At 39.5% G+C, this 60948-nt stretch overlaps 6 protein-coding genes across 8 annotated transcripts in view; 2 read left to right on the plus strand and 4 right to left on the minus strand.

Moving 5' to 3' along the window:
• Dr (muscle segmentation homeobox protein Drop) overlaps positions 1–283 on the plus strand; it is a 9606-nt gene extending 9323 nt beyond the window's left edge. Inside the window, exon 2 of the mRNA XM_036818632.3 lies at positions 1–283. This exon is cut by the window's left edge and continues 843 nt beyond it. The gene's annotated coding sequence lies outside the window, so the exon portion shown is untranslated.
• Positions 284–27601: 27318 nt separating this feature from the next.
• On the minus strand, positions 27602–28440 carry LOC108010729 (uncharacterized). Its single transcript, XM_065866778.2, has 2 exons — positions 27999–28440; positions 27602–27896 (listed from the first exon to the last, which is right to left on the minus strand). Exons 1-2 carry the CDS (start codon positions 28398–28400, stop codon positions 27657–27659), a joined length of 642 nt encoding a protein of 213 aa, XP_065722850.2. The 5' UTR covers positions 28401–28440; the 3' UTR covers positions 27602–27656.
• A 935-nt stretch (positions 28441–29375) lies between these two features.
• Positions 29376–30080, minus strand: LOC139353282 (uncharacterized). Its single transcript, XM_070997020.1, has one exon. It carries the CDS (start codon positions 30056–30058, stop codon positions 29435–29437), a length of 624 nt encoding a protein of 207 aa, XP_070853121.1. The 5' UTR covers positions 30059–30080; the 3' UTR covers positions 29376–29434.
• Positions 30081–30469: 389 nt separating this feature from the next.
• LOC108018795 (uncharacterized) lies at positions 30470–31425 on the minus strand. The gene is made up of 2 exons (XM_017086379.4): positions 31006–31425; positions 30470–30772 (listed from the first exon to the last, which is right to left on the minus strand). The coding sequence occupies exons 1-2, from the start codon at positions 31378–31380 to the stop codon at positions 30551–30553; spliced, it is 597 nt and encodes a 198-aa protein (XP_016941868.4). The 5' UTR covers positions 31381–31425; the 3' UTR covers positions 30470–30550.
• Positions 31426–33095: 1670 nt separating this feature from the next.
• Positions 33096–60500, plus strand: alph (protein phosphatase alphabet). Of its 3 annotated transcripts, XM_065865910.2 has the most exons (8): positions 33096–33227; positions 33314–33429; positions 34531–35413; positions 35471–35588; positions 38595–38700; positions 38765–38819; positions 46471–46543; positions 60455–60500. In XM_065865910.2, the coding sequence occupies exons 3-7, from the start codon at positions 34601–34603 to the stop codon at positions 46501–46503; spliced, it is 1125 nt and encodes a 374-aa protein (XP_065721982.1). In that variant the 5' UTR covers positions 33096–33227; positions 33314–33429; positions 34531–34600; the 3' UTR covers positions 46504–46543; positions 60455–60500. The 3 variants fall into 3 exon arrangements, 2 of the variants coding, with proteins under 2 accessions (XP_065721982.1, XP_036674189.1); XR_010654259.2 differs by lacking the exons at positions 46471–46543; positions 60455–60500 and adding exons at positions 39122–39252; positions 39507–40546 and having other exon boundaries at positions 33108–33429; XM_036818294.3 differs by lacking the exons at positions 46471–46543; positions 60455–60500 and adding an exon at positions 39507–40546 and having other exon boundaries at positions 33109–33429.
• On the minus strand, positions 39828–42340 carry LOC108018797 (dynein assembly factor with WD repeat domains 1). The gene is given in 5 exon segments (XM_017086382.4): positions 39828–41102; positions 41157–41533; positions 41608–42013; positions 42072–42147; positions 42209–42340. Coding segments are annotated over 5 exon segments (1404 nt in total). The 5' UTR covers positions 42249–42340; the 3' UTR covers positions 39828–40597.
• Positions 60501–60948: the final 448 nt, after the last annotated feature.

The following is a 60948-nucleotide window of genomic DNA, read 5'->3' on the forward strand; positions in this document are numbered from 1 at the left end:
CGTGTATTTAAAAAATACTTCTAAGCATCTAAACTAAACTAATCTAATGCTATAACTATGCCGTTAAAAGTACTTTATGATAATACCACAGACCTATACATATAGTTCATACATGCATAATATATTATGACTACCATATAGCGTTAATCCTCTGTAGTTGTTTAATCATAAATCATAAAAACAAAAATGTGAAAAAATAATACAAGAACATGCGAAAAGTGCAGAAGAAAAATCATACAAAAATCATTGAAAAAAATATATAATTATACAAAAAATTACACAAGTATTGTTTTATTTTAATTAATGGGTGGTAAAAAATGTTCAATTGAGACATTATTTGATTTCGTTTAACATACTGTGAGTCACAAATGTGACGTGTGTCAAAAAGAAAATTTCACCATTATATTATTATATTGCAGGAAACTATTAGTTTACTTTTCAGATTCGTATTATTCTAGTAACAAATAATAGATAGTTCATAGAAACGACTAATTTGTTTTCCTCTCAACAAAGTACCTCAATAATGATTATGCTGATAGTGTGAATTCCAGGAAAACAATATTTTGTTTTGATTAACACTTATAGTGTTATTTTCAACGGAGTGATTGCGTAAGGCCGATTGGCTGCCATATGTTGTAATAGGCACAATGGTATGGAAAAACCATCTCAAATCGGGAATGGGGCTAGAAAAACTAAAAACAGTGAACGCAGCGAATTGATTAGGTGAAATTTGCTAGGAAATATTAGTGGGTTACGAAACTTAAGTGGCATCCAATATTCGCGTGAAATTGGCACCAATAAAAACGAATATAATAAGTTCAGCCGACGGTCATGGACATCTAACGAATTTCATTGTTACTCATTTTGTGGTTTTTAGAATCGGAATCCCAGTGTTTCCCATAATTCCAAAGCTGGATCATCTGAGTCGATCGTGTCGGATTGAGATTTTGCGCAGAAGCGTTGGAGCATCCTTATCGGTTAGCAATTAATATTTAATTAATCAGGCAATCGGTTGCTGAGGCAGCTCAGCTGGCCCACATGGCGTATACTCGCTCTCCATTGAAATCTACATATACCCAGGCAAAGGTTAGACTGGCAATCGGCGAATTAAGATTGCATTTGAGTGGTTATCAAATTGTTTGCATTATAATTTTTATTCCAGTGCGATTTGTCGAGTGTCAGGCGGGGTTCAATAACGAATTTATTTTTTCTTTATTTCATGTTGACAGTTGGCCGAGCGTCAATGGCAATATAGAAGTGCCAGGGGTTTTTGCTGTTTCTTATCGCCTGGAATTAAAACCCAATTAATTTAATTACAAATGGAAATAACACGCCGGCGTCGCAGCAGCGAGCAACACGTCAAATAATTTAGCTATTTTGATTTATTTACGAACGGCAAACAAGTGTTGGTGCTCCGCGCAAATGTGTGCAGGGGTGTTAGTGCGTGTGTGCTCAATAAATAAATTAAAATATTATTTGCCAGTTTATGGCTGATAAGAAACGAAAGTTTCCGAGAGCTCTGTGCTGTCTAGTGAGAATAAATATTGGTTTAAATGTTTTTTTCAACGGGTTTTTCCTCGGTCAATGGCACCGTGATACACTAATCGCTGTCATATTTAATAGTTACAGGAAGAAAACAAATTTTTTTCAATTAAAAAACATGTTTGTGATGTCTGGGGGTGCAATAAGTTTTGTAATAACATGGTTCTTAACTTAAAAACTCACAAATCACCTTGAAAAACTAAACTAACTAACTACTAAGTAAATTTAAATAATACAAAGGAATTGCAAGTTTATGATTATTTCTAGTTTTAAAATTTAAGTAAAATAATCTTGATAAATATATGTTATATCCTAACTTCCAAGTTAAGCCTTTTCCAAGGTGTATAAATTCCGCAACTTAACTTTACCCATCCCAACATCACCTGTTTGCCATTCATATGATTTGAATATAATTTGTTAACAATTAAACTGCAATCGTGTGATGTTTTATTGGGTAGCAATAAAATCATTAAATTAATTATGCATTTATTATTCATCAAGTATTGATAAATGTGTTCGCCAATGAAGGCGTATTCCCCACGGCAGCCGCCTGTTTTTATCTCGGATGTCAAATCGATTGTCGCCGCAATTAATTACGCGTATATAATTACAATGACTGCCTACGCTGACGCCAACGTCTGACGCCCCAATCCCCAATAACCAAGAATGGGATTTCGTTTTGAATAGGGCGATCGGGGAAAAGGTGGATCGCTGGATCGGTCTCCGAGTGACTGGGGTCTGGGGACTGGGCCCCTCGACCGTTTATTAATTAGGCCCGGCTACGCCTTCAGGTAGCCGCAGGTGGCGCTGCATGCAAAACGCACCGCGCCGGAAAGTGCAATGCGTTAATCAAAACGTAATCAAATCATTTGGCAAGCGGCAAACAGCCTGAAACAGAAACCGAAAAGAGACCAAAACCAAGCCTGAAAATGCAGAGAGAGAAAATATTACCCATAAAATATTTGTATTTATTATTAGCAAAATTTATTTCTATATTTCAGATCTGACAAAATGTGCCTCCATCTATCCTATAATATTTTTCAATATGTCGAATGAATTATTGAAACCTACTGAATATTTTTTACACTAGTTTTAGAATAATAATAAAATCATTTTTGGAATTTTTTAAAGAAACAAATGTCTAATACAAAATAAAATGGTAAATAGACTTGTAACATTGAGATTTGTTGTAACAATCTATTCCAATACACTTTAATGTAGTTATTGATATGATTTCACCAAATAAATATTTTCCCAGTGTGGTCAGCGTCAGGAAAATGAGTCGCATCGGCAGCACAATCACAGCCTGGTCACATTGGTAGCCTGCTGCGATTTTGGCCGAGTCCGGCAATTAAGCTTTATATCGGGCCTAATGGACCGAGCGCCGCCTGCGCTGATTGCTGGCATTTGTTTGGCGTCCTCGTCTCTTTCTCTTTCTGATTCGGTTTCTGTCTCTCTTTCTGTCTTTATGTCCCACTGCTCCCAGTGCCCAATCAAACGTATATATGTCTGTATATACTTATATCGGTACCCCCCGCCCCCATTCAAAATCACAGCTTGATATTAACGCCCAACTGTGAGGCGGCGCATTTACAATGATAATATTTGTGTTCAAAGTTATCAATGGGCCAGCCGCCAACGGACCCAGAATGGGAATCGTTCGAACATATAAAGGCGGAGGCACAGGGGGGACCCAATTGAGGCAGAGCAGTTAAGATCTGCTTACAACTTGATTTCAGTTGTTTTCTGCTTAATTGATTAACTACAGATTAAGGTTGATTAACTACAGACAAATGTTAGAGCGAGGTTACTTCGGGTCTACACAGAGGGAAAGTATTACAGTTTTGGGGGGACTTTTTTTTGAAAATGGTTAGGGATCATCTTTATCCGGAATATTCTGAATCGTTGATAACATAAAAGAGCTTGAATATTAAAAGTCATTCTATCGAAATTGTATAAAATATTATATGTAGTATCTTTTTAATTCAAATTTTCTGTGTTCCTTAAATAGGATCCAGTTAATTGACAAATTTTTGAAGAATAAGTTTTCATTGCCCAACACCAACACCATTGTGCAAACAGAACTTAATTCATAGAAAAACAAGCCATTTAAGTATCACCCTCTGGGAGTGCAAATCCAAGCATAACATTTTTTAATTAACACCCACACACGTACACATGCAAATGAGCTCATTATGAGCTGATTATGCAAGATATACTGGATACTGGATACTGGAGAGTGGTGGAAAAACTCCCCCTACTCCCGCCCAGATTGTAGTTTTTCCAGCCCAACACCAACATCTCCATTAACAACAGACAGCAAGTTCAACAAACGAAGATTGCCCATAGACAGATAGATATACATATTTATTCACAGAAGATTCATTCATAAAGTCAAGCGAATTGGAAATCCGTTTACTTAACCCGCTTTTTGTCTGGCTAAAAATGTATATGGTCGTAAAGACTCCTCTGCAGACGGCATGGCGATCCATTAACTCGAATGGAAGAGCACTCACAATTACCGCGAATAAATTGAGGTAATTAGGTAATAAAAATAATGTTTTCACCTCGTTATGCGAGGCAGCAGCTGTTTTCCGTAATTCCCGGAATCGTTGCAACCACCTGATAGGATGGAAATATACCAAAGTGCAAGTGCTCCAGTCTTTAGTGTTTAATATTCATCTGGAGCAGATAGGGAGGCAATTATTCGAATGATAGGAAAGTCAACAAAAGTCTCGTGTAGATTTAAATGGGTAGCATAGTTAGTTAATAGAAACTATACTTAAACATTGATATCTATTAAATTTCGGTGTAATATAAAATGTTTATTATTTATGTATATTATAAACTAAAGTTCTGACGTTTTAATTTATACTAAATGTAATATAATTTTTAAAACGTTTTTAAAAAGAGCATTTAAAATTCTCTCATTATATTTAGCAACTCTTTGGATAACAAAACCCGCCATTTCCCTCTACTCCGTTTATGCAAATGATTCATTTTCCACGGAATTCCCTGGCCGTCAATTAAATTTTTTGTGCGCCTCTTTCCACTTTGTTAGCACTTCGAGGCAGCCAGAGAAAATATAAAAACAATTTCATATCCATTTACTTTTCACTTAAGCCGAAATTTCCCTTTTGGGGTTACGGACTTTGGGTCAGGTGAGTTAGTTACATTTTGTGGGTTTTATGGCTGGCCCAAGCGCTCTTAATTGGTAATTACAATTTGAATTTCATAGTGGCTGAATAAAGGAAAATATCCGTAATAATTTTCCTCGCTTATGGTACTTAAAAGTTGGCCTGAACGATCAGAGATCAACGTTTGCTCCCACACAATGGGCATTAGGGTATTAATTTTTTGGTCAACTGCAGGCATTCCTGGAATTGAGTTGTGAGGAATGCAATTAAACAAAATAGCGTGAGATACGCGGCCGATAAACCTGGAGGACCAGGAGCCAAGAAACATTGTCGTGTCTGAAACCTAATTTCCAAGTTTAGAATTCTGCGAAAACGCTCCAAGAACTCAGGAACTCCAAAGGCCCCCTCCTCTCCTCACTCGGGGGACTTTACGTTTTTGAATACTCAATTAAATTTTTGTGCCCGCTGCTGTTGATGTTGTTTTTCCCTCTCCTCGGTTTCAGTTCAGTTTCGCACTATTTTCAATTGAATTAAATGCAGTGCTGCCTCTTGCATTTTCATGCGAACAATTTCAAGGAATCGCGCATATCAAGCGCGTCGTCGTCTACGTCGGCACGCTCCGTTTGGGCGCACAATTAATTTGCGCCCCAAAAACCGAACGCACGTACCCTCGACGGGTTCGCAGCAGTAGTATCTGTATCTGCGAGATACATTAGCGAAAGTGTAGGTCGCCGCTAGCAGATACAATTTAATTTCGAAATGCCCTCACAATCAAGGAGTTTCTGGGACTGCCGAGCATTTAATTCATGAATACTTAACAAACTACAATAGAATTTATCTGCTAAAACTATTGGATGTATTTGAATGTATTTTTACTTATTTTTCTAATGGAAGTTATATTTTGTATTATTTAACAGGTTTAAAAACAACATAACAAATTAGTTTCCAAAAAAATATATCATACACCTATATGAATAAATTATTTTGAAGTTAAACTTTTAAATTAAACTGGAATACTGGGAGAAAAATTTGTATTACAAAAAGATTTTAAATGTGTAAATCGAATTTATAATACTTTCAAGAGTTATATTATCACTATTCTACATATTTTTTGGTATAAACATAGTTCAAAATTTGTTAAATAATGAAAGAAAATTCGAAATAAAAAAGGGTATTTATTTGTATCTTTATAAACAATCATTAAGTAAGGGTATTTAATTCTCCCATTTGACGATGACCACTCGGCACTGACATGGCTTTTAATTCATGCGCCCGGATTGTGTGCGACAGGGACGCCAACAAAATGCAAAATTTGTCTGAAGATTTTAATCGTCGGCATGCGCGCCCAAAACGGCCCCAAAACAGCCGGATAAAAACCAGCCAAGATCCGTCGTAACAGGCTCTTCTGTTCCCATTGATTCGAGCCGGGTCAGAAATGTTTTCCAGGCTGCTGGAGTCCGAGTCCCGGGAAAATAGTCAGAGATAGTGTGAGAAAGAGTGAGAGAGTAAGAGAGATCTAGAAAGGGGCGGCGGTGGGAAATGTGGGCGGAGCGGAGGCAGAGCCACCTCTATATGGCCACATCTACAGTATAGCCACATCTAAAGCCCCATCCACATCCTCATCCAGAGTTAAAGCCAGAGCATGTAATGTTTGTCCGTTTCTCTTGTGCCATGGTTGTTGTTCCTGTTTCTGTTTCTGTTGCTCCTGTTGTTGTTGCTGCTGCTTTGTAGTTGTTGTTGTTGCAACAAGACAATTTACTTTTGTGCGAAATTAAGTGGCATCTGCAGCATGGCATTCCACTTGACTCCACCAGCAGAAGTGCACTGGGAGAAATTTATTATACACCTAAGGGGTCCTGGCTAAATAAGGGATAGATAGTACCAAAAACACTAATAATCGTTTTCCAAACAGGATAGGAAAGTAAAACTTAAATATTACTATTTTAAAATTTTTAGAACTTTGAACATTGTTATACTTAGTGATACAAATATTTTGACAATAATATAAAATAATAATATCATAACAATTAAAAAATAGTATAGGTTTATATGTATATGTCTTATGTTCAATGCTAAATATTAAATGCATCTGGAAAAATTTTAAAAAATCTACCACATCACAATATATATCTTTCGGGCCATAATAGACGTAAACATTACAATCACATTACTTTTAGTGGTTCAAATTTTTTCCAAATACTTTTTTTAATTTCATTTTTATTAAGGTTATAAGACATATCTATTTTTCTTATAGTGTGATCCGTGGCAGTCACTCCCGCAGACTCATAGCTGTGGCCCCCAGCACTCCCTGCATACCCATTCTGATTCCCATTCTGCATCAGCATCTTTGTGTAGCCCCCTCTTCTACCCGCCCATGGCCTTCTGACATCTGTCTCGCTCTTTGTGTGTGCGGACTTCTCGCTCTTGTGGGCAATAACTAATTACATTCGCAATTATTTCATGTTTTGGCCAATTTAGTGGGACAAATTTATCTGCGCGGTGTCATCTACTTAGAATTGATGGCTTGCCGTATGAAGCTGTTTGCTCGTCGTCTTAGTGCATATTGTTGCTATTACTGGTTACGGGGGATATACACATAGATAGACATAGATATAGGGGCTATACTGGTGGTGCTACCGATTCTGGTGGTGCCATTAGGCGCCCAAGGGAACCACTGAATGACGTTGATTGTTGTTTGGCAAATGGAAAAAGGCCATCCACTGTCCGTCGGATTGCCACCACTGCTGCTCTAATGCCAAATGCAATTATTAAGCAAATTAGCAGGCATTTAGATATTCCAAGCAGATTGCCCCACAACGAGGGGCGCCATTGATGGGCTCCATTTCTCATTCATCAATCCGAGTTTGAGTTGGGGAGGCTTGGGGCTGCCCAGGGGCGTGCTGAAAAGGGGGTTTGTTGGGGGACTGCTCAGTTGATTAAGTTTGATTGCTTCCGGGAGATAAAGATAGCAAGCAATTCTATAACAACGGGATCCACAGACAGGATGCAGTGTAATGGATATCCTAAAGCAGGTGGATTAAAATGGAAGGTAATTTATTTCACCCAGAATTAATTGAAACTAATTATTTGTCTTTCTCTACGAAAGGATTTTTATTGATGATAGTGAAATGAAGTCCATGTACTAACCTAAAAAGTACCATACACTTATCCGAAAATAGATACAAATATTTTAGATTTCTCAACTTATGCATTGAGAAATAAATCCTTTAAAATTCTATCCTGGCTATAACATTCTCAAAGGCTTATAACAAACCTCAGGTTATGTTGACATACCAAAAGATGTACGGAAATGCCAGTTTTTGATTTGCAAACTAGAACGTAGTACGTAGAACGTATTTTTCAATTTCTCCCATTGGATTTCCCCCAAACAGATACATCTTTTTGGTTTTCACATTTGAAAACGGTAAAGGTTTTTTATTTTGTATCTCTTTGTCACTGAAGAGTTACATTTATTGCTTTACACTTCCAATTATAACTCAGAAATCCATGGCAAGTGGAGACAATAAAATTCACCAACACGTAGATTTATGCCCACGCACACACACACTGATACACTGTGAAAAAGAAAGAAAAGAAAGCAAAAAAAAAAAGAGAAATATATAAACTGGCAGGCAATTCACCTTAATTCAAGTAGAAACGATTTAACTCCCACGGCTGCACTGCCATTATATTGTTGCTTTTATTTTATATGAACTTAATTTCGCTCAACTCAACCACACACACACACACTCAAAGGCACAAAGTGCTTTACACCACAACCCCTTGGTGAAAAAAGTAACGGTAAACGCAGCCATTTATTACATTTTCCCTGGGGGAGGGGGGATCAGAAAGAGAGAGAGAGTGGGAGGGAGACAGAGCGTGAGTGTGCGAGCGAGAAGGGTCAGTCCGGCCAAAAGGATATGACGTTTTGCTTTCCTCCTCGGCAAGTGAGTGGAAATTTGTTTCATTATAATTATTTTCCACAATTGGACATATTAGTATGGTCGACGCCGGCAGAGGCAGCGACTGCGACTGCGGCAGAGGCAGCGCCGCCATTTTTGCAATTTTCCCGTGCAAATAAACGCAGCCAAGTGTTAAGAAAATTGCCGAGCGACAAAACAGGACAAAGTGGATGCGAACAGCAATGCCGTCTCTTTCTAGCTCCACCATCCCTCTCTCTTTCCAGCCTGCGCACACTCAACACACCTGCAAGAATCGTGGTGAATTCATATCCCCATCCGAAAATTCTGGGGGTAGTTTTTTATTGATTTTAGTGTATATACTACTACCCCAACTTTCTTATATGCCACATGCCATCCTGTATGGCCATCTCTTTTGCTCTGTCGTACGTGCCTGGAATGACAAAACATAAAGTTATAATAATTTTTCTTTCCGCTTAATTGTGTTCGGGTTTTCGGAATGGGTAGGAATGGGGTAGAAATGTCAGACAGATAGTCCGTGTAAGGACATTTTGACTGCTATTGCCCCCTCGCATTGCCTCTCTTTCTTCCCTGCTGCCACCCCCTAGTGCCGTCTCTTTCTGGCCAACAGAAAATGACCTGGCGTTGGCACTTTTAATTTGATGCTTTTATGTATCGAGCACAAAAGGAGACCCCGATGAGACCCAGCTTCCCAGCATTTCTATATAGATCCTGTCTATATACCATATATAGTATATGTACAGATAGTTGGCCTTTTGTGAATGGGGGGGGGGGGGGGGGGGCTGGAAAAGCTCCTCGTTGTGCGTGTGGACGTAGGAAATACAGCAATTAGAGCCATATTAACCGTAATTAAATTTAATTGTTTAATTAAGCGCGAAAAGTGAGGAAGACATTTTGTGAATCTCCAACCCCCCTCCCCGAGGTTATTATATACCATATAGACCCGATTGTGGGTCCAGTCTGGGTCCTGGCTTTGGTGGGTGGGTGGTTCGGTGGTTTAGGTGACTTCTGGACTCTGTGCGTGCGAAAGGGGATTGCGTGTTTTGGCCCTCTGATTACATTGTGGCCCCCGCTCCGCCAGTTTCTCTCGTTTTGTCTGGGTGTTGGAGTAACAAATAGCCATGTGATTTGATGCGACGGCTCTGATAGTCGGCCAATTAAGCATTCAAACGTAAATTTTTGCACAGTTCGCATTAATTAGAGGGACGCTGGAGAGGGGTTTTGGGGAGAGTCGGAGGAGAGGACTTATTTTTTGGATCCAATTAATATAAAAGAAAAGGGGACTCAATAATTAGTTGGAAATCATTTTGTAGAAACCTAATTTTTTAAGATATTATTTCATTAGAAAAATCAGCTTTAAACCATACTTAAAAGGTAATTCACAATGGATACTTTTCTTTCAATAATATTTATACTTCAATGGCTGTCTTTATTTTTAAAAACTTTTTCAGATTAGTAATATGAACTTTCAATTTTTCTTTTACATCGAGTACAACATATCCTGAATATGCATCACCAATATTTAAATATCTTGCCTTCCCGAATTGATATAAATGGTCTTCAAATAAAGACATTTATTTTAGTTTTCCAAACTAATCAGCTCATCTGCCTTAGTTATCATACCGCCGCCACATCTATTACCATCCCAAGATAAATGAGCAAAAACAAAGGGACCCACCACAATTTCAAGTGCATCTGTCCCCGATCTAATGGACATATCTAGTGGTTCCCATCTCGTCTCTGGCTAAAGAGGGCACCCACATCTATTAATTACCGAGGCCGAGAACAGCAGCTCTTGGGACATCAGTCATCTCGGAGACTCTAGATTAACTTGCAATAATGTCGTGGAAAATTAGCATCAATCAAATGCAGGTGCAGACGGCCAACACAAAAATGAGCAAGCCTCAAATCCAAATCCAAAACGAAATCCAAAGCCGAATTGAAGTCGAAATCTCAGTGACAGCCAACAGATGTCAAGTGGCCCGCATGAATAAGTATAAATACGGAGGGGATCGGTGGATGGTTGGTCACAAATGTCAACCGCAATGCTGACATCTTAATAATGATGAATTAATGGGCAAACAGGCCGCCACACAATGCCAACAACTACACAGCGTTTAATAATCTTTCTATTAGTGGGATCGGAAAATCGGTTATCCATTTTACATTTTCCATTTTCCATTTCCAGCTGTGGGAAACGTCCGTTCATCTATATGGTACTTGGGCATTGATTGAGAGCACTGGCATCAATTACGATGGCCAATCCAAAGACTTCACTTCGATTCTGCGGAGCTGCCAACAAATTCCGAAATATCACTTAATTTTTCACATGTTGCTGCCGATGCAGCAAAAACCGGGAAAAAAAATGCAGAAAAAAATGGGAAAATAAAAACGGCAAAGGCAAACGACATTCCATGGCTGCATAAATCATCCGCCATACCAATCCAAAGTGAGCATGTCAAAGGTGCAGCAAGGATTTGAATGCGCCTTCGGGAGAGAGAGGAAAATATGAAGCCATTGTTGATGCCGCATTTCCATATAAAATCGAAGCCAATAGAGCGACAAAGATATAGACTGAGGACCCATGGGTCTTCTAAGGGGTAAGAAGGGGAGGGTCTTTTGGCCGGGTTTATTATGCACGCGGTTAATGTAGTCATCGTTGTGGCTCTCGGCTGACTGGCCGGACATATGCAAAAAAGCCGAGCCAAGCAAATAAGAAACCCATCAGAATTTCTCACTCCGGCCAGGCGCTACGACAAATAAATATTTTAACTCACAATAACAAAAGGCACGACGAAGAGGATCCGGACAACCTTTGGGGACAATTGGGACCGGACGAGATGCTGATATTGCTGGGACAGCGATGACCGAAAGGAAACGGGGGCTGCACGAGGTAGTGATACCCTGGAAAAATAAAAATAATATAAAGGTTTCAACATATTTGAATAATATACCTCTTTACTTATTTATTTCTTATAACAGAACTCCTTCAAATAGAGACTATTTTTTCTAAAAAATATTTTCTTTTCTTGGTTAATATAAGGTTTAAATATACCACTACCATATATTAAAGACATGTTCAAAAATAGTTTGTTGAAGAACCAAAATATTTATTTATTGTAAAAAAGAAATATCAAATAAAAGATAATAATATTATTAATTTCAGTCTTGCAAATATCACTTAATAAACAAATTATTTAAAGTCTCTCGTTCTCAGTTCTCTTTTACCATAAAAAGTTATTTTTAATTTGGCTTAAGGACATTCCCAGGCTTTCCCAGACCGGTAGTCCTCGATCCACCCTCGCTTTCTGCTCATAGAACACCGCGATGAACAATCTTCTCAGTGCAATGCCGCTGCTGCAGGGCAAAAGCCGCCAAATCTGGCCATCATTTGTTTAAATATGCGCCTGCAGCAATCCGCCAACGGCAACAACACCAACAACATCGAGCAGTAACAGCCATCGACAACAACATCCAAAGTTGCACGTTTAACAATTCAATTTATTTGCAACATCAAAATTTAACGAACATGAAATTGCGAGAATTTTAAGATTTTCAACAGAAACAAACGAGCGACACGATCCTGCGGCCTCTCGAATGTCTCAGTTCGGTTCAGTTCACTTCACTTCGGTTTTAGCTGGGTTTTAGCCTGGCTTTTAGTTTGGGTTATAGCCCGGCTTCTACCATCCCCACCCCCAGGGGCCCCTTAGCCCCTTAACCCCTTAAAGCCCCTTTAACCCCCCTCTCCGCCGACGACTGTGTGTTTGCTCTGGGTTTTGTTTGTCGCGCGCTTTTGTTCTTTTGTGTCTTTGGTCGTGGGGTTTGCTTAGCTGGTTTGTGCGCCTCAGAGCCACATATCCACGGATCGATCCACAGTGCCCCAAAGTTCCACGGTGCAAAGAGTCAACAATTTAGCATTCAAAGAAATATTTTAAATTAAAATTTCTGAAATTTTCGTCAATAAGCAGCCCGGAAAACAATGCAAGCCAAAGCACAAATAAAAAAGCCAGAGAAACCAAACCGAAGCCATGAATAAATGGTGTAGGGTTCCGATCTGACCGTTGAGATTCTGATTCTCGTTTGGTTTTTTTTTAAATACTTGCACATAAATATTTGCAGTCTGTGATTTATAGGCTTGGTATCGAGCGAATATTGGGATGGTCCACATATAAATTGGTCAAGTGAGTGAATAAATGTGGCGAGTATCGATGGAAATGTACCAGGAAACTCACTTGAAATATTTAAAATAATGAATAAATATTAATAAAAAATAAATCATTAATTTTAATTATTATATTTTGATTTTCTTATTAAATATTCGTTCTTAAATTTTCATTGAAATATATATTTATTAACGAACATAGTTGAAATTTCTAAATACATAATAATAAGAAAAACTGATTTTTAGTAATCGACGGACTAAAATTATTTATTACCTATATGTAATATAAGAAATTCAAAATCTACGCTATCCAAATCGAATTTTCCCTTTATCCCACGCTCTTTTTTATTAGATTTGCCATAATAACTAACGCCTTGCGGGCATTTATATTTATTGGACTTGCTCCTTTTGGAGATGACAGGCTCATCACTGCGCTTCAGATTCAATATTTACCTTTCTCATCATGAGTCTGGCATTACTGCAGGATTTCGGTATCCTCGATTTTTTGTTTTGTCTGGCTAATAGGCTAATCACACATCGGGCAAAAAGCGAGGCACAGAACAACAAACAGAAGTCGCAGGATCAACCCCTAAGTGATTGTGATGTGAAAGTCAACAATCCTAAGCCGCTTACCGCTTGTTCCACTGACAGGGAGCAGGCGCAGGACTCTCAGGACCCTGGATTCGGATTCTGATTCCGATATCAGGACTCTCAGGATTACAGTAACTTTTTCGTAATTGCTTGTAGACGGCACTGCATTGTTGCCAGTGGCGATTTCTTTGCGGCACGCGGCCAAAATAAATTAACAAAACTCGTGAGAGTGCGGGAAAAGTTGGGCATAGTTCAGGAGATTCAACATCGGAGATGGGGCGACGGATGCCATGCGATTCTCAGCTGGAATTGCATATTTGATTTGGCTGAAAATTGTCAGCGCATCGATTTGCATATTTGCATGTTGTCGCGAATGTTGTCCTGTCTTCTGCGACTCGTTCGTTTTCGTTGCGTTGTCGTTGTCGCCGTTGTTGCGTTGTCGTTTTTGCCCCAGCACTTGAAAAAAAACATAAGACAATAGAAAATTAGAATTTAAAATCGAATAATATTAATCAGATCTCAACATATCATAACCATCATTAGAGAGCATATTTTGCACAGCTTCAAATTAGGTTAGTAAATGATTATCCTAATTATTATAACACAATATAAGTCGACAGCCGAAACAAACGGTCCTAAAATTATGGAAAAAACTGGGATGAATAGTCTTATAAACGAGGGATGTACTAAGAAAGGATTTAGTAAGACTCGGCTTGAAAAGACTTCCAGGACCTCCTAAGGTTCGCAAAATACTTCTTACTAACAATTTTCTTATTTTTTGTATGTCTTTGAGTTATACTTATATTTGGAAATGTTATATCTTAATAGCCAACTAAAACTAAACCAATTTCTTCCCTGGATGGTTTTTAAATATTTTTAAAATTCCCAAAACCCAGTATATTTTTTCCTAGTGCCCTCCTCGAATCAACTCGCTCTTCTCCTCTCGGCTTGCAAATTGAAATGTCAAGCCTCCTGCTTGATCGCTTTATGACAAGCAGCCCGGCTGGATGGCTGGATTGCGATTTGGATTTGGATGGCTGGATGGTGACTGATATATCTGCATAAGAGCCTCGTTGTCGTTGTCAACGCATCGTGCACTAAATTAACATTTTTTTCCAGGCGCTTGTCAGCCATCCAATCTTATTCCGAATGCAAATCTCCGCGCGGGAACCTGTTGGCAGTTGTTGCCAGGATATTTCCACGCACCCGAATGTCTTGCCGGGTTTTTATGGAGGCACATTATATTAGGCCAGAAGCAGCCAGAGAAGCAGCAAGCGAAGCAGCCTGCCAGGACATAGTTTGTGCCTTCGCATAAGGCCTGATCCTTTTTCATTGCTTGGCCATCATTTACATAGGAAAATCTTGACGTACTTTTTATGATTCACCCGCACATAGACATAAATTTCAAGTGCCGGGCCCAGCATGAAAAATGGCAAATTAATGTAAATCGCAGCGGCAACACAAAGCCCTCATAGGCAGAAAGCTGGGGCGCGCAGAAAGGGGTTGTCAAAAAATTGGAACCAAAATAAAAATATCATCTAATATTTTAAGCAAATTTATTTATGACGTTTACTATGACTTTTTTCATAATAATATCATAGAATTATATTTTAAAACTAAAATCAAATGAAAATATTAAAAGCATTTATAAATATCTTTCGAGTAAAAAAAGATTATAGTATAAAGTCAATTTTCTATCATAGCTCTGGACACCTTATAGATTTTTTTAAAATCGTCCTTAAATATCATCGTAAATTATTTTCTTGTATATTGTTTATTTTTATCTTGTATTTTCAATAATTGAATAATGATGTAAAGTTCTCAAGATATGTAAAACTAGACTTTTTCAGCACCTTGGTATAACAAAGTTCTCCTTCTTTTCTGGAGCTCCACCACTGGCTGTGCGGAAAGTCTGCCATTTTATGAGCTTCACAACGAAATTGACACTTGAAGTGTGTGAAAACGCCTACAAAACAGTTGCAGCATCAACATCTCCTTCAGACTTCCCGATTTTGGGGGTGGAAATATAGCTTTGGGAGTGGGCTCTTGGGTGTTTGCTTTGAGCTTTCAATATGTTTCGAACACTTTTGCAATAATGTTGTCGTTGTAGCCTGGAAACGATAAACAAACCGACAGCAGCAACAACAAGGACTCAGCAAGGACCTCGCCACAAGAATCCTGAGGCAAAAACTTTGTCCTTATATGTGCAGCATTTTGTTGCTCGAATTGCGGTCGTTGTGGCTGTGGAGCTTCCTCCCCCTTTTTGCTGATATGTTATGTAAACGGAAAATGACAAACGAATTAGTTATTGACAACAACAGGAAACAAAAAGTTTCGCCTGCGTTGTGCGAAATTTCCGTTTACTATTGCAAAAAGTGAATATCGAATTTTGATATTGAGGCTGTGTCCGCACGGCACTTTTGACGGGACTATCCAACGTTGCTAATGAGATCGGATGAGGGTGCTGTTTGGCGTTGGGTAAACTTTTCCATGTTTCACTCTTGTCAGGGGACTGTGAATCGTTTGACACTTTTGTCAATATCGTAGCAAATTGTGGCATCGGTAAAGTTGGTAAACAAGGTGTGGAAATGAGAACAGAAAGATAATACAATTTGAAAAAATAGTGGTACTTTATAAAAGGAACTAAAACTTAACCAGTTTTAAAATTTTCAAGGTATAATATGAAGATAAACAATAATTGGGGCCTCTTAAAAAAAGGTCTTTTCTATTTTAAGGATATTGAATTTAAACTTTTATAAGACAAGCCCATCACTTCCCCTTACAATTTTTTAAACACTCTGTTTTTTGAAGCTGAGCATTTTTTAATAAAAAGCAATTAATCACTCAATAAAGGTTAACAATGTTCCTTCTCCTGTCACCTTACCTATTTTAAGCCCAATCGACAATCTCAATTTCGCATTATTCTCATTAGACCCTTTGGCATTTTTGAAGTGACCGGTTCGCACTCCTCCCGCTAAATATATATAACCCCTGAGTAATCACCAGTCTCACTCCCCCTCAAAAAAATCGTATAGGAAGTTCGTCAATCGCCAGTCACGTGTCAGCAGTCAGTCAAGGTCCAGCGATATCTGGGAAAAAGGCGAAATACTGGAATTCCGAGCTGAACCCAAGGAGCTTCTGATCATTCATCAAGCTGAATGTCAATGGGACACGTTTTTTCACGTGCCTTTTGACAAAGGACACGACAAGGCGATTCTGCAGCTATCGGCATCGAAATCGAAATCAGAGCCGGCAAAAAATTAAGCCTCTTAATGCCTGGGTGCTACCACCAAAAGGCTCTTAATTGTATTAGGACGCATTTGACATTTATTGTGAGAAGCGAAGATATTGGGCTAGTTGTTTGCCCGATCAAATGATTGATTGTCTAGCGAGGAAGAGGTTGCGTATACGCCCCAGTGACACATGAATCACGACCTCAAGATTGTTTGGTTTTTATGGAACTCACACATGAAGAAAATAATTTTTATAATGCAAGATTCACATAAAAAAGCTGGAACTCAAAGAAGTATTTTAAAATTACACAAAAGTGAATCAAAATTGGAAATCTCAAAGTGAAATATATATTATAAGGCCACGTAAGATATATGTTTTTCTTTTAAGTATAGGCATTCTATCAAAACTTAGATAGATTTAGATTTTATTTTAATAAATATTTTTCCTACAGATAAAATATATTCTTAATTGAAAACAAATCATTATATACGATCGTTTTTCTTATTATAAAATTTATATTTGAACACTGCTCCTAGCCGCAGATATAAGGTATCCTACACCGAAAACCTCCAAATCGATGATCAAGTTCTGTGTGTTTTCCTCTCAGCAAACATAGACACTCCTTAGGCGCTGGGCAATGACTGTTTAAACACGGAGACTAAAGGAAACCGCCAACTAATCCGCAGGATGCGTCCTGCGACAGGAGACATCAAAGCGGGTGGAAATGGAACCCGCATCTTGTTACCCGGCCAACGCCTAATTAAATATTGACAAGTCAATTTGAGTTAAACGATTTGTGAGCAGCTGGCAACGGAGGCAGGAATCATACACAATACACACCATATAGCTCCAGCTTCAATCCCTATAGAGATGTCCTGACTTCCAGCCGGCGGCAATGATTTGGCCATTTGCCCGAAGGCAAACAAAGCTGCGATTGGCCTGCTGATTGGATTTGATTTCATTTTAATCGATTTGCATGCCAAACGACGTTTTGATGGAAAAGCAAAGCTTTTCACATGCAAATTTCCCGGGCAAACAAACATCACGTCCCGATTGATTTCACTCGGCATTTGGGGTGGCATTTGATTGTCATGCGATTTTTATTCCTTTTGGCGCTACTACTTTGCATTTCGGGAGCAGGTATTTGAATTTGATTTGATAAATTTTTATGCTGATTGAAAAACGTTGGCCAAACGGGTCCCCAGGTGGCTGTAGCAGTAACTGTAGCCTGTAACCCGGATTTAAATGGGAACGCGTTGCCATTATATTATTTTCCAAGGTGGCCCATTACACGCATCCGTGCAGTTAATAATGTGAGCCTGGGAATGCTGAAAGTCCGATATCCAATCGCAAATCCCCAGCAGACCCCATCGATGGCTAACAATCTTGGCCTGATGAATGCATTCTGTGCATGCTGCCATCAAATTGGCATAGTCCACCTCCGAAATCCCCTCTTTTTTTTGTGGCGTCCCACAAATTGCCATGCGCCTCGCCTGATGTCTTCATAATCCGCATGGAGAGCGAAAGAGAGGGGTATGCCGTCCGAGAAAGAGACGGGGCTAAAAGCCAACTTGGCTAACTGGCTGCTCCTCTCGACTCCGCCGATCCCTCTGGTTTTCTCATATATTTCTCCTCTTCTTTTTTTGGCCGCGCCATATACAGCTCGCTCAATTCGATTACGTTTTCGTTAAATGTAAAATTTATACGCCCCACGTCAATTGTGACAGTTCACTCACTCACGGACATCACCACAGAGATATAGACGACCGATCGGGGACTAGAGGGACTGGGGGCTCTCAGTTGGCCACGGAGCCAAAGCCACTCATTCAATGGCCAAAAACAGGCCATGGAAACTGGCCAACGAAATTGCGAATATGCGAGTACACCACATACAGTGGGCGCTACTTCAGAAAGTATCCAGTTTCTTGAGGCAGGAAGATATATTTTATGAAATAAATCCACATTGGATTTATCAGTGTTTTTTACTTTAAAAATAAAAACTTTTATATCCTAATAAAATTTAACTTTTAATAAAATTTCTATAGAAAACAATATTTAAAAGGAACCATGATTTTATGATTTTTAAGAAATCAAACAAGTTCTTAAAAAAAACTTTCAATTACAAATTAGTCTATAATTGGAATTGTTATAGAACCGAGAATTGAGTTTTAAAAAAAAGTATGTTTAAATCTAAAAAGGGTAAAACAATTTTATTTTACAAAGAGGTTACAGATGCATTCCCTAGACAAATACAAGATAGCAGAACTAACCCCTTTGGCCAATTGAATCTCTCCTTTCTTTGGCAGTGACTACTGTATCTGGGCCAGGTATTTGCCCTGCTGCCATGGCATCCATTCAGCCGGGCTCCTGGCCTCCTGGTCTCCTGGTCTAGGCCCTCATCGACCCTCTTCCGCCCCAGTGTGCAATTTCGCATGCGAGAGGAAATTGAATTGAAATGCACAAAAAAGGAGCTCGTTATGTGCGTTCTGCAGGTCTGACAGGCGCCGTTGCCATCCGCCATTCGCCAGGTTTAAAAGTCAATTGCAGAAATTAGCGTGCCTCGAAGTAGAATCGGGCATTACGAACCCTTTTCGATAAGCAATGCGATGCTCGTGCGGAGCTGTAAAAGTATCAAATTACACTTCCGGCGGAAACAGCGTCGACGCCTGGGAAGCGACATGGCTGTCATTGTCGTCCCTGCGGCACTTTTATTTTGTTATCGGACATCCTAGCCAGGTTTCGATTTCTGTAAAATTTTTAAGCATCATTCCGGATTCCCACCCCCCTGCCGACGCCTGTGGTTTTTGGACATAATCCGCTTGTGACAGCGGGAGGAGGAAAGTACGGCCATGTGATAAGCCCGTGATGCATTGTCCGACGACCAACCACTAAATGACTATAAAGTAGCAACTTCCGCGACTGTTGCGCAAAATCATTCAATTTCCGTTTGGCCACACGACCCATGAATATATCCTTGTATACCTCGACCTTCCTTTTGTGATTTGGGATATATTTACAGCAGCAGTTACAGGAATACAACCAAAGGTTGTAATATTTATAAAACTTTTAAGGTCATTTATTTTTTAAGGAGTTGTATTATTTGTTTAATGTTGATCCTAGAGAATAAATGCTTATATATCTTTTTTTAATATTTTAATTGTAGTTGTAGTAGCAGATGAAGTTTCTGTATGTAAACTTAAGGAAACTATTGATAATAAACTTAAAGATCAAAAAATAAATTTAATACAAATGTTAAAATTTAAGTAAAATAACAATGAGAAGTGTATAAATTTATTTTTAATATGTTGAAAAATCTAACACTATAAGCTTTACCGCTACTGTAAACAAATTTATGTGTGTGCCACTGTGCGCATCATAATCGAGGGTGTGATTTGTCCTTTTTCTGCGTTTGTCGGGTGCCTTTTGCCAGCCATCCTTATGAAACATCACCGCAATTTAGTTGACTGCGAACCCAAAGCGAAACCCACGCCACCACCCTGCGAAAAATTTGAATAATTTTTATTACGTGGCGCGTTATGAATTTTTGATGAGTCTTGCAGCCCAGTAACATTGTTGTTGTTGTTGTTGTTTGTCCTCGCCGGGCGTGTGGCCAGTTATCCTTCACTAAGCCAAGTGACAGTGCCACAATTTATTAGATTCTCAGCCTCCGCCTTCGTCTGGGTTTTCCTTGGTCCTTGGCGTCTCCTTCCCCCAAAACGTTGCCATTTTTTCTCAGTTTTGTTCCATATCATCAGAGTCTGCGCTGCAAGTTTCCGGTGGAAAAGTTGGCGGCAGGGGAAAAGTGGAAGGGAAAAGTGGGCGGGTAAACTGGCCTTCGACCAGGGTGAAACTGGGCGTGCTGTGTAATAAAAGCAAATAAAATATTCTTTAATATGCGACACTCGCCGCAGTCTGCTCCCTGTCATCCTGTTTTCCCATTTTCCCCCGCCTTAGTGTGTGTGTGGGAAATTTGCATATATATTGCTTGACAAGCATTAATGTATGTAATCCCATAATTTTTTAATTAAATCAAATTGTTTCGCTCTCGTTTAAGGCTCGTGGGATAGTGGAAGCAATGGTTTCTGAGTCTGTCACAGGTCAACTGAATTCTGAAGGAGAAATAATTATAAAATTAAGTTTTTATTTTATGAACTATTTTTCATTAGGTGCTGACTCAAAACAAAATTGACATATAATTATGTATGCTAGTAAGCAGTTCCTTCCGCAACATTATCCGCTTTTAAGAAACTATTTTTAGCTGTGGTGGAGAGATTTAACCCCCTATTTTGTCTCCATAAAATAGTGAAGGTATTGGTTAAAACTTGGACCCTCGCTTAAAAGAACAATTATAATGTAGATTATTAGAGAATTTCGCCACAAACTCATAGAGGTATCCCACGTCTAAATCGGGATCCAATAACTCAAGTTATGGAATCTAGAAATGCAGTTTTTGGGGTCTGATACTGAAATCCATTGGAAATACGGAAAAATCGTGCATGAAAATGGGTTAAAATTTGGACCCTCGCTTAAAAGAAAAATTTTAATTTAGATCATTAGAGAATTTTACCACAAACTCAAAGAGGTATCCCACGTCTAAATCGGGATACAATAACTTAAGTTATGGAATCTATAAGTGCAGTTTTTGGGGTCTGATACTGAGGTCCATTGGAAATACGGAAAAATCGAACATGAAAATGGGTTAAAATTTGGTCCCTCGATTAAAAGAACAATTTTAATGTAGGTTACTAGAGAATTTCGCCACAAACTCATAGAGGTATCCCACGTCTAAATCGGGATCCAATAACTCAAGTTATGGAATCTAGAAATGCAGTTTTTGGGGTCTGATTGAAAATACGGTAAAATCGAACATGAAAATGGGTTAAAATTTGGTCCCTCGAATAAAAGAAAAATTTTAATGTAGGTTACTAGAGAATTTCGCCACAAACTCATAGAGGTATCCCACGTCTAAATCGGGATCCAATAACTCAAGTTATGGAATCTAGAAATGCAGTTTTTGGGGTCTGATTGAAAATACGGAAAAATCGAACATGAAAATGGGTTAAAATTTGGACCCTCGCTTAAAAGAAAAATTTTAATGTAGATCATTAGAGAATTTTACCACAAACTCAAAGAGGTATCCCACGTCTAAATCGGGATACAATAACTTAAGTTATGGAATCTAGAAATGCCGTTTTTGGGGTCTGATTGAAAATACGGAAAAATCGAACATGAAAATGGGTTAAAATTTGGTCCCTCGATTAAAAGAACAATTTTAATGTAGATTAATAGAGAATTTCGCCACAAACTCATAGAGGTATCCCACGTCGAGATCTTAATAAAATTACTCAGGTTATGGAATATAGAAGTGCAGTTTTTGGTTCCCATACTGAAAACCATTGGAAATACGGTAAAATCGAACATGAAAATGGGTTAAAATTTTGACCATGGCTTAACAGAATAATTTGAATGCAGATTATAAGAAAATTCAACTACAAACTCATAGAGGTATCCCACGTCTAAGTCGGGATCCAATAACTCAAGTTATGGAATCTAGAAGTTCAGTTTTTGGGGTCTGGTACTGAAATCCATTGGAAAAACGAAAAAACCGAACATGAAAATGGGTTAACATTTGGACCCTCAATTTAAAGAAATATTTTAATGTAGATCATTAGAGAATTTCACCACAAACTCATAGAGGTATCCCACGTTTAAATCGGGATCCAATAACTTAAGTTATGGAATCTAGAAGTGCAGTTTTTGGGGTCTGGTACTGAAATCCATTGGAAAAACGAAAAAACCGAACATGAAAATGGGTTAACATTTGGACCCTCAATTTAAAGAAATATTTTATGTAGATCATTAGAGAATTTCACCACAAACTCATAGAGGTATCCCACGTTTAAATCGGGATCCGTTAACTCAAGTTATGGAATCTGGATGTGCAGTTTTTGGGGTCTGATACTGAAATCCATTGGAAATACGAAAAAAATGAACATGAAAATGGGTTAATGGAGAATTCAATTACAAACTCATAGAATTTAATCGGGACACAATATCATAAGTTGTCATATCTGAAAGTACTGGATACAGGGCTGAAAAACTTAGAACCCTTTGCCGTATTTTAGGGGTGATCTTAGCATCCGTAGAATGTTCACCCGGAGCAATGAAATTCGAAATTTTATAAGCAATATGGCAATTTTGAGCCCGTCCTCAACGCCCACACAATCGGTTTTTAATTCCCCACCAAAATTTTCCCAAACCTTAGCAATCCCGATATTATTAAATTTAGAACCAATTTAGGCGCTATCACAGAGCGACAGTTACCCAGTTTGCATCAATCATAATCAGAGGGCAGTGACTAAATGCAACTAAACCGGAATTATTCGGACTGTGTTGTCCAAATGTAACCATTTTGGTGTAACTCCCTTTCCTCTGGTCTTCCGCCTTTCGAAACGATTAAGTGATTCCGTGCACAGTGCATGATAATTGGATTAATATGCGTCGACAGCCAGCAGAACAGAGTATTGGAGTCGGTTAGGCAGGAGGATGAGGTTGAGAATGAGGATGAGGACGTGGCAGCCACCACTGGGGGAAGCCGGAGAAGCGAGGGTGGTTTGTGGGTTCTTGGGATTTGGTCCGGAGACTAGTTAGGCGGGCAAATTACGAGAGCATCCGAGGAAGCTCTTCCTACTCAGAACTGTCACTTTGGCCTTTTTCTAGCTGTCCTATGAAATTTGTAGAAGTCTTTCGGGCAGGAACTCTTTATTATTTTAATTTATTTATAGTTTATGAAACTATGAATATTTTTCATACATTCTTTTAAACAGTAAATCACATTAGTGTTATTTCTTTTAAAAAAAAGTTGATTATATTTAAAAGTTCTTTTATATGTTTTACAAACTCTTTTTATTATTTAGGAATAATATTTTTCATTTCAATTATTTGTCTTTGTCCATATTTTAGCTAATTTCTTGGTTTAATTGTCCTTTCTAGCTACTTTTTGAACACAGAACTCAACACTGCTCCCTCATTCCACACCCTTTTTGGGCTAAATGCTCTCGTTATCAAAATTACATATATCATAGCGCATTGTGCCGAGGGGTGGAACGAATGGGATAAACAGAGAACTGCCGCCTTTTTCTAGCTACGGGTGGTTAACACCCCCCTTATAAGGGGTGCAAGTCAAATCAATTTCAAAGCAAACATATTCTCAGTGCCGTAATTGGAAAAGTCGGGGATTAAGCGATAAAGTTGTATTCTTAAATTGATAAGCAGGAAGGTTGGGGAGTGAGGGTAAGAAATTACGACCAGTACTTTGGTATTTAACCCTTGGCTTTTATTATTTAAAACCAGCTTAGAAATGGGCAATCCAGCCAGCGGAGGGCCAAACAATTTGTCAGGCGAGTCCGGCGGATTGGTAAATAGGCCCTTGGCTAAACAACTGTTGGCCACTTAGCGTTTCATTACCAAACGCTGCCGCTGCACAAACAAATTTAACCGTTTCGATCGTCTTTTTTCGGGTTTTCTGGTTTCAGAAGCCGCTTCCGAAGTGCTTTGTCTTAAGGCGGTGCGATCAAAAAACAAAAAAAAATTTCGAAAAAGAAAAGAAAAACAGGAGAAGACTGTTTGACAAGCCAATGGAGCTAAGTGCGATGGTGGCTTTGATCTCCGAGTGGGCTGCCTAATTTATAAAATAAATCATATGTGAATTAGCGGTCAACGGTGGGTAACTCGTTTGCGTTCGACGTCGATTTTCTTTTGATTAATTTATTTGCTAAGCTCCGCTCCACTGCAGCCCATTATGGCCGCGTTGTTGTTCTCGGCGATCGGTAAACGATTTTCACACCTCCCCAGCGGGTTTTCCTTCTGGCTTTCTGGCCATTTGGCCATCTGATTAGTGGACCGGGCTTTTGAACTAACCGCCGCTATTTATTACCATCCAGGCACTTGTTGTCTAATTGCCAAAGCCACCCGCAATGACACGTCTCCATTTCGTTGGGAGATGGCGATGATGAGGTTGCACTGGGAGAAATAACAGGTGTTCTATATTAGATATATGATTTCTTTATTTTTTTTAGTTCTTAAGATAAATAAAATATTTCTGCATTTCTATCTTAGCAATTTGGCAAACTACACAGAACCTATACTTTACGCACAAGTACATTTTAATTGATACTAATTTCTTTGCATTCTTTAATAATTTTTAAACTAAAGCAAGTTATTTTAGCAAAGAAATTTTTGTATATTTTACTATTTTTAAAATAAATACATATATGTATATTTTTTAATTCATACGATATTGAATAATATTATTGACTTCCTGAAGAATTCGCGCATATAATGACTATCTCCTTCTTAATTTGAAACTATTTTTCTCAGTGCATTTCTAGCAATGTCGCGTTCTCCTTTGCTGTGGCATTGGCCAATATGTGGCACTGGGTGAAATCATTGGCATCGTCCGGCGAAAGGAAAGTTTCTCTTCGCGCCTCGATGTTAATTTCGGACCGCCTTTGATCCAAGATCGACGGCTCGGATCGCCTGGCTGGAGTTTTTTCTACGTTTTCGATTTTATTATGATTTTGTTATGATCGTGATCATGATCTAATGATTTGTTGTCGTACAGTTTTCGGCCTCAGCAACGACAGCCAAACAAAAAGGTCCAATCCGCGCTCCGATAATGATCTGGCGCAATAAAATTGAAATGCGTCTGTTAATCGCTCCGAGATACATAATAATTTTGTGCTCCAAGCAGCCACAATGGCCACGATAGCGAATAACCAAGTTCTGTCGACTGACCGCCGCATATCGATCACTTTCTGGATTTCGGATTTCAGGGGGACTCGGATTCGGACGGAATACGCAAAAATCACAGCGGCAGATCGAAGGCAAAAAAAGGGGTTTCTTACGTCGACTTTCGAACGCTCTAAAAAATATTTATAATTAAAGATTTATATTAATTCAATTAAATATTATTAAGGTGTTTCTAAAAAATATTTAAGGGATTTTCTAAAGTAATTAAAGTAGAAAAACTTTGGAACTCAAAATAATTATGGAAATACGAGTTATTATACCATTATATCAATGTTAATAATTACATCCCGATGTCTTGTCAGTTTTTAATTAATTAAGAAAGCAAGAACAAGATTATGGAACAATTACTTGATCAATTACGAGTTGCTTGTATTATCACTTTCCAGATTATGCTTGTAGGCAACCGTTTTCACGAGCTTTCGCAATTGTTATATATAGTATCTGTATAGTTGAGTCTCTGGGATTGTGCGAGATAAGGCGGCGCAGGGCAATGTCCCCCCGGATTGTAGGGCATTGGGCGTAATAAATCTTGGGCTTTTCGGCCGCCGGCCCTGAGCCAACTCGAATTCAAATGGCCATTGTTTTGGCCAAAGGGCCGACGACAAATTCGGAGAGCAGACTTTCTGGCCTGACTCCTGATAAAAATCGGCGGGCGCAAGCTGCGATCACTGATCACTGATCTGCGATCGACAATATTTATGGCTTAGGGGGCAGCCAGAAAAATGTCTTAGCTAGAAATTAGAGCAATTAGCTTTCAACCGCGGCTGCCACATAAAAAACACAAGAATTCCGAATAAAAAAGAAGTAAACTAATCAATTGGAATAGGAATAGTTGATGACCTTTTTTTTCCTATCGTGCGGCTACTGTGGGTGTGCCTGTCTCGAGTCTCGGCTTGTAAACAGTTTCACTATCTGATGATTATGTAATTTATAGGGTTCCAGGGATGCCTGCTACCTGTACCGATCCGTCGAGATGATAGTGCCACATAAATAAGTGTGTCTGGCATAAATGTCAAAGGGCATTTAATGAAGTTATTAAACGCTGGGCCCGTAGAACCCGGGGCTACCGTTTTCCAGGAGGGGGCGTGCTCGGTGCAGCTCAGTTCAGTTCGGTTCGGTTTAGTTCGGTGATCATAATCTCAGGACCGAGATCCCCGGGTTCCTGAGTACGACTGCTTTGCATGGCGGCCGAAACTGGTTGGGCAATAAAACGCTTGCTATAACGAGCAACAAAATTTGTAACGATTCAATTTAAGGCTACATACAACATGAGCCGTACGCCGTCGGCAAAAGATGAAATAGTCGGAATAGGTACGAGTATATCCTAGCCCCCCCGTCCCCCCTTTTTTGTGTGTTTTTGGCGCATGTTGAGGAGTCCGATTCCAAGCTCCAACTCCGACTCCGAGCGGCGATTCAATTCAATGAAATTTATGAAGACATGACTGGCAATTGTAGTCACAGTCCCCGCAACGTCGGCCGAAAACCAGCTCCACAAAAAAACCCAGAGTTCGACGATCCTTCGACGCCTACTTGGCCATTGCGATTACAACTCAATTGTGGCGGGCCAACTCGCAATTGTCAATTGCAATTGATTTTCCAGCCAATATTTCACAATTAATTAAGCGCAAAATTTGTGAACAAAGTCTGGGTGTGTCGGCAGTCCCTCAAAAGGAATGTGTCTACAAGTATATCGCAGGTCAAGACAAGATGCGTACTGATTTCCGTATACCTGTACCGCCACAGATCCCTCGATCTTCACTTTTTTTTGTTGGGTGTGGACAGGTCAAAGGATGGATAGGTGGATAGCCACCATTGATAGATGCCCCGATATCGTCGAACATCTCTCTCCAACTGTGGGAAAACTGGTGAAACTCTGTGGGACTGTCGTTAAATGCGGACATAAAAGAAATTAGTTGGATAGTTTCGGTTTCGGCACTGATATGGCACCGAATTTCGGGTGGTCCAAGTTGGGGTTTTGTTAAGGAATAAAATTTAGACCTTTCATCGGTCTATTTTACTCCAGTTCATGTTATAAATTATAAAGAGAAATGTTAACTCGGTTTGGAAGTGATAAATCCAAATCCTCTTATAAGCTGATGCGATTCTGTTTTGGTGAACCAAATCTTCAGGAGAATGTTAATCCATGGCAGTTTCTTAAATATTATTTAATAAATAACACCATATTCTTCAGGCATTATCTAAATTGTTTTTTATTAATTTGCATAGTTTTTTATTTTTTTAATTGTATATAGGGGTAGTATACCAATCTACTGGGGAATCCTCTGGAACAGGTGCTCCAGCGAGGCATTGGTTTAGTCCCTCGTAGGTGTAGGCGGTGTTCTCCACGTAACTTCTATCAGCATTATTGTTGCAGCTCTCCTGCTGTGTGTCCAAAGTCTGGAGGTGGATCTTGATGCTCGAGCCGGCTTCCGTGGCATTTGCGGACACTTGGTACATGGTCTTTGCTTGCTCAGCTCCCTACAAAAAATATACCAAATTTTAAAATTTTACAATAATTCGGATAATGCAGATTATTATACATCTTAAAATTATAGTTAGGTATAGTTTAGGCCAACTTACCACATCGGCGAAGCACTCAAAGGCCTGAACGTAGTCCACAATCGAGGAGCAGTCGAAGAAGGTTGTGCAGCCGCTATCCCCAGCCTCCTGGATGCCATAAAGAGTGCTGTTCCAGGAATTGAGCACCAGGTCACTGGCGGTGTCATAGTTCTTTTGGCACTGGGCATAGGCCACCTCGTACTGGGTTGTCACACCGTTGAGAACGGGGATGTAGTAGTCGAAGCAGGACTTCGAACTAACAGAATTTTGAGCAGCCAGGACTTCGGTCTGTTGCTGAAGACCAAGGACCTTCTTGTTGGTGGGCAACTTCAACTTAGAGGCATTTAACTTGAGAGTAATGCTTAGGCCAGAAACCAGGCCAAAAGCAAGTACCACTGCCAACAAAGATGCTCTGGAAAACATTGCTAAAAGTCTCAGTTTCAACTTCTTACTGGATAGATTGGGTATTAAACACAACGCTTTTATATCTTTCATTCGAGCTCCTTATCTTTATCTGTCCTAATTGCCTCTTGTTGTCGAAAGTGTCAAGTTCCAATATTCCTTTGGGTCGATTTTTGGTAATTAATAAATAATTTTTTATTTATCTGGTAGCATGGCAAATTACATTGTTCGGAAATTGGTTCTTGGAAATCTCGTTTGCAGTTCAGTAACTCACAACCCTCCGAGAAAATTGCAATAAAAAAAGTTCTTGGGAGTCAACGATTTTAGTTCTAGAATATGCTCCTTAAGTTTAAGTACAGAGAATAGCAGGGCTCCAGACTTCTTAACAAATTTAATAATTTCTTAATGATTTAAGATTTATGTTTTTATATTAAATTGTCTTAAAGAGGTTATAGAAATTTCCATTCATTGTTTTACCGATCATTTGCCGATCATTTGCATAAATATTATAGCAATAATCCTTAAACAAATATTTTAAAAACTAAACTGTTGATAGGTGATGTGATTTATAAATTATTAGCATGAATTCCTTAATCAGTTGATTGTGCTTGAAAATCTTTGTAAGGTAGACGACTCATCAATTCAAACATAGTGACAGTATAGCATAATTTTAAATATGTTTGGGACAAACATACAACTAATTTCAGGAGATGTACATTTTTTTTTACATTTTTAACAAGTTTAATTTGACGTTGCACACGGCTTAACTATAGAAGCATAATCATAAAATACGTTTCCCTTACTGAAAAGCTGTTAAGTCGGGAGCAATACTGAACCTCAATTTCTTCGGCCGAAATTCTGATGAAAGCATCACTACAAGTTTGCCCCGAATTTCGCCAAAAGAGATTTCTAGGTAACCCCCAATTAAGCAACGAAAAGGTAATATATTACATCTTTTCAAATAGCATTGAATAACATTCAGTAAAACGCAAAAAATTAGATTGCCTGATTTTTCTTTATTAAACTCTTTATAATAAGTACATTTTTATACTATCCTATACTTTGGCTGTTGCTGTTTCGAAGGTTCCGTACTGGAGGCAGTGATTCAACCTTTCATAAGTGTCGGCCGTATCCTCCACATAAGCTCGCTGGGCATCATTCGTACAAGCCAACATTTGACTTTCTAGAACACGATACTCCTCCTTGATCTTGAGTGCGATCTCCGTGGCATTTGCCGAAATGCCGTAGAAGGTTTTGGAGCTATCCCCAGAATTGATGGAGGCGCATTCGAGGCGGGAGACCACGGTGTCCAGGTCCTGTTGCTCAAAGGTCCACACCTGGCAATTGGTACTGGGATACGAGCAACCGATACTGGCAGATCTCATGATATTCTCGCGATCCTGTGAATACTTTGTATTGACCAAGGCCGTGGAGTTGTCAAGGGCCGAAATGCAAGCCCCATAGTTGATCTCGAAGTCTTCTGCAACATTGGCCAAAATGGGTTTGTAGAACAAGAAGCAACTGGTGGAGAAATCCGAGTGGGTTGCAGCCAGTTCCCTGCTCTCCATCTGCAGCTCCTGGATGTGGGCGTCCGGTCTAATGGGAATATGCAATTTGAGCGCCAGCGAGAGGCCCAAAAAAAGGCAAAATACCAGGATCTTGGATTGTTTCACGAACATCTTGGCCAGATAACTTAGCCGAAATGGTTGAACCAAGCAGTATTTATACGGAGAACCACCCGCTCTACGCTATCTTTTTAATTACACATCAATGTCTGGTATGTTCAATTACCGATAATAACGGGTTCAATGGTTGGCAATCTTATAGAAAATATATTAGAATTTTTTTCAAAACCCTTAGAAGTTGATTACCTCAATTAAGTGTTGCTTAAATCTTATGATAAGAACATACCAAATAACATACTGATAAAGAATGTTAATGTAGAATTGATAATAGATATATAAGGAACTTTTTAATTTATTATGAATATAAATCTAACAGCTGACTTTATGTTCTTCCACTTAAAAACTTATATCTGATAGTATAAATTAAATCGATATCCTGGCTAAACATCAATAAATAAAACAATGTTCAATCAACGGATTATATTTGATGCTATAGAAGGTCACACAGACAGAAATACAAAGTGAATCTGAATTGTAGCTTGACTTTTACTGCACATAGTTGGTAGTGGGAATTTCCCAGTTAGGATCACCTAGACAGGAGACCATATCCGAGTAGCACTCGCCGTGATTGATGCTATAGGTTCGGTAGGCCTCCGTATGGCAAATAGAACGAGTGGCTTGGATCTCAGACACTTTACCCTGCAGGCTAGTTTGGTTATCGGCAGCCTTGTAGGAAGCTTGTTCCAGTTCCTTAGATGCGGAAGGTCCCTGTCATTAAATGAGAAAGATATAAGATCTTAAATAAAAAACAGTATTACAAAAATCGATGAAGCTTTGGACACACTTTTAAGTGCTCTAAAAGGAAAAACCGAGCTTCGTCTTTTTTGCTGATCACATTATATGTTGCATACTTCTTGACACCCATATAAGGGATTTGAAACCTCATAAAATGTGCAAATACGCCAATTGTCAAATGAGAGTTGTTTTTTTTAATCACTTACCCCAAGGGCCAGGCACTCGAAGGCATCGTAGTTTAAGGACTTGCCATCGCATGCCAGCAGGGAAACACAGGTTTCCTTTACGAAATTGGACAGTTCGTTCCGGGCGTAAGCGAAACTGGCGTCGATCAGGGAGTAGGCGTTCTCGTAATTGTAGTTGCACGTGTTGAAATCCTCGTTGTACTTATCGACGTGCCCCTTCAGAAGCGGGGAGTAGTAGTCCACGCATTCAACGTTAAAGATATCCGAACGCATGGCCGGGGAACTGAGCAGGATGTTCACCAGCGAGCTCTCCGCCTCGATTTCGATGGGAGTGGGCACCGAAGCTACGTAGACGGCGCCAATGGCCAGGAAAAGAACTACAACCTTGAACAGCATTTTCACTTTCACCACTTGAAGAACCTGACAAGAGTGTGGAGCCCAAAGACCCAGATTTGCCTTTTATACCTCCCTCGCCACCCGAAAAATAGATTTTTGAGATTTACGATCCAGCAATTATCGGGTGTAGTTTTTATTCAACCTTTATTATCATGACGCTTCGTTGAAAGCTCGTCATAAAATTGATAGCAGTTAAACCCACGAAAATTAACTCACCACTTTTCATTTCTTTCCCATATAATATAATTATAAATATAGTTATAGTTATATATAAGTATTTTCTTTGTCTAAACATAAGAAAAAGATCACATGTCACGGTTTTATCCGGCTCGTGAGCTTGGTTGTCTATTATTTTTGTTATCTAAGGCAAATAAATTATCATCCGAATTTTAATCTAAACAACGGAATGGGCTTTTCTCCGGAATTGGCTGATTATTTTTAATTAGTCATTTCATTTATTTATAATTGCATCCCATTGCAGTCCCATAGAAATCAAAATTGTAGACAATATTCATATATTTGCTTATAAATTCTAGAAATTTTTATATATATATATACAACTCGATTTCATTTTCATTCATACTCCATTATCATGACCGTGATTAAAGTTCGCAACAAAGTGGTAGCAATGAAAGCAACGAAATTCTCAGAATTTGTTTATCTACAATGATTTAATACTATTATTTATTATATAGAGTGGAAAATGCTATAAAAGGTTTATCTAAAAATATGGTAATAAGTTTTTAATTCGTAATTTGTTGCACATTCCCTGTGATTCCTAACATTGGTTATGGGATAGGGAAAAAAGGTCAACCGGTTGGGCATAACAATAAATTACACCATCTTTTCAATTTTTTTGGGATGCGTGGGGAAGCTTCTTTTTCAGCAGGGTACAAACCGATCGGCAACAAAGAAAGGAACAAATGTTTATGTAAAGTATGTGACTATTGAAGTTGCAAAACATTTAAACGCAGTTCAGCAAAACATGCTACCTTCTCTCCCTTTTCTTCTCCTAATTTTTATATTATCCATTCTCGTCCACTCTGTTCCTACACTTTTATCAAGCTCAAAAGTGCAACCTTTTTGAATCAAGGCGCCATGTGTTCTTCCTCTTCATGAAGATGACTCATATTTTTCCTAATCTGGTAACACCAACCTCGTCTACAAGTAAAATAATTTTTTTTTTTAAGTAAATTAAAGTATTTACTTCTCACTTTAAGATGATTCAGCATTTTTACGGTCTGGCAACGCTTGATGCTTTTAATTTGCCAGTGGCAACGCTTGATTTTTTTAATTTCAGAGAAATTTTAAAATATGGTTTGGGTCCAGACTAAGTTCGATGGGTACACATTTTTACTTCCAGAAAAAGCCGCTAGAGGCGCCATATTTTAGGCGTTTGTAAAATGTAGAATTAAAATTTTATTTGTAAGCAACACTTACATTTTTGTAAGTTGTGTTTTACACGTAGTGTAACTTACATTTAAGGATGAGAAACTAAAAACATGTAGTTATTTTTAAGACGTGCTTAGTACAAAATCAATAAATATGTGTTGTAAGAAGTCTCTTCGGAAATTGACTAAATCGCATTTTATTTTTTGATGTACATTAACCATTTTTTAAATATTATGGTCTAGTATTTTTAAATAAGCTGCGGTATTAAATGTTATACAATAGGTATTTTCTGAAACTGAACTGAGTGGTATTTGTTTTCAGCCCGGATGGTATTTTTTATCGTTTCCGGCGCGGTCACACTAATCACTTTGTTAATCAAAATATTAGAAAAACTCCATTTCCGCCTTAAAAGTGCAGCTCGGGATCGTGCGAAAGTGTAAAATAGCGGGCGACTGGTTCGTTAATCTAAAAAGCGCTGAGGGGCGATGAAAAACAACCAGAAACACACCGTTTTTTGTTCTTAAACTTTTACTTACGGCAGACACGCACACGCACGCAGCTCACCGACGCACACTCACACACATACAGTCGCACGCGGAGAGAAGAACAGCAAGGCAGAGGAGGAAGAAGAAGACCATCAAACTTAAAATTTGCGAGGTGAAAATTACGAGAACGAAGGTTTTCCCAGCGCCAAAGTTCATAAATCGCGAGTGCGTTTTCATTAACAACATTTTTCCGGATTTATTTACCCCGCCATCCGGCCCCCCGCTCTTTTGAAAATGGGACTGCCAACTTGCTCTTATTTCTTGTCTTTTTTTGTGAATGGGCAATTTTTTGTGGATGCTGCCGCGCGCAATTTTTCCGATTTTCCTTCAATTGTGTTTTACACCCACTTTCGAGTGCTAAATTTAGTCATCCAAGCGAAAGGTCGAAGGGGCGTCCTTGATAAATCAATGTGCCAAAAGGGAATGCAAAAGAAGCGAAGGGCAGAAAGGAAATAACGGTGAAAAGCGTGGGCGGCGCGCTGCCCCGAGGACTTCCGCCCCGCCTCTTTTGTTTCTGTTTCCGTGTCCTTGCAGTCGGTTTCAAATTATTGTTCAGAAAGTACCGTAAACTTGCCAAGGAAGCCCTATAAAGTCCGTACCATATATTAATTATGTAGCGCCAGCTGACTGAAACTCAGAATTCCCATGTTTTTACCGGTTTATTAATACGAACTACATTATATAGTCCTTTAAAAGTTTAGTATAGGACAGGCCCTTGAAAGATGAGCATATATAACATTTTACAAAAGAATATAGCATTCACAAGAACTAGGTTTGTCCTGATAAATATAAACGTATTCTGTATCGCAGAGTCATCCCCCTTGACTTCCTAGATTTTAAGACTCATTTAAGTCAATACTTCCACGAAACATTTGAAATAATTATTTCACGTTTAGTTGAAATCAAAGTACTATGAGTCAACTTAGTTTCTGAGAAAATTTGTATGGAATCTAATTAAAAAGCCGCGACCCGCACTTCCCTTTAATGTCGGAAAAATCCAGTCTATAAGATTGCCTTTAGTTTATTAAATTCAAACTATTATTTCTCTTATGGTATGGTATAATGAAAGCCAAAGGGAGCAGTCATTTACTTGTCTAAAAACATTTAACAACCTAATTTTTGTGTATCCATTCGAGAAAGGTCAAGTTCAAGGCTTTGTTTATTGATTGGCATTCGTTTAATGGTCCCACACCCTTGTATCCTCCATCCGTAGATTCCTTGGCACCGGCTGAGAGGACGAATTGCACCCGCCCGGCACACAGCACACAGCATGTTCAGTGGACATGGGCGGATTCCTGGATAAGCCGAAAACCGCCAAGCACAATGACCAGGGCGAGGGCAACAAGCTGCTCTTCGGGGTCAGCTCGATGCAGGGATGGCGGTCCGAAATGGAGGACGCCTACTACGCTCGTGCCGGGCTGGGGGATGTTCTGCAGGACTGGAGCTTCTTTGCCGTCTTCGATGGACATGCCGGAGCCAAGGTGTCGGAGCACTGTGCCAAGCATCTTCTGGACAGCATCGTCAGCACCGAGGAGTTTATTGGGGGCGACCACGTGAAGGGCATACGCACCGGCTTCCTGCGCATCGACGAGGTGATGCGGGATTTGCCGGAGTTCACCCACGAGACGGAGAAATGCGGCGGCACCACCGCCGTCTGCGCCTTTGTCAGCCTCACGCAAGTGTACATCGCCAACTGTGGGGATTCCAGGGCGGTCTTGTGCCGCCAGGGAGTTCCGGTGTTCGCAACGCAGGACCACAAACCCATTCTGCCGGAGGAAAAGGAGCGCATCCACAATGCCGGCGGCAGTGTTATGATAAAGCGCGTAAATGGCACCCTTGCCGTATCGCGAGCTCTCGGGGATTACGACTTTAAAAACGTGAAGGAAAAGGGACAGTGCGAACAGCTGGTGTCGCCGGAACCGGAGATATTCTGCCAGAGCCGTCAGGATAGCGATGAGTTCCTGGTGCTTGCCTGCGATGGTATATGGGATGTGATGACCAACGAGGACGTGTGCAGCTTCATCCACTCGCGAATGCGGGTGACCAGCGACCTAGTGAGCATCGCCAACCAGGTGGTGGACACTTGCCTGCACAAGGTTAGTCATTTATTCAAAAAATACTTACCAGGCTCTAACATTATTTTTCAACTGCAGGGTAGTCGCGATAACATGAGCATTATCATCATTGCCTTCCCCGGAGCTCCGAAGCCCACCGAGGAGGCGATAGAGGCTGAGCATCGGCTGGAGAAACAAATCGAGAAGATCACAAGAGGTTGTCTAAGTCGTCTACTCTGTTTATAACTAATCGTAAACTGTTGATCCATGGCGTAGTGGTCTCCTCCAAATCGGTGTCTTTAGCAAACCGAAATACGTATACGTTGTACCTTGAGTGCCACGAGCACTTTTTACATGAGCCATTTAATGGCCAACAGCCCCGACCCAAAGACCTTCTAGAGTTGTATTTGCCCGACTTTGTTCAAAATTTTATTCCGACAAAATAGTTCCTTCCAATAGTAGTTTCGAAACGAAAACAATATCAAAACGAATACCGAACCATTGCCATAACTAATGCCAAGAATAACCCCGCACACACCCACCTGTAATACAGTAAAGGCTCTCTGGCGGATCCTTTTAATTTCACAAATTTATTAATAGCAATAAGGTTTATATCCAGTTTAAGGGCCATTTAATTTGAGACATAACAAGTAGTTCTATTTAAATGCCTATGAAACTTAAAAAGGATATTTATAGGTATAGCGGTTCATTATGAGTCTTGCAGTTACAGTGTTTTTATGAAGTGTATTACATAATTTGAGCCATTAATGTCAGGGTTTATAGTATTTATCCTTCAGAGTATATTTAGTTGTACTCCTCTAGAGAGCTTTCACCGTATACCCCCTGTATAAATATGTAAATGGGGGTGTGTGTGGGCGTACTACCAATATCCTATTGCTAATGCATAGCAAATACCTATATAGCGTGTTAGTTTGTCATATCTGGTGGCTGTGCGTGTGGCTGACCAGAGGAACCTCTGCCGTGTGTGTGCCTGAGTTATAGTATTATTTATACATGCCCGTGTATACTACAGCCACTGCCAAAAGCGTTCCATGTATGCGAAAATCCAGCCCATTTAGCTTTAGACTTACATATACACCTAAATAATAACAATTATCGACGAACCTGCCCGAGCTAAGTAGTTAAACGACCCCGTCAGCCAGTTTGTATATACATTTACGTATACGTACACCCCATTTGATACTAGCCACGAAGCAAATCAATCAAACAAAATTGCAATATTTAACGTACGCAGGTATTGACACTCAAAACAAACACTTGGAATTGATGTAACTCGTAGGAATAGCGTATTAACACTTATTTTCTAAGCAAAAACGGATAGGATATCTTCAAAGAAGATTCGTTGTAGATAGATTGTAAATAAGGTGAAAAGCTGACAGAAACCTTAAACCAAAGCAATGAAATCATATATTTTATTAACTAGCAACTGCTCAGACGAACTGTAGTCGTATTACATGGATTATGTATAGAAAGCAATAAATACTAGAGAGGAATTATTCCGAGACTTCAGTATTCGAAACACCAAAGTGAATTTCGGCCGATATCCAGAGGCCGAGCTTCAGACGTGACCTTGTTGATATAGACAAATACTTTAGCCCAATTCGTACGATTTACAATTAGTGAACTAGTGAATAGAATTAGAGCATGCATTGCCCACCACAGATCGTAGTAGATAAACCAATAACGAAATTACCTAGTATAAGCAATTAACCAAAGATGGCAAATACTCAATGTCCAGACAAATTACTTAGCCTAGAGTAGACTAGCCAAAGGGTTTTGAATGATACGTATACTTAGATTAAATGAATCCGAATTGTAAACCTTATGCTCACCAACTGTTGTGCTTGTTGCTATCGAAGGCAAACGATTACTTTACCCGAAACGATCAAACATATTCCACACAATCTAAGCAATTCCTCTGAAATGTTGTATACGGGTTCCTTGGCGAATTGGTGATGCAGCCAAGAGTGTAAGACACACACAATCCACATCCCAACATACACGTTTTATAGTGATTAATGAATTAACACAGATGCAAGTCAAAAATATAACTTAACGAACGATTCGAAAACCAAAGCAAAAGTGTTTGTCTGCTGTTCTATTGGATTCAGTTTTCAGTTTTCATTTGGTTTTCATTTGCTTCTTTTCATATTCTTTTCACACTTCACAAAGCGGAAAATCAGTTTTTTTGTTATACTTTTACTCATTATGAAAAAAAAGCCCTACAGATCATTTATTTATATGTATTTCATTACTTTTCCTGATTTATTAAGAGCCAGATTCAACTAATGCATAACGTTTATCTAAAGTAATTTGTCAAAAGGAAAATTTTAGCAATTCGCTGTCGTTGTTTTATGGTTGTTGTTCGCGCCTCGTACTACAAAACCCCAATTTCTAATATACTATTGCCAAATCAAAGCGCGAATTAGCCAAATGGGCCAAATGTCAATGCAAGAACAAGAAACAGAAAGCATTTCAAATTTAAGATGAGTGAGCATAAGGTACGTCTATAATTTTGTAGTTTGTAAACTTTCGAAAGCCACTTTGTCATTTTGTTATCGTTTATCTTATCGATTGATTGGTTTGATTTTGTTTTGCCTACACCCGAGCTCCGCCCCGCATTCAATAAGTTGCTATCTGTGTATTAATTGTAAAAAGCGATCCACACAATCCGGAAGATAATCGAAATTGCATGCCCCCGTCAGCCACAATAAAAAAATGGAAAAAATTAAACAACAAAATCACTTAAATTGTTATTCGCAAACCGTTTTAAAGATTCAATTTCTTCCCTTGCTTAGGAATCCTTTTTTCAATGTTTTTATTTATAATTTAATCAAATCAACTTTTTTTTCCAAAAATTGATGTATTTAAAATCATTATAAAGTTGCAAAGCCTCGAAAACTTAATTATTACGCAACACGGTAGACTTATAGCCATTTTCTTCCCATCAACCTGCATCAATTTTATTATATTCCCTTTTTAAAAATCGCTTGAGATGGGATATTCCGTTTAAGTTGATATTTTATAACAGAGTTCATAACTGTATACTGCATTTGATTCAAAGTAGCTTAACTATGTAATTCGTATTTTTTATGAACCATTTATGTACATAAATATTTATTTATAATCGTCTTTTAAGCTAAGATCGTGTCTGTTAATCGACCTGAAACTAACCACTGCTTTTTCTCTGATATTGTTGCAGACGAGATAGAGTCTAGCAAGATAACCCACTACGTGGATCTGCTGAAGTGTCTGCAGAACAGAGACGACATCGAAGGTCTTCCACCCGGAGGCGGCCTGCAGTCCAAGTAAGTGGATCATGTCCGAAAATAGCGTCCATAGATTGCTAATCACTTGTGTTTACCCTTGCAGATATCACGTTATCGAGCGCACATTCAAGCAAGAGTTTCCGGATCGACCATGTGAAGTACGAAATCTGTTCTATAATCTATAACTTGGTTCGCTGCGCTTTCGCCAATGCTAACACATTTATTTTTATCGCTTGCATAGCACCGTTTTTTGGTCATTATAGCCTTTGAAATTGCCTTGTTTTTTTCTGATTCAATCAGTAGATCGACACCAGGGGATTTGGTAATGATTGAGCTATCAGTTTCATTCGATCGTCACCATTAACTCACACTGTTATCGTCCCATGTTTAGTTGGGGTTCCCCCTCGCCCATGACTTGTAACCTCTAATCATGGCCACCTATTCTCTTTCTTTTTTCTAGCTGTATGCATATGATGATATATGAATTTTGTAATGCTAATTGTTCATTTTTAAACCAACAAATACCAACAACCAACCAACCAGCAAGAGAACAAAGATAACTTAACACCCTATGCTTCACATACTCTAAATGTAAGGCGATAATTCTTTATGTTGCTTGTCTCGGCCCCTGATCATCGACCTCCATCCATTCTGTTACGCTTTGTTTCGTTTCATTTGTTTCAAGACCTGAGAGTACCGCATGTATGTTCCTGCATGTTTCATCTTTTTCAACCCGCTTCCGTTTCCGCTTCAGCCGCAAGCCTGCATCCTGCATGAAAACCAACGGTCCTAACCAACCGGCTCCCCATCATGGTCAATAATCGAGATATTTGTTATTCTTGCAGAGTCCAACGCATTAGGTTGCAGTCGAAACACTAAACAAATCCAGTTAAACAAATGCAGCAACCAGATCAGAACAGAAAGCAGAGCCACACAACTTGAACGAAGCAAACAAACAAACAAGAACACACACCAAACAGTTTTCTACTTTGATAAACACAAAAGAAAAACCTACTAATAATGATAATAATAAGAATAACGATACATTTATAGTTTATACGAAGCAGTCCTAAACACAAGAATACGAACAGCCGCGCCCCACATAACTCGATGATAAATAAAAGATCTAGAACAGAGCGTACCTGAGCAGACCTCAGAGAACCCGATATCGGATCCGAATCAGTGGATGGCACCAAGCCAGCATCAGGACCACACCCAACAGATTAATCCGATCAGATCCCTCTGAAGGACCCATCCATCTATGTGAATGTTAACCCTCTGTGTGCCCTATCGTTCCGTCACTCCTCATCAATCAGCAATCACCAGTACAACCGCCAGAAAAAAACCAATTGAAAATGTGGAAACTAATGTAATTAAAAACGGAGGACAGTTATAAATTGCGAGAGTCTCTCGCTCAAATTTTTGTGTAAAAGAACTTTTTATTTTTTCAAAAAAACATGTATTAACTATTGATTCCGAAACGCATGCGGACTTTTGTAAGTTGTAAAATGTTTGTTACCGAAAACACTTTTTGTTCAACATTTTGTATATGTATATGAGAAGATGTGTCGACAAGCCTGAAGCGAAACTTAATAATGTAAAGTAAAAAATGTTAAAACAAAACCAGAAAAAAAATGGTAAAAGAAAACCAAACTAGCAAACAAAACCTGTAACTATCTATAAACGGAAACGAAGAAAAGTAATACCTAAAACCTAAAGTAAGCAAAGCAAAACAAAAGCAAATCCACAATAATGTCCGATCTTAAAGAAACGAGAATGAAACTAAGAACTATTAATTTATAAGAAGCAAGTTGATGATGAAAATCTTAAGAGAGAAAAGCAAAATTACGCTCGAGTTTGTAGTAAATGTTGAAAAAAAAACCCATCCAAGTTGTTAATCAGTCAATTGATCCATCTGTACAGTGTACCAGTCGTATCACCTCCAGAAACGACAGGTGTTGTCCTTCGAGGCGGTCAGAATGGCATCGCCTGCATAGCTGTAGGCACAGCTGAACACTTCTCCCTCGTGACCAGCTAATACTTGGGAGCACTGTCCGGATTCAGTGAGCCACAGACGGGCCGTGTTATCCGCTGAAGCTGAGAGCAGCATGCAACCACTGGGACTGAAGCACACCTTGGACACCTCATCCGCATGTCCTGCCATCAGGGACAGCATCTCCAGCTCCGAAGATCCTTCTAGCTTCCAAACCCTCGCCGTGCAATCGCTGCTTCCGGTAGCCAAAAGTCTGCCAGCCGCATCAAAGCTCACGTCCAGCACCTCGTCACTGTGCTTGGCAGCCAGATAAAGTTCCTGATCCATCTTCCGTATGTCCCATATCCTCGCTGTGCCATCCAGCGAACCAGTGGCTATCAGGGACCCACTGAAATTCCAGATGCAGTTGGACAACTCGGCGCTATGGCCACGCAACTGATGGCAGAGACTGTAAAGGGAATTTCTTGAGAAGATCTCATTTGTAATGCTCGATCTATCCCACCTCTTGCTCCGCATATCGCATACCGCTGCCGTGTGATCGAATGAACCCGTGAGCAGCATTTGACCATCCCGATTAAATCTAGCCGCAATCACCTCTGCTCCATGGTGGGTGAGTTGCTGGAGTTCATGGGACGTTTCCACATCGTAAATCCTGGCTGTTCCATCCATGGAGGCCGTGGCTATGGAATTTCCATGCATGGGATCAAACTCAGCCGCCACCAGCTCTGCAGTGTGTCCATAGAAGGTGCACAAGCACTGACCACTGCTGGCGGACCAAACCTTGGCGGTTCCATCAAAGGATCCAGTTACTATCTTGTCGCTGAAAAATATTTGAGAACAAGTGAGGATCAGATACCATCCTTTAATAGAAGAATATTACTTGATTTTAATTATTAAAAAGGTGTATCCTAGATAGAATTTAAGAAGTATTGCTCTTTTTTTGTTTGGTGAACCTACCAATGAGGAAGATTGAAACCCACGGAGAACACCACGTTGTCGTGACCAGTGAGGATGTGTTCCACCTCCGCCGTTTGGGTGTTGATCACATGGCAGGTGCGATCGTAACTTCCGGTGAGACAGCGCTCGCCACTTCGATCGAAGGACACATTGGTCAGCGGAAGGATGTGTGAATTGTGGACCTTGTGCAGATAGAACTTCTTTTTCACAGGCTCGCGCAGTTTCTTTTGAAGTTTTTCCAGAGCCTGTTTCAAGGCACTGAAGGTGTTTTGAGATCTGGCGACACTTCCGCTGACAGGACGAGGGGGAGAAGTCTTCTCCGAATCCGTGGGAGACGGGTCCTCCTCCGCCTCAGCTAGGGTTTGAAGTAGAATCCTATCTGCCAGGGGTTCAATGTTTGCTCTGCAGCGTAAATATATATTTAAAAACATAAATGCCAATTTCCCTAAAATCACCTTACTTTGGATCTAGGTCAAGAAGATCGAAGTGACGCAGTCGTTCATTGCCCTTGGTTGTTCGATAATTTATGGCCAGTCCTAGGATAAGTCAAGAAAAAGTGATATCTATTTAAGCACTTGGTTTAATGACCTTTCCCACCTGGCGGATAGTAGCGCAGAAAGATTTTGTTGGCACTCATTGCGAGGTTGTTGTGACTCTGGCAACCGGGAAATTCCTGAACAGCGAATTCGGCGGGCTGTCAGTTTGCTGACCTGCTTTAATTCAGCCTTTGTTGATTTGACTGGCTGCCATGCCAAAAGCATAGTTTGATCGATTCACCTTGGGTTCCTTGTACTAGGTCTATGTCGAGGTCTTGAGGGTGAGCCTTTCAAGGATGTAGGGTAATGGTATTCAGATTGTATGCAGGAATTTCTGAAACTTTTCCAACGACATATCTATTTTGTTGTTGTGGCTTGGCATTTATTTGAAATAAATAGAATGACTTTTATTAGAGCTTTTCTAACAAAAAAGCTTTCGTTGACGGGTTTTCTACTTAGCCATTCAAGAAACCCTAATAAATACGTAAAGTCGTAGTACTCATGTAAATTAAATGTCATTGTAATTTACCTGCTAGAAAAATTTATTTTAAATTCCGATTTAAAACTCTAAGCAATACTGAACGCTTAAGAATACTTTTTTCTTTGATGTTTTGGTCCTAACAGTTCCAAAAATATTCTTTGATTCGATTATGTTGCTTATAGAATGTATTGCCTTGTCATTGTGTTTTAATGTTTTAGGAATCAGTTTAATGATTATTTTTCCTCAGACAGGTCAATTTAAATATCGAAAAAAAGCACATGACGAATTAACTTTTCCTGTCTCCCACTGGTGCTGCCAACAGCAACTACTCGGTGAACCCTCACTAACCCTTGACCTACGATTGTCCTTTGGGAAGCCCGAACCCCTTTGGCATTTGACAGGCAGACCGGGAGCGACCATCTAAATGGTCTCTGGCCATTAAACCTAATTAGCTTGTTTAAGATGGGAAAAGGAAGCCCTGGGAACCCCAGAGGGCAATTGGCTGCCGACACCTGGTGGCATTTCAAGCAGATTTAACATATGTCCCACGTGGCCAGACGCAAAACCCAAACCGCACCTACAATTAGATTGCTTCAGCTGGCTCCTTCGCCTCGTTTCGCCATTTTCACTAATTTAATTTGTTCAGTAATCGCTGCATAGGTTTGGGGAAAGCAGGCGAACGGTTTTGTCAGACAGCCACAGGACGAAAGTCCTGGAGAATCGACTCAGACGCCCAAGGAGCGTCCATTAGCCAGCCGAAAAAAGGCAAGCAGGAGAGATTTTCGGGAACGAGGAGGAAAAGACCACCCACCTGACCATAGCCAATAATGACAAGTAATGATTAGATATTAACGCACCCAATTTCGGTGCCCAGCAGAGGCACAACTGAAAGCGACAGGCGGACGTTGAACAAAGAAAAACTAAATGGACAGGGAAAATGGGAGGAAATCTTGAGAGTACTGAGGAAAAATATTATCACTTTAATACCATAAGAATTATATAGGGAAAATATGATACTAACAAAACAGGAACTGTATTGTTGAGTGATTTTAAGTTTTGTATTAGGGGTCTTACTTGGAAAGGACTTTAAACTAAACATTACTTGTAGATGGTCTGTTATGGACCTAACATTATAATATTAAATTTAATATGATATCAGACTAACGATTCTAATTGAAAAGAATATGAAAAATCTGGTATCTGAATAATATTTTTAATGATGATCTTAAAATATAAGGAGTTTTAGGCTAATTTCTATATAGGGTTTTCCTCGGTGTGTTAGAAAATTGCGCAGAAAACTTGTGTGGGTGGGAAAAAGAACAGTGCGATAAGATGGCGAGAGTCTGTGTCTTTGTCAATAATAAAACATTTCATTGAATGTCCATTGAACGGCGAATGACACGGGGGAAATGACAACATGCCGAGGATGTGGAAATGGAAATGGAGACGGGGGCCTGGGATCCTTTTAGGTGGACAGCAGGCACCTGGGAGGTCATCCGTACTCCAATCACCCCACCCAACCAATCATCTGGCTGGCGGTGAACAAAAGCAACAGCTGTGTTTCTCCACCGTTTTCATCTCTTCATCTGTATGCCCAATGTAATTGGGACACCCACAAACGGAAGCTTTAAGGAAATCAGAGTCGAATAAATGAGAGTACGAATGGAAATGAAATCAATTTAAAAGCCCATAAAACGCTTTCATAAACAAAGCAACAGTCGGGGGCAGAAGAAGAGCATCGGTCGGATTTGAATTTATGCCCAATAAATTTTTGTTGATTTCCGGCTCTGTGTTTGAGTTTGTGTGTGCGTGAGCCATGAAAATGCGGCGTTGCATAAATTATGGACATATGAGCCTTACCTTTTACCAAAAGCATCTCGAAGGAGCACAACAAAAAATGATTATTGCCGCATTTTATGGGTGTTTGCTCGACATTTTGAGAGCCGGGTTCCTCGTTACCCATTTTGCCAGAAAATAATGCTTGAGTGGCACAAACTTTGAGAGACCACACATTTTCTAAGCCGATAGACCACTCGAATTAGAGGGATGAGCTGTCCCAGAAACCCCACCATATAGAGGCCATTTATAAACAGATTTTCGGTTTGTGTTTGACTAAGCGACATAAAATTCGATTTTTGTTTTCCTTTCCGCATGTCCTGCCCGCGGTTGTTTGGGAACTTGTTTTATTTTCCTTGTTTTTTTTTATTGACGTGTGTGGCCGGTTTTCAGGTTTTTAGCTAAAAGGAGTCGTTAGTGGCTCTCTAATTGGAGAGGGAGACTGGCTGGCCGGCAGGACATCAAACGGTTGGTAATCGAATTGCCGTGCCATGTGGAACTAAAATCATTTTCACGGATTTCGGAGCGAAAGCATGGCCCTCTGAGCGGCAGTTAAATGGGTGGACTGTATTCAATTTTATGCATATTTGTTTACTGAGTTCTTTACTTTCGGTTTGGTTCCTTTGATCAGTAAAAACAAATAGGAAAGGGCACTTTTTTAAATAGGGTTTCATATGATACTTCTCTTGACCAGATCTCAATCATTTTAATAGATGAAAAGTATTATATCCAAGAAAACTCGTCTCGAAAACCACCTTAGTCTTTAATAATATATATCTAAAGTTCTCTAAACTAAAGTATAGTCCGGCAGTAGATTCCCCTTTACTAAGACACCATTTTGGAGTCAATAAACAACATTCAAACCTAAACCTGTGCGAATCCCCATTTATGACGCATTCTGCGGCTTAGGCATTGGAAAGTTTATGACTTTGATAAATTAAATTGTGTTTGGCCTAAAACACACAACCAGCAGTGAGTTTTCCTGGCTATCCCTTAGGTTTGAATATATCAAAATCTGAGTTTGGCCCGGCAGCCAGGCAACCGACTAAAGTTTATGGCCAAATTGTGTGCAGGCTGGAAACCTTAAACCGTTTTGCGCCCAATTGAAATGCAGACGCATCGAAATGTTATAAAATTTAATAATGGCCCTCTGTGCAGGTTGTGTGTGTGTGTGTGCTCATGTTTTGAAGTTTTATTGTGGGCTTTATAAGAATGGCAGATGAGGAAGTTCGGCAGGCAGTTTGTGTGGTTTAGCGGCCGCATCAAGTATACGCACCATAAATCAGGGTCAGCGCCGGCAGAAGTTCCCTTTTTTCGGGCCCAACGACGTATTAAAGGCATTAAACTCGCTCTTAAATCGCCAACATGGTCGTTCGTCATAACGGTAAGTGGTGCTTAAAATGAATTATGCATTGCCGTCGGTTGATATTATATTAAATCATATATACGGGTCGCCAGTACTCCACGTGTGTGTTTTTAAGGAGCGATTGCGGCCCACATTCGTTGGCCGAGATTTTCCTGCCATTAACTGCTCCCAGTTCAACTGATTCAACTGGCGAACGGTCGAAAGATGAATGGCATGTTAATTTGTGCGCATTATATTGGCCATTAATCTCCACCGATTTCTGCGGGGCCTCGCTTTTGCCATCAACTGCGGCTTTAGCTACGAATGCCATCGGTCGCCTGCACTTGACACCGAATGACAAAGTAATAAACAATTAATTATGCAAATGGTCAGACGTTCAATAAGCCATGCCTTAGCTCGGGGCATTCAACAAGTATCTCAGGGATACACAGAAATTGTAGGAAATGCAATTTATATAAGCTATAGATATGGCTTTTTGTATTATTAACACTATTTTTACCCTAGCTACAGTTGAATAAGAAATATTTATACATTAACGTAAAGATATTATTGCTGTGAATCTTTCCTATTATTTTTTTTTTCCTATGCACATAATTACTTTCATATGTTATTCATTTTCTTATTTATCTTTCTTTTCCAGGGCGGTGGAATATCATATTTTATTCCCTTCTAGAGATGAAAAATCAATTTACCCACATTCACTTGGCCCAGAGGTGAGCACTTTTAATTATACGACTGTGTTGCCATTCGCTATTATGTATTCAAAATGTTATCGTTGTAAATTATAAAACGGAATCCATTAATGCAGCCAGATACGAATATATATACTGTGTAGTTGCAGCCACACAACCATCTATGCAAAATTCATTTTCCCCAAATAGTATGCAATGGGAAATGTGCGTAAAATTTATGCAAACAAGCGACGCTGGCCAAAATGGCAGCTCTTGGTCGTCGGTTGTTGGTTGGTTGTTGGTTGTCGCTCGGATGGCTGATTCCATGTGTGCAAATGACTTTTGGAGCTGCTTATGTAAGTCGCTTAGGTTCATGCATAGTGCATCTTCCAAGCGCATTCCACTAAGCACTCAAAACTAAGCAATACTAGAAAAATTGAAAAAATACTATAAACCATAATTTTCTAACAAGTAAATAAATACTCTTTACAAATTCAAACGATTTACCAGTTCAACACTGTTACTATAATTAAAATACAGCTTAATACTCATTAACATTATAAAATCACTGGGGCAACTTGTTTAAACAGTGTAGCTGCCTCAATAATTCGGTTAAATTATTATTACCCAAGGAAATGAAACACTTCTGGCCTCAAAGTGCGCAAATATGAATTTAATTAACATCAATTGGCAACATATTTACAATTTGCACCTGTGCAACAGCAACAAGAGTGAAACATAACCGAAAGGAAATGGTCGAGTTAATTGCATATTGCGTATACGCCACGTTGCCTCCACGAGGGCCTCGAGTGGCAAATGCCAAACGGTTTTGTTATTCCGTTTGCCAGTTGTTTGGCACGAGTTTGTGATTTTATTTTTTGTTCTTTTTTTTTCGTATTTGGTTTGTTCTGTTCTGTTCTGCCATACTTGTGCTTATGGGTAAAGTTTTCTGGTTTCTGGCTGGCAAAGTTCCTCCATTTGCCGTGGCATATTGGGATTTTTGTGATTCTGCAGGGCGGTGAATTCAATGAAATCCGTTCAACCACAATGACCACAACTTTTGCCAGCAATCTCAATCTGATGTGACTTCACATCAGCCAGCACTCTCTGTTTTGGCCGCCTCAAAGCTGCAATGCAGTGCAACTCAATCAAAATTTATTACACATACGCGCCGTGGTACGAAGCCGAGTTTTTGGGGGGAAGCCCTATCATCGGATTTAAGCAGTTTCTGTAGTTCTCGACGAGCTGTTGTTCATTTTCAATTCGCTTAATGGGTCACTTGGGCGTGCGGCCCGAAACTTTTCACGAGCTGGCAAACAAGCCATAAAAGTAAATAGCCAGAGCAACGTGCAAGTAGTTAAGCTTATGTTTTTGCACAGCAACTAAATGCTAGACTTTATAATCTACAAAATCGGATAATAAACTGATTTGAATTGAGCTAAAAATAGATTTACTAACAATTACATTGCTTAACTGGAATTTATAAAAGTAAATTATAATATTTTGAACATTTATACATATCTTTAAAATCCTTAAGCTATACATTTAAACCCTTTAAGTATCAAATTACTTTAAAAAATTCCAGAATGCCGCAGAAATCAATTTTTTTTAATTGTAAAATGATGTTCTATATCTGGTTTCCTTAAAAAAATTACAATATTTGTTTAATAGCTTCTATAATATTTACTATAATTTTTCCTGCGTGTAAATGAGCACTGAAGTGGGTGGTCCTCCAATTCCTGGTTGGCCCTTTGGCAACCACAAAAGCGCACGCAACCACACACCTGCAACATTTGTGTGTGGTCTGCAGGGCGGCCACGCCCCCTACCATCCTGCAAAATATGCGCCCACCGTCACAAGGCACCTTAAATATAATCGCGGGAAATTTAGACATTGTTGGCATTCGTGCAAAATGATATTTGAGAAAGATAATCGCCCTAATCCGATGATATGGCACCCACTCACACACACAGACAGCCAGATTGGCAGTGGCAATTTTGTGGGCAAGAGGGGTTCAAAGGACATTGGAAGGAAGGTTGGAAGGATGGCGGAGTAAGTCATTCAACCGCTCGTTCCTTGGGCAAAAAGTTCCTCGCACGTCGCCTATTAAGCTCACTTTCAAGTCAGCCTTTGGCGTTTGTAAAATAAGCTTAGCTGCCTGACTTTCCCTGCCTGCCTGTGTGTGTGTGTTATCCTGAATGTCCTTTCCCGCTTGAGTCTGTGTGTGTGTGTTTGCTTAGCACCCGCACGTTTGCCTTTTATATATTTCGAGGCACATGCAACACCTCAACACGCAAAACCTGCCCCAAGTCATTCCGTTCGTTCACCCCACGAAGATTGTGCTCCGATTTTTTATCTAAAATCACAGGCCATCAGAAAACTAATTTTTTAGAGTACCTCAAATATTATATTAATGCGGTACTAATAATTCAAGCAACCATACCCTTAAGCCATTTCAGTTGTGGTTAAATTTAAGGCAAGGTGGAGGTCAAAAATTGTAAAACTTAAGTTTAGAGCTTGCTTAATATTTCGCAAATTTAATAAATACCAAAAAATCATGTCCTTTTTTTATAACAAGCTTCTCAACCAAAATCCTGACATAAATCCCTATCTGCTATTAATTCCACTTACTTGGTGTTTCAGAGAAAATCCAATCATATCGTTGGCACGATTTGTCTTTCCGTTCCGTTTTTATTCAACTCTTATAAATGATTTTCATTCGCATTGCAATTTAGATAAAATCGCTTTCAGCACAAGCACATTTCCCCAAACAGCAGCAAATAAATAAATATATATGTGTATAAATTTCTGCCAATCTTTCAGGCGGCATTTCAGTGCGAGTGGGCGTGGCCGGGCTGAATGAAATCGCTTTGTCACGTTTTAATCGCCTTTCAGATTAAAATAAACTCAAAAGTGCAGCGAGGATGTGAGTGCGGAAAGCTACAGAAATTGAAAATATATATTGCATGGGGATTACAATATTCGGCGATAAGTAGGGTATTTTGAGACTCCTTAACTCCGCGTGGGTGGTTTTACTGGCATGAGGTGTTTTTTTGTTTCCTCTCTTTTTTTGGAAATTTATTGCTTACCATCAAGGTGGTGCAGAATTGGCTGGTGAGCGCCGTGGGGAGCAACTCGTTCGTGTTGGCACGTTAATTGAAATTCGTGGATCCCAGGTGGGGCATATTCATCCATCGACAAGACGAACTGCGGGTCTGGGACAAGGGGCCACAATTTATGCGGGCACTGATAAAAAACAAACGATATAATGGAAAGGGTCCTTGGCCATTGTCAAAACATACTCCTAAAATAATTGGAAAAGAAATTACCTTTCTTATTAACAAAGAATAAAATATAAGATTTAAAATCGTATACACAAGTCAAATTGGGTTAGTCAAAAAAATTGTTTTCAGCTTTTTACAAGTTGCTTTTTGTTAAAAGATATGTTACGCTAATTTAAATCTATTTCAAGGATATTAAAGTTATTGATTTTTATTTCAAAACCAAAATTACCTATGGAATAGGGTTCTTAAGAAAAAACAATTAAACAATCTTAGAACTTGATTTTTATTTAAGAACCAAAATTACCTAAGGAATGGGGTTCTTAAAAAGAGAAAGCTTAACAAACCTTTTAATTATAATAGTGAATCTGTTTTATTTTATTAATTTTGTATGTAATATTTAAGGTCTAGTATCATAGTTTCCTAGAGTGTATAATGTACATGCTACGTGAGCCATGTGTGTGCATGTCCTGTCTGCCGTGGTGTGTTGCATGTTGCATGTAGCATGTTGCTCCTTGCGCATTCCTCGCTGCCTGTTGCCCATTTGGCTGCCAGTTCACCCATCACTTCCTCCCGCACCCCCCTGGCAACGTGTTGAATTACATAATTTAAAGTTCGCTCTGCAGCTGCATAATCCCGGTGGCTGGCTGCTCCACAAGTGTCACACACATGGCGCCTGGTCGTGGTCCTTTTATTAGATCAGTGGCCCACCGGCAGGACGAAGTTTACCCGACACGAACTTTTCTCGGAAACCAAGCACCGGGCACCGGGCACCGAACACCGCCTGGCCAAAGCCAAAGCCAAAGTTGGAAATTAAATTCCTTGCGTAAACACACTTTACCCCTTTTTGGAAAACAGAGGGAAGGGGCTAAGGCTAACCCTTGCATCGATATCCCGGTCGTATACGTTATATGCAAATGTAATCAGTGCCCACATTTTATGTTCCTGCGTGCATGGACGTGAGTGTGTGCTCCAGTTTTATGTGCGCCTGCCAGCGCTACTTTGTGCCCAAGAACTACCTGTTCCAAGTTGGCCTCTGGTATTTTTAGCTGGAAAACTATTTTTATTGGTTAATGAACTGTACTCAAGGTTATTCCGTTTATTAACTTAGGTTTTCTTTTCTTATTTATACATTCCATTCTCCACATTTCTAAAATTACATATATGTGTGATGAGAAAAGAGCATGAGACTAACTTATTTATTATAAATACTTGCGCTTTTGTTGATGGGCGAAATCCTTAAAATCTTTACTTATCTGGCATCTAAACCCTTTTCGAACTCAAATAAATTCTTGAAACTATTTTTTAAATGCAATATTCTGGAGTGGGGACAGGAACTCAGTTAGGGGCCTTCATTTTTTTTTCCAATTTTTCCATTCGACATGTAAAATGAATTTTCCGCTGCCGACAGTCACATGGCATCCTTACGGATATTTTTCCGCCTGCTCTAAATGAAAAACATCCGCATATGGAACTAGTTTGGCATCTGAACAACAATGGCATAAAAATGCGGGGAATATCCCCCAGCTGGGTATTTTTGTCTAAGCGCGGCTGGCATTGTTTCCATTCGAATGCCATCCTCCAGATTTATTTCGAATCAATTCTGCACTCGCGACTGTCAGTTTTAATCAATTCAACACGAAGCGTCCATCAACAAGAATAATTTCAAGAGTTAAAACTAGAACTTGAAAAGTTAGTAGCTTACACATTGTGTTTTCCAAGGACTTGCATTTTAAAAACTAAATACTCCGTAATGTTTTAAAAATGAATCAAAAGCTGTTCTGAAACCTTGTAAGCCAACATTTCCTGTAAAGTTTTGCCAATTCCCACTTTTTGTTGTGTGTTTTTTTTATAGCCATGATGGAAAAACTTTGCTTGAATACGGATTTCATGCTCTCATCTCGAACTACAAAAAAATTCTATACGGAGGTGTGTGCATTTGTCGCCTTTTCAGTAATTGAATGCTTGGATTTAATTGGAACTGCACGCCCTGTTGATTTCACACACAAACTGAATGCATACACATTATTGACAGGACGCCGAGTTGGTTCGAGTTGAGTTGAACCGCCCAGGTGCTTGACACCTACCACTACACATGCCCACACTGAGCGAAAAGGGGGTGACTTAATTACAAATTCGAGTGCAAAACTTAAGTAAATGTTGTTGGGACTTAAAGCCAATTTTCCAACGATACTATTTGCATTTTCCCAATTACATAGTGGGTAATCCTTTTGAGTAGTCAACTATATAAATTATCCTTTCTTGTTATTATCTAATGTTATCTTATATTTAAGACTATAAGCTAATAGAGGGTTTATTATAGAGCTATAGCAGCAGTAGACCTTAAACTTGATATATAAATTATCAATAACTCATCATAAAAGGAGATTTACTTTAGTTAAATATAATATCTTTTTTCGAGTTAATTTAAGTTTTTAGTCCTTTCTGATAAAGATGTATTTTTCTTCTGGAATGCTGGCAGCTTTCATGAATTTATAATAATTGATTCTCAGTGCTGCGAGGCTCCTGCTCTAGGCCATCGGATCCAGTGCAAACCGAACGTTGACTTATTCATATTGTGATGACTTGGCGCAATTTTTTTTGGCAGCTCACAATTCTTGCCAATAAAATATAAATGGAAAAACCTGGGGGCACACCTACATACCATCTCATACCTGAGGCGAACTCACCTGCCCGCCCTAATTGCCATGGCAGCTCGTTAGCTTCAAAGAGCCCGCGGCGCAGCTGGCTAATGGCAGAGCTAATACTAATACTAAGACTAATACTAATGCCGATGCTAATGCCATTGGCCGATGGCTGGCCACTCGACCTGGTCCACACAGAATTGGCCAAGCGGCCAGGTAAACAACACGAAAAAATATTAAATGAACCGCAAAATTGTGCAGCTGGCCGAGCTGGGAAACGAAAAAAAAACCAAGAAAATACAACATCATAGGGAAAGAAGGGCGCTCGTCTGTGTCTGTGGGTGAAGGGCCCCCGATGAGAGGCTAAATATAAATTGGCATACTTGCACCCATTGACTCGGCCTTGGATTTGATCCTTGGGACTCGGGAGTACGCACCCGACACATTCATACATTTTTAAAGCCTAGTTTGGGTTTTCTTTTTCACTAAGCAGACCACTTTCAATTGCCAGTCCCCCTGTTTTCCCTATATATATATATTTGTATGTTGTGAGTGCCCCACGAAGCGCGTCCAGCCGCAATGTAATGGTCTTTGTCTGCCTCATCCACTCCATTTCTGGATCCTGTCCCTCACATTTGTGTCCTTTACTGCAGGCAGTTTGTATAGCAGCGGATGGAATAAAGAGCGTTGCCTACTTATGGGCTGAGCAGTTGCCGAGCATAAATTGGCATGCGGATGGCTAAGATGTATTAAAATTGTCAACAAAACGTGGACTAGGACACGCCCTCACCAAGAAGTAGAGATTTTAAAAGGGAAAATTATCAAGGTTTTATGGAGAAATAGTTTAGCTAGTTGAAACCCAAACAAGGATTGGGTTATAAAATGAGCACAACTTTTATAAAATGTTGTAAAACGTATTCTTAAACTCGTAAATCCTGTAAAAAATAACATAAGATATAATCATAAATCTAGCAAACCACATCGATCCTCAGCTACATTTTTAAAGAGTATTTCGCTATATACGTAAATCTCTGTAAGATATAATATAAGACATAATTCAAAAATTAGCAAGCCCCAACGATCCTTAGCTACATTTTTAAAGAGCATATCGACTTGGTATCGAACTTTAAAAGAAAAGCAAAATTACTTTAAAATCAAAATAAAAAATTACATCATTATCCTCTCTTAAAGTCGTGACTAGATTTTAAAGATACTTATAATAATGTTAATAATAATTTTTTAAAAAATCGTAGAAAATATATTTCCTTTCCTATATTTTAGTTACTTAAAATTGTATAATTTTCCCAAAATCGTATTAAAGATATTTCTGTATGGTTATTTATTGGAAATTTAAAAAAGTCTTTAATTTTAATCAAGTTTTTGCATAGACGACAGACATACTTTCTTGTTCCTTTTTAAGCAGGACTTTTTCCAAATGAAACTGGCAGCAACATGGCAATCAGTAGCACCCAGACAAACTTCCAGGCACCCACAGCCGACAGACCCACCCACCCAATCATCGGGACTTCCCCGTCGCCCCCCAATCGACGCAATTTGTATTATGCGCCTCAGCGCCTTTGCACTTAATGCCTTATTTGTATTTAATCGCGGCTTCCGTTTCAGTGGCATTCCTACCATTTCTCCAGCTCTACCCACTCCTTTTTGCCTTCTGTAGATTCCAGTCTTATTCAATGGGAGTTTGAGCGGGAAAGTTACAGACTGGGATACAGATATAAACGGAAAATGACACAATTTGCTGCTTTTTTGCCAGTCTCTCTGCCACTTTGCCCCCCCAATTACCAACTGCCGATGGCTGTGCTAGACATTCGTCAGTGGGACTCGTTTCTGGGTGGATATTTCGCCACTACTGATTGCGGACCATGTTCGATTGCCCAATGGAGCCTGTTCGCCTTTGACCAGGTTTTGGGGAAGAAGTGTGACGGCAACTTAACTTGGCTTTAACTTCAATTAAGTTGATTTTTCTGTGACTCTGAAGTAGTTAGAAATTAAAGAAGTTTAAGATTTCTAAAAGAGAATGGACAAAAATATTTCATCAGTAAATTTAAGATTTTTAGAAGAGGTCAACATTTTATTTTGAATTTATAAATTTCGTTGTTCTGTTTTTCTATTCCCGCAAAAACCCTAAAATAAACAAGTGCCCTAACCGCTCCTAAATCAGTCAAGAAGGCCACTCGAGGCATGCCATTCGTTAGTCGCCACTGGCAATTATTATGTGCGATAATGCCCGGATGACGCGACGAATTTGGGAAAGTTTTTTGTACCGTTGGCCCGGAAGGTCCCCATTTGTTTGGGCAGTTTAAAGTTTTCGCATTAGCCGTATGACATTTACATTTACCGTGCCTCATGGCACGGAAATTAAGGCGGCCGCAGGACACAAAGGAGCGGTAGAAGGCAGCAGAAGCAGGAGGGCTGGCATCCGCCTTGCGGTATGCAATAAAAAGCAAATGTAACGCAAAATGTTATTACGCATACGCCATGTGTGCCGCCGTGTCACCGTCGTGCTGCCCTGTTTGTCTTTAAAGGTTTGCCGTCCGCGCATTGCTCGGTATTTACACGGGAAAATATACTTATATATATTTAAGAATATTAAATTACATTTTAAACAAATTTCTTATGGGTGGAATTTAAACCTAACAGGTTTCTAGGATCTATAACCATACATTTATATAATTAAATAATTATTTTCCATTAAAATTGATTATAAAAATGGAGTAATAATTCAAAATTAAAGAAAAATATCCTTTAAAAATGGAAGAAAATCCTTGAATTTTCAAAAATTCTCTGGAGATCAAAACTTTATATGGGATATTTTTTCCCTGCATATGCGGTCCCCTCAGAATTTTTCCCCACCACCCTCCTTTGTGTCTGTCTGTGGCTTTGAGGTCGAGCAAAGAGCCGGAGCTCGTCCTGCCCTGAGCTTTTAAAATGCCATTGTTTGCAGCTGCGCTTGGCTTCACCCGACCCCCAATGACCTTCTCGACCCGCTCCAGGCATTTAACTTTAAGAGCAGATTTCACTCTATATGTTCTTTCTTTTTGCCGCACATTTTTTATTATTTCACTGCAGTCCGCCTCGATCCGGTTGCCAGCTTCATTATGGCTTTCTAATTTATGTGGCTCAAAGTCAATTTTCCATTTGGGCCCGCTTTATGAGTTGGCTCTGCCGCAGTGGGCGTGGCATTTAACCAATCTGTCGACATATGTTACGGGTGCCTTGATTGATGCGCTCGCCCGATGAGTCGGATGTGGCTGGGATTTCAATAAAGTTTTATGCCATTTCAACGACCCGAGGAAAAGGAAGAGGCCGAGTGAAACTTTCGAAACAATAAATCACCGAAGACTGCGACGACATCAACGTATCCTCCTGTCTGCTGAATCTGAACTTCTGTCTCCCAGCCTCTTTAAGCAGGAAAAGCGGGGAAAAACGAGAAAGAAATGAAGAAAGTATAAATAGAGAGTTGACTACGCAGACGAATACCCTTGGGAAAGATGGTCTGATATTTTTTTTTGCGGGGCAGTCTAGATGGACTCAAGGACGGCTATGATGGATTAGCTGGTGTCGTCACTTTTCGCCTGGAAAGTCTCTAATATTTGTGTTTATTATGGGGATTATACTCATGTAGAGCATGCTCTTGAAAAGATTTACTCGGTTTCTCATTCAATCATTTTGGAGGGGTTACAAGTTTAACTCAATTTATTAAGAATAAACTTTTGTATTATGTCACCTGTGTGGCGACTTGTGTCCTTAAAAAACATATGTACATGTTTTTCCACCAAAAAAAGAAAAGTATAGAATAAGATGGAGTAGTTAATATGATTTTTATTGGTAAAAGATATAAGATATGAGATATTTTTCTATTAAAGTAATAAACCTTAGAGATTAATGTCGCTGCTTTATTGTCCTTCAAGAACCGTGTTGCTATAAACATTCTACTTATAGAGCATTTAATATTTTCCCTTTTTATAGCCCTGCTTTTTTCACCGCCATGTGAGAAGACATTTCGGATTTGCTGGGAGCTTATTGCCCTTCATGGTGCAAAGTGGTATGCTGAGGGTCCCGAATTGAGACACTCAAACCCCCCCCCCCCCACACACACATTAGGTTTCGCCCCAGGACCTTCGCACACACACACTCATACTTGGAATTAACACCATAAATTTTGTAGCCTAAACTATGCCTGGCATGCTGCCTTTGCCATTGACTTTCAGAGGGGGGGCTGTAGGGAAAAGCAAGAAAAGCGGGAAAGTGGGCAGCCAAGTTGTTTTTCCCATTTTGTTTCTTGTTTCTGTCGCCCTTGGTCCTGGTTTGTTTGTTCTTCTGCGTGTTGCCCTGCATTGTTGGAAAATGGGTGGAGGGAAATCCAAGGAAAAGTGCTTCGGCTCGGAGCAGTTGAAAGTGGTTTTTGGCCGCCCGACCGCATTTATATAGCCGAAAGTTGCACCCGCAGCAGATTTCAAGTTTTTATCTGAGCCTGACAATGATGCCGAACCGACTTTAGTTACACAGTTGAAGCCACAGACATTTTAGCCAAGTGGCTTAGTTGTTTGAGGCCGGCTGCTGAGCTGCTTTTAATTTATATGGCCAAAAAGGTTGACACGCAGCCAACAAAATGGATCCGGCCGAGAAGAGTTCCTGGCCACCCAGTGTACAAAGTACAAAGAGGAGCCATAAATTTTCGTACTTAATCAGCGGGCGGTGGCTGTTTGAGTGGCTGTGGCGTATACGTAATGTGGACAACGGGGCGTATGAACGTATTTTTCTGCTCTTACTAACAGGCGATTTGCCCTGGACCTAAAGGTAATCACGAGGTGGCTGGCAATAAGCAAAGGGCAAAAAATACGGTACACAACAAAAAATTAGTGGTAAGAATTCCAAAACTTATTAGATTTAAAATTAGTTTTCTAAACTTTTTTGTTCAGTATCTTTGAAATTGATCACATACTTTCCAAAAGAAACAAAATATTTTATGTACTAACTTTATTTCTATAGCTATAAATATTTTATTTCAGAACTTTATTTGTTTTCTGGTTTATTTAAGTAGTTTATTACATCTTTTAATCAGATCAATTTTTGGAATTAGTTTTCCAAACTTTTCTATTGAGTATCTTTGAATTTAATCAAAACATTTCCAAAAGAAATGAAATATTTTTGGTATTAACTTTATTACTATAGCTATAAATATTTTATTTCAAATCTGTATTAGTTTGATTTGTCAATAGTAGTTCCAAGACTTATACCTTAGAAATACAACCATCTTTAATGGTAGAATTTTAATAACATTTTTAAATTGAAGGAGGTTTATGTCATATCATATTTATTTAAGTATGACTTTAGATTTTCTCTGTAAAGAGGGAGATGAGAAATGCTGCAGCGAGGGCAACTGGAGAACAATTAACTGCCAGCGCTTGTTCCCAATAATGCAAACTAATTTCAATGTCGCCCAAGGAGCGGACAAAAGGGCGTTATCCCAATCCCAATCCAACCCTGAACAATGTACAATGTACAGCATGCGTATAATTTTTCATTGAGCTGATGCGGATATAATCCCCGAGCTGCGAGCAAATGGAAAACAGAAGCTGCAGCACAATGGCCCTTGGAATCCTCCGCTGGCATCCGCCGGATGATGTGTCCCTATCTTGGCCATTAATGCTGATTATACGCTAATGTCAGAGGGCTTGGACTGGGACTCGAACCCAGACCGAGACCAGGAACAGTAGTCCATGGAGGAGCAGGAGTTGCCGCTGCAGCCACAATGCAATTTAGCTGCTTTAAGTGGCAAAAAGTTCGCAATTCGCAAATCGCTGGGGCAGGTGGCTGCGCCTTTCCCGGGGGATAATTATAATGCCATTAGCATGTTTAGTCCACAATCTGATTTGGTCGCGTTCTCCCCCTTGGGAGTCCGCTTAAATTGGCTGCGGCCGCGGTAATCCTGTCGAGCTCTCGTCCCTTTCGACGCTCCACCAATTTTCCCTCGCTTTCCATGCAAATCCTAATAGAAACTTAAATGTTTATTTACGCAGCCAAGGCAGCCGAGTGGCTGGGCGTGGCCGTGGCCTCCTCTAAACTATTTTGTCGCATTTTGCATATTGCAAATAGCCAAAGGACACCCTCGGTTAACCCATGCTGGCCCCGGTTCTCCGTTCCGCCATCCTTTCGGGCAAAGCAATTTCAACTTTCCATTCGGGGGACAGCCGTTTTTTTCCCGGCTCTATCCCCACATGAATTCCTAAAGCGGATTTCATTACCGAACGGAGGATCTCTGAATGCTGTTCTAATTTAAGCGACTGTCAGCAGAAAATTGTGCCGGGGGATGGTGGTTTTTCAGGATAAGTTGGAAATTCCCGGGAACAGATGACTCATGTGTCATGCATGCTGTAAATTTAGAATACTTCTGCGGAATTTTGCATTAGATATATGTCACATCTTATGAGTTATAACAAGCTTTAGCGGGATGACATTATTCAAATGTTTTACCAGCGTTTTTCATCTTCAAATATGCTGAAGAAACAGTATTGCTTTATGCAAATCTTCTGTCTTGAATTAATTTTGGCTTGAAACTTTTCTTCTTTGGACTTTTTACTTGCCTTTCAACAACTTACCATTCAAATATTTTGTGCTCTCAATTTATCAACCAACTAATTGGTAAACTGACTGTTTACCTCTCTCAGAATTATCCTTCCAAGCTTATTAATTAAATGTCCGAAAAACGTGCTGGAACAAGCTGCCTTTTCTCAATCGCTTCCACCTTGAGAATGTTTATTTAAGTGGACTCTGTCGGAAACTTGCTTGAAATTGACTTTGCCAAAAGAATTCCTCACTTCAGCTGCTTCCATTTGCCTTTCCATTTAATTTGGCCTGCACTTCTTGGCCAAATGCAATGGCTGCCGACTGAGTCATGCGGATTTCTAGCCGGTTTCCAATTGTTCGACTTCCTTTTGGCTTTCCAACACGCGCCGGGGCGTTTCCTTTTTGGCCATTTCCCCGCTTGGCAGTGACACAAAGCGCTGAATACCTTCTAAGGAGCGCGACCTTTGTCTGAACTTCAAGGATCCCTATTTATTCGAACCGGAGCCAAGAATAAATGTTGGCAGACAGGATGGAGAGCGGCAACTTATTTTCGTTTGCCAACGCACTCTTCCACTCGATTTGCAGTCCAAGTTGGTCGTTGGCAGAACCAAAAACCGGGCCCGGTTAACTGAAACTGGTAGGAAGTTCCACCGCCTCCCGTAAACTGTTTACCCTAACGCATCACTAAGCGAGCTGCACAAAAATAAATGTTCAAAAACTTGCAGGTGAACTTCGCTGGCTTTCGTCCCTGTGCCCTTTTGCCCCCCATCTTCCCCCGTGTTAAAATTAGCAGGCGACAAACTGTTGATTCTACAAGGGAAAATATTATAATATAATATATAGGGGGAGTGAGAGTTTATTTATCGAGCGACCCTATCATGTCAGCCTTCCACACAAAAGCCTAACCAGATCCCGGGGCCATGGACCCATTCAACTTTACGCTAATGTCACATGCTTTGATTACTGCGCCGTGAAATTTTATTGATTGGCCAGGCAGCGTCACATGAGCGATGGAAACCAGTTGGGTCGGGTCTTGAGTCGACAAACCCATCCCCATCCCCATTAGCATTAACATCCATATCCCCGTGCCAGTTCCCCAACCCACGCTCATGTTACCTGGCAAACCATCAGATTGAATGCACTCGCTGAGGCGAGCAATTCGAAGATGCTTCGAAAGTGCAGCTGATAAGTGGGGTTCTCAAAGGGTTCCATTCCCTTTACTTGATGGCGAAATTTTATTTTGAGTTGAGCGCTTTCAGGAGCTGCTTTTACACATGGCATTTGGGTATCTTGAATGCTAATTATATTCAAGAGCATTCAAGACGAATACCAGGTACATTTACTTTGTTTACTTTTTTAATCAGTAACTTGTTTTGTGTGTTTTGAAACAACTTATAAACATTTCAATATTAAAACTCAATATTCTTTTATATTTTCAGTTTATGAAGAGAGCTTAAATGTCAAACGCTTCAACGAACTTTTTTTTTATAAAAAGTAACACTGAACATTAAACTCAACGGCTTGATTTTTAAAAGAATTTTTTAATTATATATTAAACCTTGCCAAATATTGTTTATCCACCTGGATTGTCACAATCGAAACCACATAGGTTATATGCCTCAACGCCTCTTATTCTTCTGTAAGTCCAAGCGTTCAATCTCACTTACGATGTCCTTCACACCGGTTGCTTGTTTAAACAGAACAAGTCAAAATAATAGTGTTATAAAATAAATTATAGTTTTCTTATTAATTTTAAACTTATAATTTTTAATAAAAATAAATTTTTTTCAAAAATATTTGGGTTGATAATTATTATTATCTTAAAGACTACTTTTATTTCGAAGAAACCAAAGGATGAAGAATATACTTCTAATCTGTTTCAAAAATATTTTAGTTTTCGAATACTTTAGTTTTATATAATACCATTTCTTTA

Source organism: Drosophila suzukii, chromosome 3 (genome assembly GCF_043229965.1).
Source record: "Drosophila suzukii chromosome 3, CBGP_Dsuzu_IsoJpt1.0, whole genome shotgun sequence".
NCBI lineage: Eukaryota > Metazoa > Arthropoda > Insecta > Diptera > Drosophilidae > Drosophila > Drosophila suzukii.

Bases quoted from the DNA above. Each gene is read 5' to 3' on its own strand.
- LOC139353282 (XM_070997020.1), bottom strand. From the start codon at position 30,058: ATGTTCGTGAAACAATCCAAGATCCTGGTATTTTGCCTTTTTTTGGGC.
- alph (XM_065865910.2), top strand. From the start codon at position 34,601: ATGGGCGGATTCCTGGATAAGCCGAAAACCGCCAAGCACAATGACCAG. The intron at 38,701-38,764 runs GTAAGTGGATCA...TTACCCTTGCAG, and splicing joins GGAGGCGGCCTGCAGTCCAA to ATATCACGTTATCGAGCGCA. The intron at 38,820-46,470 runs GTACGAAATCTG...TTTCTTTTCCAG, and splicing joins TTCCGGATCGACCATGTGAA to GGCGGTGGAATATCATATTT.
- LOC108018795 (XM_017086379.4), bottom strand. From the start codon at position 31,380: ATGCTGTTCAAGGTTGTAGTTCTTTTCCTGGCCATTGGCGCCGTCTAC. The intron at 30,773-31,005 runs GTAAGTGATTAA...ATTTAATGACAG, and splicing joins TCGAGTGCCTGGCCCTTGGG to GGACCTTCCGCATCTAAGGA.
- LOC108010729 (XM_065866778.2), bottom strand. From the start codon at position 28,400: ATGTTTTCCAGAGCATCTTTGTTGGCAGTGGTACTTGCTTTTGGCCTG. The intron at 27,897-27,998 runs GTAAGTTGGCCT...TATTTTTTGTAG, and splicing joins TTGAGTGCTTCGCCGATGTG to GGAGCTGAGCAAGCAAAGAC.